General features: G+C 43.4%; 2 protein-coding genes and 1 long non-coding RNA gene across 12 annotated transcripts; 2 read left to right on the forward strand and 1 right to left on the reverse strand.

Moving 5' to 3' along the window:
- Nucleotides 1-808: 808 nt before the first annotated feature.
- Mettl13 (methyltransferase 13, eEF1A N-terminus and K55) lies at nucleotides 809-14,644 on the reverse strand. 4 transcript variants are annotated; one of them, XM_006250152.5, is made up of 9 exons: nucleotides 14,417-14,588; nucleotides 14,101-14,314; nucleotides 11,737-12,499; nucleotides 10,026-10,222; nucleotides 7,974-8,169; nucleotides 5,791-5,958; nucleotides 4,167-4,382; nucleotides 3,004-3,135; nucleotides 809-1,837 (listed from the first exon to the last, which is right to left on the reverse strand). In XM_006250152.5, exons 2-9 carry the CDS (start codon nucleotides 14,251-14,253, stop codon nucleotides 1,563-1,565), a joined length of 2,100 nt encoding a protein of 699 aa, XP_006250214.1. In that variant the 5' UTR covers nucleotides 14,254-14,314; nucleotides 14,417-14,588; the 3' UTR covers nucleotides 809-1,562. The 4 variants fall into 4 exon arrangements, with proteins under 4 accessions (XP_006250214.1, XP_038946413.1, XP_038946414.1 ...); XM_039090485.2 differs by having other exon boundaries at nucleotides 14,101-14,644; NM_001134501.1 differs by having other exon boundaries at nucleotides 813-1,837; nucleotides 7,956-8,169; nucleotides 14,101-14,520.
- Nucleotides 14,645-29,433: 14,789 nt separating this feature from the next.
- On the forward strand, nucleotides 29,434-30,668 carry LOC120096299 (uncharacterized). Its single transcript, XR_005492595.2, has 2 exons — nucleotides 29,434-29,734; nucleotides 30,428-30,668. It is a non-coding gene; the product is annotated as an uncharacterized LOC120096299 (long non-coding RNA).
- Nucleotides 30,669-34,550: 3,882 nt separating this feature from the next.
- Nucleotides 34,551-57,325, forward strand: Vamp4 (vesicle-associated membrane protein 4). Of its 7 annotated transcripts, XR_005492263.2 has the most exons (9): nucleotides 34,551-34,690; nucleotides 38,169-38,290; nucleotides 39,615-39,661; nucleotides 42,566-42,616; nucleotides 46,798-46,898; nucleotides 48,048-48,127; nucleotides 51,266-51,317; nucleotides 53,214-53,363; nucleotides 55,338-57,325. XR_005492263.2 is itself a non-coding variant. In XM_006250184.5 (8 exons), the coding sequence occupies exons 2-8, from the start codon at nucleotides 38,225-38,227 to the stop codon at nucleotides 53,240-53,242; spliced, it is 426 nt and encodes a 141-aa protein (XP_006250246.1). In that variant the 5' UTR covers nucleotides 34,551-34,690; nucleotides 38,169-38,224; the 3' UTR covers nucleotides 53,243-57,325. The 7 variants fall into 7 exon arrangements, 6 of the variants coding, with proteins under 6 accessions (XP_006250246.1, XP_006250248.1, XP_038946881.1 ...); XM_006250184.5 differs by having other exon boundaries at nucleotides 53,214-57,325; XM_006250186.4 differs by lacking the exon at nucleotides 53,214-53,363.
- Nucleotides 57,326-71,204: the final 13,879 nt, after the last annotated feature.

Below are 71,204 nucleotides of genomic sequence, written 5' to 3' on the forward strand. Positions count from 1 at the left end.
ACACAATTCTTACAAAGAGAGGAAGGGCTCATGAGGGCACAGCCCTCCCTAGAAGCTATACAGTTAATGTTTGTGGGGTTGGGGGTGCAAATAACGCTCAAGTAAATAACCCCTACTCCTGGTCATGCAAGCAACACGAGGCATTGGTCTACCAAAAAAATGTTAGGAAAAAGGAGGCTTGTTGAGAGAGGGAAAGATGAGAGAATAGGCTGGAGAAATATAATCAAAGAACACTTTATGTGTATGTAAAGAATCAAGACTTTTAAGATGCACATATGGAGTCATTTGCCTGACATTAATGCAAAAACAAATCATTTTTGTTTTGTTTGTTGAGACAAAAGTTTCTCTGCGGAGTTGGGGATTTAGCTCAGTGGGAGAGCGCTTGCCTAGGAAGCACAAGGCCCTGGGTTCGGTCCCCAGCTCCGAAAAAAAAGAACCAAAAAAAAAAAAAAAAAAAAAAAAGTTTCTCTGTGCCCTAGCTGTCCTGCAACTCACTCTGTAGCTGGCCTCAAACTCAGAGATCCATCTGCCTCTGCCTCCCAGGCACTGGGACTAAGGGCATGCAGCGCTGTCACCAGCATCAAAGCATTCTTTAATGGGAAAGATGGGGCATAGGGAGTGGCTGTGTACATAAACCCTTCTCTGCAAAAACTAGTGGGTGTCCAAGGACTCAGAGAAGGGACAGAGTACAAGGCCAGCAGCTGGGGAGCACACTGGTTCCCAGTGGTACAAATTTCCATTGTGTAGGAAATGAAGCTGAAAATCTCTAAGCTTTCAGTTACTATAAAAATACTTGAGATAAACCAACTTTCAAGGAAGAAAGTTTATTTGGCTTAGGGTGGAGGTTCCAGGCTACAGTGAGCAGACCCATTCATTGTCCTTGTGCCTGTGGTAAAAGCAGGGCAGCATGAAGGGGAAGATATGATGGGATGAGTTCTTCACTTGACAGCAGCCGAAGGCCAAGAGGCAGGCCAGCGTCCCAACGGTCCCTTCAAGGACACACCAGTGACCCTATCTCCTTCTACAAAATGCCTCCTAAAAGCTCTACCACCTTCCAAAGGAGCCACAGGGGCCCGGGAGCCAGCTTTCAACATATGACCTTTGGTTTATATATCCATGATACTGCAATGCTCAACCGTAACTTGTCCTTGGTCTTCCCTCAGCCTCCAGAAGCAGAGGTAACCAACCCTACTCTTCTTCCATCAGACTTTTGTGTTGTTTTTCAAAAACAGGGCTTCTCTGTAGAGCCTTGGCTGTCCTGAATTCACTCTGTAGACCAGACTGGCCTAAAACTTATAAAGATCAATCTGCCTCTGCCTTTCAAGTGCTGGGATTAAAGGCCTATGCTATCACCACTTGGCTTTCATAATCAGACTTTTTAAGAAACTTAAAACTATCATCCCAGGTGTTGCCTCCCATCCCAAAAGGTGGGAAGCACATAGCTGATCATGTGACCAAGAAAAACATGAGGTCTAAAAGTAATGTGCGTCATGCTTTGACTTCCAGCAGCCCGGGTGTTCAAGTCAGCTTGGACAGAAAGCTGAGTTGCCTGGCCCCAGGGTTCACACAATCTTCACGGTCTTCAGCATATCTGACAGAACATAGGTGTCGTCCCAACTCTGCCCGGGCTTCCTCAGGGTCCGCTCCAGAGCCTGGGCCTGTTCCAGGAGCTCTGGTGTAGCGAGTTTCTGTTCTGGATGCAGCTGACAAAACAGGATCTCGTTCACCTCGCCCTCAATCCGCCGGACGTACAGGAGAGGGAAGGCTGCCCTGAGTCCAGCCAGCACCGACTCCTTCAACCCCAAGTCACGACATACAAGGTTAAGGATAAAGATACCTGCAGAGTAGGAAGGGGAGAGGAACTGAGCACAGACAGAGCCATGCACCATCACGGGGACCAGGGGGTGGTAAATGAGGACAGCCAGTAGATCGTGCAGAGACACAGCACACAAAACATGACGACTATCAATACGGGAAGTCTAAGAAAACCTCGGCCTTAATTTTTGATCTTTTCTCACATTATTCCCATATTTTAATATTCTCATGCCTAAGAAATCTTTTCATAAAAAATACCATAAAGGTATTAATATTAACGATAAACCCATCAGTTCCACAAGGATGTTATATTCTTGGCACACCACATGAGTATTTACTAGCCAGTGAGAAGGCCGAGGTCATCCTGACTTCTGGCAATAGAGATTCTAATCAACCCAGTACACCAGAGGCCTTTAAAAATGCCAAATACCTAGGGGGCTGAGGACATGGTTTCAAGTGACAACTGGGCTCCAGCTCTGTCACTTTTCAAGTCACTCAGCATCCTCGTGAGCCCTGTGCAGCTCCAGCCCTAGGAAGCGATCTAAGACACCTGCAAACACGGTTACCAAGTAGTACTTCCTAGTTATTACTGCAATACGACTTACACTGCCCCCCAGCAGTGCTAGACAAAGGAGCTCTAGCACAGCCACACGATCTGGGGAGCAGTAAAAACGGACGATATAAACAGCGCTACGGTTGAATCTCATGAACCTTGAGTTGCGTGAAAAGGGGCAGACACTTTTAAGAATACATATGACTCTGTCTGTATCGAGGACATAAACCAAGCTATGGTGACAGTTTAAGACTAACAACTGAGGAGATAAGGATGTAGACTCCCAGAATCTCGGGAAAGTCTGTGTTTGGTGCTGGTAAACAGTCAGTTTGGGGAAACTAAGCAAACCACACATTTAAATGCAGTTTTTATTAAAGAATAATTCATGTGTCTATGTGATGTGTATACAGGTATGTGGAGAAAGTGCATGTTGTTAGTGCACACACCTGGTGTCCAGCAGAGGGCCTCAATTCCTTGCAGCTGGAATTAGAGGCAGTCGAAGTGGGTGCCAGGAAGCTATCTTAAGTCCTCTGTAATGGCAGCAAATGCTTTTAACTCTACCCTAACTCCCCAGCCCAAATAATGTTTTCAAAGGACACTTCCTTCTTTCCCTTTCACTCTCTAGTGCTTCTTACCTTCACGAGACAGGATGCTTTTGACCTTCTGCAGGAAAAGTTGGTCCACAAATGCTGGGGGAGGACAACTCATTCCCAGTGTTGGATCCTTACTGTCTACATCAAACATTATCACATCATAGTGAGGGCGTGCTGGGAAAGAGAAGAAAGTGAGTCCTTGTCTTTGAAGGAAACGATGACATCGTTTTCATTTCTACATACACCATGCTCTGAAACCTGTTGTGAGCAGCTAAGTCTGAAAGATGACATGAGTACTCTACCTACCGAAGACATCAATGTCATGGTTTAGACAAGTCTTTCTCAAAGTTCAATCTACCCTACAGTACAGATGAGCGTTCCTCGGAATCTAGAAGTGTGTTCCAAAGACAGATGTTAGTTAACAGGCTCATTCCGACATGAACGATACATGCTATGCTTGTGGTTTTTAATGCTGGAAGAAGTGAGCATCACCTCGGGAAGTTGCTACGTACTTGGGGAATGTGGTCTGCACACACAGCCCCGTCAAAACCCCAGGGTGGCACAAGAAGGTATGAGAAGAGCTGAGAAGCCTGTGGGATGTTTTTGCCAGTCCACCAGGTAAATCTCAACGTATAATCAAAGTTGAGACCCAGTCATCTAGCCAAAGCAGCTGACTAGGCCTTTAAGGGCTGACCAAGCATACAGTAACTGTAAGCAACATCATAGGATCCTATAGATAAATTTGTAGAAGGAATGAGAGACCTATAGAATCTGGCACTTGACAGAAAGGTAACTTGTCCTTCATCCTAGGGATAAGGTACAAGGAACAAGCATTTCACAGCCTCACCTCACACGGCTGACGTTTTGGACAGAACATTTTCATTCTTGAGAGAGAGAGAGAGAGAGAGAGAGAGAATCTTAACATATGCCCTATCTTTTCTTCCTTTTCTTTTAACCAGCTGCAGACTCCAGCTTCCTCAGACTGGCAGGAAGGCAAGGTTAGGAGGTCAGGAGGGAGGACTAATGGTCTGTTTTATTGGTTGCCACATCCCAGCAAAGCTAAATCCACAGCTGAATAAGCAGCCAGGTAAAGGGCTGACGACGTGGACAGCCCCTCCAGAGACACCCCCCCCACCCCCCGCAGGCCTGGCAACCTTGGACTACCGTTCCACAACTGATATTCCTCCAAATGCTCTCGGCAGTACCTTCTCCTCCTGCCAGGCTGGTAACGTAGTCAAGGCCATCTGCGATGTGAACCTTCATCCGGTCACTCTGTGCGAAGCCGAACCACTGGGTGGCCACTTCCAGCATGGAGGGGTCAATCTCAACAGCATCAATACGGGACTTCGGGAAATGATCATGAATGAAGAGGGGGAGGCTACCCCCACCCAGGCCCACCACCAACAATGCCAGTGGAGTCTCTGTAATACAAGAAGAGAATTTCATGATGTGGTCTGGTTATGAAAAAGTTCTATACAGGGAGCACAAAACAGGGAGTTACAACTGTTGTTCTGCCCAGTGACAGACAAGGACCTAGCCTCCCTGTCTCATCCTGGAAACTGAGGAGTCTCCAGACATTGGGCCTTTCCACCTTGGCCTCATTTTGATCAGGTCAGGACAATGTAGCATGTGCTATGCTGTAGTCCCTTACAGACGCCAACGTAATTGGCTGACATACTACCACAAGTTCCTTAGAGTTAGTGGATATACTCCCATGCTAGAAAATGGAGGCACAATCTTATTCATAGTCATAGAGCACTATGAACGCAACAGCCCTCACCCAGCTCTTAACTCAAAGGGCCATAAATACCTTTTCAGACACCCCAACAAAGTAAAAATGATCCACTAAGTTCTTTAAAGCACAGAAAATAAGTACCCAAATCTAAGCCCTAAGCACAGAGAACCATAGTGACCACAAGAGTACTAAAGCTAGAAAACAAACAAGCCACTAAAAAAAGCTAGACCCTGAGATTAAATCAGCAGTTAGGGAATTCAGGTGAACACGCCTGTGAGTGAATACATCAAGCTTCTTATTAATGATAAAGTTATCATTTTAACTATAAATTTGTATTTTGAGCCAAATGGTGGTGGTGCACACCTTTAAAACACAGTATTTGGGAGGCAGAGGCAGCTGGATCTCTGTGAGTTCAAGTACAGCCTAGGTGTCCTGAAACACAGTGAGTTACACTCTGTGGAACAGGTTGCACCGAGAAACCCTGTCTCAAACAAACAAACAAAAACAAAAAAACAAACAAAAGAATTACATTTGTGCTCAAATAAGGCACTACTGAAAAGCCATATATTACCCAATGCCATTGGAAATGGGATGAGTTAAATGTACTATCCAGTTAACATGATTTTATATATATATATACATATATATAATACATACATATATACATACATATATATGTATACACACACACACATATACATAGACACATACACACATGTGAAAATTTACAAATAACTTAAAATTTTATGGGTAACTTAAAATCTGTAAGCTTCACATACCTCACTGAACATATGTTATGCTTCAATCTTAAAGCAAAATAAACATAAAAAAACCAAACTTATACCCTAACACAGGCAGCTTTTTCAAGATAGCAAGCTGTGTGAGGCTGGTTACCTCCAAGCTCATTAAGAAGCTTGATGTGTTCACTCACAGGCATGGTCACGGCTGTGACCACGGCTCACCGGGGCCGTGGCCGAGATGAGGGAAAATAGGAACCTATGGGCTCTGTCAGTCCGTAGTAACTGCTTACTACACAGCAACATGCTCACTTCTGCAGGCTCAGATGCTCTGACAGGAAGGCGGTGGCCTCTTACCTAAGAGTAGCTCTGGGTTTCTCAGCAGGGCAAGGCCAGCAATCATGGCTTTATGGTGTTCGCAACAGAGGTAACTCTTATCGATGCACTGCCCTGGGGCAGGCGGGACGTCCTCAGAAAGATCAGCAGGTTGCTGTTTCTTCTTGTCCTTTTTCCGCTTCTTCTGGGCTAAACAAGAGAGTCACATTACTGAAGTCCCATGCTTCTAGGGCTAGTCCTTGGAAACCAGGGATACCAGCAACAGGGTGCTGCAACGGCTTTAAACAGACTGAGAGGGCCCATTCTAAAGTAAGCAGATTGACTGACATCGTACACACGACCTGAAATGGGGTCTGAAGGAAATACATATATCATGGGAACCGGCAAGTTCTACAAATCAGACCCTCCCCACAAAGACACCGCTGTCTTAACATTCACCATATACCAGTGCATACCAAGTGGCCAGAAAAGGTACACAGCAAGGGCACATTCAAAGCCTGGAATAATTAATTAAAGGGCCTTCCCTCTGAGGCTGTAAGACCAGTGACTAGAGGGAAGTTGGCTCATTATTCTTTTACAGAAATGTAAAGTCACTGCTACCTCCTTGACACCAATTACTGTGTCAACCCCTTTTACTCTTAGCCCGTCTCATAGCTGCTTCCACCTCTTCCTGTGAAGAAATGGAGCATCCCCGGTATTCAGTAAAGTACTCTGGTATTCAACAAAGCACCCAGTTACTAGGTGGTGCAGGTAGGAACAAACTTAGGACTGCCTGTCCCTGTGTCCATCACCTTTCTACTACCTCCTAGACAGCATACTGCACCATGCCATCGAATCAGTAAGGGTTTGTCTCTCTACTTGACTTTCTCAAAGAACCAGCTCCTGGCTTCTTGACTCTTTGTCCTGTTCTCTTTGTTGAGTCAAATGACTGACCTCAGCCCTGATTATCTCCTCCCATCTACTCCTCTCGGGTGTGTTTTCTAGAGCTTTCAAATGTACTTTTAATTCATTAGTATGAGGAATCTCCAATATCTCTATGAGGGCATTCAGTGTGTTATGGACTTTCCTCTTAGCACTGCTTTCACAGTGTCCCATAAGTTTAAAGAGTATGTCTGTGCCTTCGTTTTCACTGAATTCTAGAAAGTCTTTAATTTCTTTATTTGTTCCCTGACCCAACGATCATTAAGTTGTTCAGTTTCCATGAATATGTAGGCTTTGTGTTGTTGTTGAAGTCCAGCTTTGATCCATGGTGATGTGATAAGATACAAAGGGTTATTTCAATCTTCTGGTATCTATTGAGGCTTGCTTTGTCACCAATTATATGGTCAATTCTGGAGAAGGTTCCGTGAGGTGCTGAGAAGAAGGCATATTCTTTTCTGTTTGGGTGAAATGCTCTATAGATGTTAGGTCCATTTGAATCATAACTCCTGTTGGTTTCATTATTTCTGTTTAGTTTCTGTCTCGATGACCTGTCCATCGGTAGAGTGCTATGTTGAAGTCTCCCACTGTTAATGTGTTGGATTCAATGTGTGGCAATGCTGGGCAGTGGTGGTGCACACCTTTAATTCCAACACTCAAGAGGTGGAGGCAGAAGTTCAAGGCCAGCCTGGTCTACCCAGTGAGTTCCAGGAAAGCCAGGGCTACATAGAAGAAAGCCAGTCTCAAAAAACAACAAAGAAAAAGCATGAAACTCAAACTAAAAAGAACAAATCTTCTTCAGCAATTTGAGGTGCGGGACAAGGTTATCATAAGCTGCAGTCGGAATTACCACGATTCTTCCCTTTGAAGCAGCAAAGTGCAGGGCACGCACACTATGGAGGAGGGTGGGGCTTTATGCGACCTTCATTTTTCTGGGTCATCTTACAGGGGCACAAAGGGATGTATGTGGAGCAGCTTATAAAACCAACTCCCTTTAACCTGAGGCACTAAAGCCGTTATCACGAGGATTCAGCTTCACTATCGTTTCAGAGCTAGGCGTTGCTCAAGACGTGAACAAGCTCTTCCATTTGCTTGTCTCCACTAGTATCCTGCCCAGATGGTAAGGAGAACCCAAAGAGCCCTGAGTTTCCAGTCACAGATCCAGGCCTGTCCTCCATCTTGGCTGAGCTCTCAGTTCTTTTGAACGTTCTAACTAGAGAGGCCGCCCACTCCAGCTGGGTTCCACGGCCTCATCCGTGACACCTCACCTCTGTGGGACACCTCACCTCTGTGGGACACATCCTTCAGCAGCCGGGCCTCCGACTGCACCACGCTCCTGTTGCTGAGGAAGATGAGCCGCCGGAAATACCGCCTGTCCTCCCCTTGCACATCCTCAATAACGTAGTCACCGCTCAAGGCACTGTGGGCTCGCTGCTGAACAGTCCGGACCCCGATGTCCCCGCCAACAGACAGGAAGGGCACCTGAAGGGGGAGACAGAGATGTGGCAAAGCATCAGCTCAATTAACAAGTGTGTGATGTTATCCACCCTGCTCTGGTACGAGTGACCATGAGGACTTCCCCACATCAAGGACAGCATGGCTCCAAAGACCTGCCCTCCTGGGCCTTTCGAGAGAGATCATGAGGCTTACTCCACTTTAGAAACTCAGATGAGGGGTTGGGGATTTAGCTCAGCGGTAGAGCGCTTGCCTAGCAAGCACAAGGCCCTGGGTTCGGTCCCCAGCTCTGAAAAAAAGAAAAAAAAAAAAAAAAAAAGAGAGAAACTCAGATGAACACATAGAGATCCCCTAAGCAGCAGAGACCTGCACCTGGTGCTGCCCAAGAAAGAAGTAAGAGTTTCATCAGTAAGCACATGGATTCTCCACAGCCCAGGACAGTAACCAACGAGAGAGGAGGAGCTGTAATCTGTGAGAAGGAATCTGGACACCAACAGAAATAACAAAAGTCCAGGGGAAACGATGACCCCCTCCTTTCCCCAACTTAGTCTCATCTCTGGTGCATCTGCCCACATCTCGGGATAAGAGTATATTCCCTAAACTTGCTCTGTCCCATTCTCACTTCTGTCTCAGCAGATTTCCTAACTGCCAGTAAGTAATTCCTGCCCTTGCAGACATAGTGATGAGAGAAGCTCTCCAGAGAATCCAGGCCTTTGTGAGATCAATCTCTCTAACGGACAACAATCCCAGAGTCTGACAAAAAAAAAAAAAAAAAAAATCAGAGTCATGGTCAGCCAGCCCAGGTCAGCCCAGTGAGCAAGACCACAGGCTAGGAACCCAAGCAGAGCCAATTCTATCACACTGGCCCTCTGGAGCCCTGGCTGTCCCAGAGTCCAGTTCTTACAACAGACTTGCCAGTTTCCTGTGGTGACAGATGTCAACTGGTAAAGCCACTTCTCAGTGCAACTTTTATCCTTTCCAGCAACGCTGACATCCTGACTGAGCTGGCTGGGTCCTCTCTCTTTTATATCCTCCCATGATACTTCCTAGATACAAAACAACCAGGGAAGTCCACTTAAAATGTGGGGAAGAGGGGTGGAAAGATGGCTCAGGTTAAGAGCACAGGCTGCTCTTCTAGAAATCCTGGGTTCAGTTCCCAGTACCCACACGATGACGGGTCGCAACTGTCTTAGTCCCATGGGATCTGGTGCTCTCCTATGGTATGCAGACGCACACACAGAGGAAAGAACCATATACATAAAATATATAAATAGATCTTTTTTTGAGACCTGTTTTAAAAAAAAACCACCACAGGCCCCCAACCGCATATGTAAAATATATAAATCTGTTTTTGGAAAAATGTAAAACCACAAACAAAAAAAAACAAAAAACAAAAAGCACAGACCTCCCACCTCAACACCTGGAGTGGCTGGCTCTTCTCTCTCTGCTGGGACATTTAACTGTCCCCTAACGGTGACTCTCCAGGCTATGGTCAGATTTTCATCCTGATTTTCTTCTTTAATTTCTTATACTAATTTAATTTATCATTATTTAATGTGCACTGGTGTACTGCGGGAATATGTCTGTGCAAGGGTGTGAGTCCCCTGGAACTAGAGTTACAGACAGTTGTGAGATGCCATGTGGGTGCTGGGAATTGAACCTGGGTCTTCTGGAAGAGCAGCCAGTGCTCCTAACATTAGAGTCGTCTCTCTGGCCTCTCAATGAATTATGTTAGCATACAAAGTAATGGGTCTCACCATGGCCTCTTCATGATCTCTGTCCTTATACTTTGTTCTCATTTGTCCCTTCCCCTGGTCCCCGCCTTCCTGGCTGCCAGTGGACTCCAGGCAGCAGTGACAGCTGCTGTCGGAGGGGTTCCGTACCTGCTTGGGGGGCATCCCAGCTGGGGCCAGCTCCATGACTCTGGCCGACAACTCTGCTTGAATGCTTTCCATGCTGTCATACCGCTGGCCTCGGTGAAGAGCCACTGTGACCAACCTCCTGAAGCCCGCACTGGATGCCAGCTGCTTCCGGCCCTCCTCCATGCCAAAGAGCCACTCCGTCTCCCGACCCTGGGGTACTGGGATAGACGACATTGGTTACTAGGAGTGCTGGTGAAATATCAAGCTCCATGATTAATATCCACATGGCTAAACCAGTCACTGCTCGGGACCAGCTCCCTTCCTGTGACCCACTGAGAGACTGAGAGGGTAGCAATTCCCAAAGCAAAGCAGCCCATCAAACATGAAGCGGGACTAAGGACAAGTGTGGATATGTCTGAGGGGAAGGGAGATGGGCAAAGAAAACTCGCGCGCGCGCGCGCGCGCGCGCGCGCGCACACACACACACACACACACACACACACACAGACACACACAGATGCACGTGCACGCGCACACACACACAGATGCACGTGCGCGCGCGCGCGTGCACACACACACACACACACACACACACAGACACACACAGATGCACGTGCACGCGCACACACACACAGATGCACGTGCGCGCGCGCGCGTGCACACACACACACACACACACACACACACACACACACACACACACACACACACCATCCCAGATAGTGCTGTTTCCATGCAGGCCTTAACTCTAAGCTGTTTACAGACACAAACACTGGAATCCTCACAGTGGCCCAAGATGAACGTGGCATTGTTCCATCATAAAAATGAGGAAAGAGAAGCACAGAACTGAAACGACTTGTCTAAATCCACAATGCAGTGAATGCAAAGCTCAACTCAGGCCAGACGGCCTGGCTCACCGCTACGCTCCTATCCGCTCCGCTCTTCGCTGAGGTGGGGCTGTTAGGATTATGAAATACTTAGAAGGGTGGCTCAGTTCTCAAGAAACCAGGCTTCCAACATAACCACACCTCGCATGCACCCAGGACGGTCCCATCTTCTTCACTTCTCCAACTCTTCTCATCCCGCCACCCCTCTGACACCTTCCCTTCTTTACACAACAGCAGCTGACATCCGTACAGCACTCACCACACGGCCAGCCTCATTTCTACGAGCGTTTACACTTCCTGACTCTACACCGGGAGTTAAGTCCCATTCCATTTGCAGAGAAAACGAGGCATACAGGAAACAGTCACTTCTGCTGTGTCAAATCACCAGGAAGCTGGGACTGCATCCTAAGAACCTGCAGCAGCGCTCCCTCCTGTCTGCTACCTCGCACTGCCTTTCAGTCTGGAGTCCAACAGCACACATGCTAGCTAGAACTCGGCCAAGACGTCTCAGCTGGAACCCACCAGCCCAGCCTTGTCTCCATTTATCCAGTCCCCTGAGGAACTAGCCTTGTTATGCAATGTGTAATGGGTCTAAATTTACACTATCTCCTGCTATAGCCTCAATTCTCAAACTTCATTAGACCTTCAGAATGGACTATAAGAACAAGTTCAAGTCTAAGGTGGTTCCTGGACAGATATTACTCCCTCTACGTTAGACCTCGGCTTATCTAACCTTAAGATAAAAACAGACACATAACAAACATCCAATCACCAATACCCAAGCCCAGTCCCGGCCCCTGTAAGCCTGCCTTTCCAGGGAAAGAGGTGGAGCAATCTCAACTCACTGATGAAAATGGCAAAATGATTGTCCCGCGATGGTTTCACAGCGGGGTTGTCCACCACGTGGAGGGTGTAGCGTGGCTCCCCCGTGTCCCCACTGCACAAGTCCAGAGACACACTCCCCAGCCCGGCGGCTTTGCGGCGAAGCTGACTACACAGCCAGGCATAGTGCTGCCGCTCCCGCACAGCCTCGGCCAGCCGATCGGCACTCTCCAGCCGTACAGGCTTGCCCTGCTCCTGAGTACACAGCTCAAAGATCTGAAGGGCAGAGCCAGGGACTGGCCTGAACTTGGTCATGACGAAGGCAAAGACAGGCAGGGAGAACCGAGGCTCTGCTTCAGACACCTGGTCCTGGCTGTTGGTCACTTGGTGTACCCTCACCATCCACCCCTCCCGAGAGAAGTGACCCACTGCTTTCTTCAGGATGTGAGCCTGAGCCAGGGAGATGCAGAGGTAGCGACCGCCCACCTGCAGGACACGGCCAACCTCAGCCAGCATCCTGTCCACCTGACGCAGGGTCTTCTCCTCCTCATCTGTCAGGACAGCGTCCAGTGTGCCCTTGTCCAGCACCACCTGGAATGTGGCATCTGGGAACTCCATGTGCGTCATGTCCATCTTCAAGAAGCTCATGTGGGGCCGCCGGCTGCCATTGCGTTCTTTCATTTGCTTGATGACAACCTCGCTGATGTCGATGTTCATGATATCCTGATAGCCCACGTCATAGAGTTGCTCGCTGAGCTCTGAGTTGCCACATCCGATCACAAGCACCTGGAGGAAAAAAAAAACACGGACAAAAAGTGACCAAGGCAGAGAAATGCGCTTCAGATATCTCAAAGACTAAAGTCTCACTTTGGCTATTTCAGATTCTCCAAAGACAGAGGCACTACCGTGAGGAGAAAGCGACACTCCAGGCGCCATCTTGGAACTAGCAATGTAGCTGCATACAATCCAGCATAGCCATGCCTGGGACTCCAAAACAAAACTGTAAACATTCTTAAAATATTGTGGGTTCTGGTTTTTGTTTGTTTGTTTTTGGTAATTTTTTTTTCTGTGTTACTTGACTGCACGGTTCTTAGGTGTGAGCCTTGTAGATGACAACCTCTTCATACAATGTCCAAAAGCTAGACACACCCTAAGAGGAATTAGTGAATTCAAACAGTATTTTGCTGTAACAAAGGCCATGTGAGAACAGGCTGTGTGATGTGTGCTATTCAAAACTTGAATGTGCAGCTTGGAAGACGGTTCAGTAGCTTAGAGCAACTACTGCGTTTACAGAGGGGCCCAAGTTCAGCTCTCAGCACCCACGTGGCACGGCTCACAAATGCCTATAACTCCATTTCCAGGGAATTTGATAGCCTCTTCTGGCCTCCATAACCTCCTGTACTCACATGATGCCCATACACTCAGGCAGACAAACACACATCTACATAGTAAGATAAGGAAATTTATTTTTTAAATTTGTAGGAAGTTGCAAAATCCAAATCACCAGTTGCAACCTCGTTTTTTTAACTGTTAAAAACGTAGGCTGACGCAACTGTTTCCAACCACTCATACTTCCTATCTCCACAGACAATAAACTACAGTGTGTGAGGATTCAGAACCCCATCCCAGCCAGATTCCCCCTCATACTACCTAGCTGCTTTTCTGAAGCCAGAGTTATAATACAAATTGTTGTCTCTCTTTGTGGCATATTCTCCCATTTGTCTTTCAAAATTTCTGTTGCCACCATCTCTGGCGGGAAAGGCATAGTTCCCTGAAAAGCAAGTAAACACTGGAGCCGGACAGACCTGCTTTTAAGTCTCCATTTGACCACCTACTACTACATGAGTGACCTCCAACGGTCACCTGAAAAAGTATGGGTGCAACTACCCACCTGAATTTGTTGAGACTAAACGGCCTGCGCATAAGAGATCTTAAGTCTTCCCTGCGGCCACTACAACTCTTCCACACCTACTATCTAACTTGGAATTTAACTTGGAACTTTTCACTTTCCGTGTGCGGCTTATGCCTTCCCGCTCCTGTAGCTTGGGGGCCCGGCACGACGCCTGAAATTTGATGAGCACACAGCGGTGACTTAATAAATAAACATATACATCAATAAAGCCCCACGACGCTGCCTATTCCACACTTGTGCAGCGGCATAACACCGTTTCAGTCTACTGGCAAAGTCGCCATTCCAAAACGAATTAAGGATGAACTTGTAACTGAAAATCTTTAAAAGGCTACTTTTAAGGTTGTCATTTAGTCAAAATGCTGGACGGAATCCTAAAATTATGGATCCGAGTTGGGGTCCCCACGCCTGCCTGTCTCCTAAATTTAGGGTTGCTATCTTCCGTCCCCACAGAGGGCCGCCTCGCCGCACGCCTTACCTTTTCCTTGGGCTTGATGTATTTGTGCAGCACCTCGCACAGCTCCAGATAGGTTCCATACCATTCGAAAGTTTTCTTTCCTCGATGCTGGAAAAACTTCTCCCAGTAGTCAGCAGAGCCAAACTCCTTGGAGCTTTTAGGTAAGAGATTCATATTCCCACCGTGAGCTGCGTCTTCGAGACGGCTCCTGGTGACAGATCACCCCAGGAAGCACCTGGATGCAGCAGCGGGAATGTTATCCACTACAGACACCATAGGTTCGTTCTGCACTCAAACCCCAAGCGGACAGCCCCGAGCAGTACACGCACGAACGTACCACTAAGCTTGCCACGCGCCGCCCCTATTTTGCACCCAGAGTCTGCACCCCACGTGCACCAAACCCTACACTCCAGCAGCTACTCTCAGAACCCAGAAACCATATCCGGGTAAAAGAGCTTGTGATTGGTCAGGCGCCCAAACCAAGACAGAAGTTCATCTCACTCCTGGCACGTCATTGGCTGGAATTCTCAAGTCTCTCCGGCTTGATCGTGGGCGCCGCGCGCTCTAGCCAAGCCGGTAGGGGTGGGCGGGACTTCCTGCCGGACTCCGGGCGGAAAAGGCTGACTTCCGGGAGCCGAGAGCGGCTGCGCACGCAGCCTTTGTCAGCTGCTCCATATGCCCGGCTGAGGGCGCCCGGGCACTAAGAGCAGGAATCTCAGGAAGAAATCTCTTGTTCAAGAGGATGTGAGCTTTGGGATCCAACACTCAGCTCTTCCCGGACTTACTTTGCCACCGTTCTTGGTCAATTCAGAAGAAAAGAACGTGACTGCTTATTTTTCTCCAAAATACAGGCCTCCGCTATCAATACAGTAACAACGCCGAATTTCAGAGAAAAGAAAAACCAATAATTAAGACGTGCCTCCCTTTCCCCCTCGCCCTTCAAAATACAGTAACCATTAAGAAGATGCTCATTTTATCATCGGCTTCCTTAAATTGTCATCCTGATGTCAGTTGTAAAGACATATTTTATGTGTCTAATGATCAACCCCATCCTTTTAAATGTTCGTTTTATGAAAATATCCCAAGGCAATTCCTAGTGAAGAACTGTTTTTGAAAAGACGATGAAAGATAAAGGAGTAAGAGATGGAGCCAGATATGAGTGCCATAGCCCAGGAACAGAGATTTGGGTTCCTCAAATACCATGGGCCCGTGATGTAGCAATTGCATGAACTTTTTATAGTAACAATACTGAAAGTAGTAAAATGGCACACTTGCAAATATATTGGTGAGTTTATTATTGGAAGAAGTTTACAATCAAGCGGGAAAAATGAGAGGTCTGTTCATATTTTCCAAAGACGATTACAAAAGGTGTTGCCATGTACAGAGGAGGACACTATATAACTATGAAAGGGCCGGAAGATGTCCTAGGATAATTTGACTCTGGAATTGCAACCTTTCAACCTCTTCACACCATTGAAGTTGCAATCAATGAGCCTTGAAGAACACAGTCTTTTCCAGAGATTCCTTTTCACAGCTGATACACACAGGGCTAGCACAGACACTGAACAGTTAGAGTAGACATAAGTTTTAAAGCAATCTTCAAACATTTCAGAATCACCTATTGGACTTTTATTGAAATTTTTTTCATGTGATGTATTCTGATCATGGTTTCTCCTCTTCCAACTTCTCCCAGCTCTTCTTCACCTCCTCAGCTTCATGACCTTTCTCTCTAGATAAAATTCACAGCATTTTAAAAAGATTTTATTTATTTATGCCAGGTGTGAGAGTCCACACCTTTAATACCAGCACTTGGGAAGCAAAAGCAGGTGGATCTCTGAGTTCAAGGCCAGTCTGGTCTACAAAGAGAATCCAGAACAGCCATGGATTATTACACAGAAAACCCTGTCTCAAAAAAATTGTTGTTGTTATCATTATTATATAGTGTTCTGCCTGCATATAGGCCTGCAGGCCAGAAGAGAGCACCAGATCTCATTATAGATGGTTATGAGATGCCATGTGGTTGCTGGGAATTGAAAACTCAGGACCGCCAGAAGAGTACCCTGTGCTCTTAACCTCTGAGCCATCTCTCCATCCCAAAACACACAGAATTTAAAAATAAATAAATGAATAAAGAAAACACACAGAGAGAGAAACTACCCATCAAAACACAAGATTAAAAACCAAGATTAATACACAGCCAAAAGACTAGTAAAGCAAACAGGTCCAAACTAAGCAATATGAGACTAAAAGTCTACAAAATTACCCTGGAGTTTGTTTTGCCTATTGCTGGGCGTGGGGCCTAACCTTCACTGTGGTTAATAAATCGAGAGAAAATTAAGTTTTCATTTGCAAGCTGCTATCAATTGCAAGTAACTTCTTGGTTAGGTATTAATGCCAGGGCCCACTCCCCCTCTTAGGGGTGGGCTCCCCCATGGCTTAGACCTGTGCAGGCTCTGTGTATGCTGCCATAGTCTCTGGTAGGTCATTCACATGTGCATCAGATGTATGGTGTCCGGAAGACACTGTTTCCTTGTAGTCATCAATCCCCTCTGCCCTTAGATTCTGTCTGCCTTCTCGTTTGCCCTTACCTCAGAAGAGAAGGGTTTGATGAAGTCATCCCATTTAGGACTCAGTGTCTGCCTTAGGATTTTCTTGCTGTGAAGAGATACCGTGACCACAACAACTCTTACGAAGAAAAAATATTTAATTGGGGCTGACTTATAAAGGTTTAGTCCATCATCCTCATGGCAGGAAACATGGCAGTATACAGACAGACATGGTGCTGGAGAGTAGCTGTGAGTTCTACGTCTTGGTCCAAAGACAGCATAGGAGATTGTGTGCCACAATGAGCGTTGCTGGGGTATATGAAACACTTCCTCCAACAAGGACACACCCCCTAATAGTGCACTCCCCTTGGACCAAGAATTGGTCCAAGTGCACATGTGTCTATGGGGGCCGTTCCTATTCAAACCACCTCAGGGTCCAAAATCTGTCTCTGCACATTATCTAGTTGTGGGTCTCTGTGTTAGTTCCATCTACTGTAAGAGGAGGCTTCTCTGATAGTGGCTGAGCAAAGCACTCATCTATGAGTATAGCAGGATGTCTGTAGGAGTCATTTTATTGCTATGCTACTTTAGCAGAACAATTTGTATTTAGCTTTTCTTTTTTTTTTTTTTTTTTTTAGCTTTTCTTTAGATCCATGTCCTACCCAGTCTAAGGTTCATCCCACCAGCAGTGTCAGACATGGGTTTCCTCTCACGGAGTGGGTTTTAAGTCTAATTACAGAGTGGTCGATTTCTCCAACATTTGTGTACTAGCATACTTCGCAAGCAGGTCACCATTGGAGATTGTGGGTTTTGTAGGTAGGTTGATGGTCACCTTTCTCCTCTAATGGTGTGCAAAGTACCTTCTAGTACCATGAACACTAATCAGTCGGGGTGAAGGCTCCCTATAGGGCTTCTTAAAAATAGTAGATTGATGATGTCCTAGTTAGAATTTTACTACTGTGAACAGACATCGTGGCCAATGCAAGTCTTATAAAGAACGTTTAATTGGGGCTGGTTTACAAGTTCAGAGGTTCAGTCCATTATCATCAAGGCAGGAGCATGGCAGCATCCAGGCAGACATGGTGCAGGCAGAGCTGAGAGCTCTACATCTTCATCTGAAGGCTGCTAGCAGCATACTGGCTTCTAGACAGCTAGGATAAGGGTCTTAAAGCCCATACCCACAGTGACACACCTACTCCAACAGGGCCACACCTTCTAATAGTGCCACTCCCTGCATAGAGCATAAACAAACCATCACAGGTGAATTGGCCCACCCCCCAGCCTCCAGCAACGTTCTGAAGTTTTAATTCAGTGGTCTAGTTTAGTTAGTTTGTTTAGTTCAAAGGTCTGTTTCTAACAAATCGCCAGGCGATGCTTTACTGATGTTACCCCAGATCCTTGCGGGCACGCCCGTTAGGATCACAGTGCTCCAAGACCACACTTTGAAAACCACTGCTTTAAAATCTAATGAGTAACGAGTGAAAATGGCTACGGTGTGAGACAGGCTAGATAGGCAGGACAAATTAAGGGGACATGAGAAGGAAAAGAAGCCCCTCCCCTTAGAATGGAGTCCTGTTTCCCACAGGAACACAAAACAACAAGGACAAAATCATTAGCACAGCTGATAAATCCAGAATTACCTGCAGAGATTATGCCAGCTTTCCTAAAAAAAAAAAAAAAAAAAAAAAAGCCAAACAATGATACGAAAAACAACAAACTGCTTACGAGGGCCTCAGGTTTAACCATGTTGGCACTCCTCTAAGTCCAAACAATACATCGTATAAAGCTACCTTAACAATTTCATTTATTTAAAAAAAATTTAAGATGAGGAAAATAAACGAACTGGCTCATATTTCTGTACATAATTCTAAAGCTTCACTTCATTGTTAATCCTCATTGTAAATTATATCCTTCGAGCAATGAAGGCAGCCATTGTAAAGACACCTGAGTAGCACTCTCTTGAGAAGGCCACACCCACACTTGGGTATATTTTGTTCTTTTCTTAGGTATCTCTTTCTAAGAACAAGTACTTAAATCTAAATTGTGCACTATCTGTCACTTACGCCCTCCCTCAGACTTGCCTTGAATTCTTTTCTTCAGAGCAGTCAAGAATCTGTGTTCCCTGAGTGGAGGTCCCTAAGGACCAGAACTCTTCAGGCCATCCGTGGCATTTCCAGGGTGTGTCTCCTCACTGCTGCTCCACAATTTTAAAGAGTTAACCCCAAAATGCCCTACAAGGAACGTGAAGGACTGTTTGTCTCCTGTTTCACTTCCTCTTAGCTAAGAACGGAAGAGCCTTTGATATTACTTTAACTACTTTCCCACACAAGGCTCCCAATCAGGGAGCTGTGGGGCCTTTCAGAAAGCCCTTATTAGGAGCCAAGGGCATCAATCATCCTTGAAATACTATGAAATTTAGAGAAGAAAAGCACACGGCACCCAGCAACACAAGGCGTCATCAGTTGAGTGAGTATGTGGAATGTCTCATGTGAACTATCAGTTATAGTAGGCCTGGTTAAGGTACAGATAGGCAATAAGCAGGGGAGTCATGTGGAAGACATTAAACAGTTGCAAACATCTCCGATTAGGGTAGTGACGCTCTAAAGGAAAACCAGAATATTTTTATAGCAAATACCTTTGAGACTTTTTTCTGGTCTAAGGTAGGCCAAAGACGGCTTTCCTGGGGAAGAATCTATAATATGCTTTGGTCTGTGCTACATACTGGACTTTATTTCAATAAAAGCATGTCATAGGTGGGGGAGGAGGAAGAGGAAGAGGAGGAAAGGATTGTGAGAAGGAGGTAGTTCACCCTCTCTATCAGCAGCTCTCAGCCTTTCTAACACTGACCCTTACATGTTATATTAGGATTTCCAAACTGACTACCTCAATGATTTAAGATAAAGACTGAGAGGCTGGAAAGATTCCTCAGTGTTTAAGAGTGCCTGCTCCTTTCACAGAAAACCCAGGGTCAGTTCCCAGCAACCCACATGGTAGCTCAAAACCATCCACAACCCCAGTTCCAGGGGATCTAATGCCATTTTCTGACTTCATAGGCTCCGAGCACATATGTACACATACATACATGCAGATAAAACACTAAGATACATGACATAAATCAATCTAAACTAAAATAAATTGTTAAGGAACAAAACACATTCAACTCTGTAGAGTGTACTTACAAAAATAGGAATTAAGACGTCTGGCTATATAACTTGCATGCTATTCTTACTCAGTTATAATATACATTTGAGGTTTTGCTGACAATACTTAAAACTACTTGGTCATTAACAGCATTTAACTGAGAAATAGGAAGTAATAAGTTAAATGCACTTCTGTCTGGGGGCTGGTAAAGGCTGGATGAGTATGTAACAGGCAGAACAATGTTCCCCTAAAGTTGGTCAGATCCGAATGCTCCAGAATCTGCAAATCAGTTACTTGGCACAGAGGAGTTAAGGCTGTCCACCCAATTAACAATAAGGTTGTTAATCTGCCAATATTAAAATCAGATTAGCCTATATTATCCATGTGGGTCCAGTGTAATCACTGGGATCCATTTAGAGCAAAGGAGCGAGAAGAGAGTACTGGTAGCATGACAGGACCTGGTCCACTGTGTCTAAATTTGAACACAGAAGAATCCATAAGCCATGGGAAAGGATGTCCTACAGATGCTGGTAAGGGAACCTGAGATGATCTCCTCCCTAGCAGAGCAGGCAGACAGACGTGCAGGCCCTGCTGACGTGTCTTTGTGGTCTAGAGAAATGCAAGTCAGGGTTTTGACCTTTGCATTGCCCACAGCACTAAACTTTGTGATCACTCATTGCAGAGGTCATGAAAAACCAGTACAGATTATAAACAGGAGAGGAAGGAATCTGTATGCTTGGGGCAGGGGTTTAGAGCGGGGGTGGGAGGGTGGGGGTGGGGAGAACAGCAGGTCAAACTAGAAACTGAGTTTCAAAGCAAGCTTGAAGAGTCTTCAGTCCTTTAGCTCAAGCCTATCAGGCTGCAGGAGGTTAACAAAGAACCAGGACTGTGAAAGTCCAGAAGAAGTGATCTGAGAAATAGTCTTTGGAAGGACCAAAGAGTTTGATGACTTACTAGAAGGGAATAAAAGACTAAAGGACTCAAAATGGTACCCACATTGGCATTTGGATAAGTGAAAAGAATCTGTAGAAAGCAGCAGGAGAACTAGAAAATCATTTGTAGAACTGAAGGATCCCCCATGCTATTAAATCCCAGAGCCAGAGAGGCAAAGGCTGGACCTCCCGAGTGCCCTCTCAGCTGATGCCCTCCCATAGTTAGTTGCAACCAGTGCAGGGCACTGGTCCAAGGTCTGCAAGCATTCCACACATGGGATATAAAACTGGATAAAGAGAATTCTCCATGGTGGACAGGGAGTGGCTTCTGTAATAGGGAAACTATTTCATGCTGGTGATCTTAGCAGATGGGCCTGTTTTCTACACTGGAGTAAAATGAATGGTCTCCTGTGTCTTGCAATAATGGAAGTCAGGCAAAACAACCCAGAGTGATTTCATACCACTTTATTAGGTGGGTGTCAACACTTTCTTCAGGATATTGTTGACCCGAGAAGTAATTCGCAAGCTAATGTTGGATTCCTCATAGTAATGCTGTGTTCTGTCTGAATAGCTCTTGTAGTTTGCCAAGAGTTTTTTCTTATACAATGGTTTGGAATCCTGGTAAAGAGATTCTGAGCTGCTAAATTAATTTTTACATTAGCAGAACTGACTTTTCTGGCTGGAAGGACATGTCAGTCTTGTTAAATATTAATTAGCATCATCCTAGGAGATGGTCACACACCGGCAACCACACACACATAATTGATAATAAACTCCAATTGCTTGAAGATAAATGATAGAAATTATACTTAGGTCTGATTGAGTTCAGTCACAGGTATTCCAGTCACCTCTCAGTATTCTCTTTGTTCCTTCATTTCTTCTGTAACCAAATCAGTTGCTGTACAATTTTCCTTGTACATATGAATTGCTAAAGCATTCCCATTCACTTTGCTGGGGGAAGTAAAGCATACGGGAAACAGGAAAGTAATTTGCCATTAGGCCTGGAGCAGTAACTTTAGGAAAGTTGGGAAGGTGGGGAGAGGAGGAGATGATCCCCGGGTCAGTGACCAATGGCTGGTGTGTGGGACCCCTACATGAAAGGCTCACAAGTCTTCTTTTGGATCCTGTGTGCAGCCTGGATATTGGGGAAGATTATAAGGGTAGACTGTATCAATGTTTTCTCTACAATTTTATTGTAAACCAGATCCTTGCAAGGAGAAAAATACCCTGAAAAACAACTTATTTTTCTCCATAATTGTAGCACTCACTCAGCACTTTGAACCATGAGCATCTCAAGTGTCTGGTCTTAGGGGATGATCTCTGTCCTCAGCCCATAACAAAATACTTTCCACAACCAAAGGAATGATTTTAAAATAGAATTCAATAAATAACATTCATTGAAATGCTCCACCCAACCTATTCATCTTAAATTTCTGATCCAGCATCCTCAAAGACACAAACCCAAAATTCCCTCTATTCCAATGTAATCCTCTCTAAAGCGGAAACTCTTCTTGCCTCAGGGTGGCTGGGGTACAGGGAAGCTCTGTCCCTAAGAAGATTCTCAAATTATGATACCAAAACCTTTTATTGCCACTAACGCTCCTCATCTCCGAGTAGTTCATCTTTAGTTGGTTATTGGCTGGTTGGTTGGGTCTTCGGTTTGGTTTCCTTTGTTGTTTATTGCTTTGTTTTTAACAAAGGGGAAAAATACCCTGCCATCCTGGCTGACCTAGAACTCACCATGTGGCCCAGGCTGGCTTCAAACTCCCATCAATCCTCCTGCCCTAGCCTCAGGAGTGCTAGGATTACAGGCACGAGCCACTAGGCCTGTTTGATTAGTGTCTTTATCTTCATCTCTCTGACATAGGTAGAAAACGCCCCATTTCAAAAACTGGCATTTTAAGAATTGAAATATACTCTATGTAACATAAACTCTATCAATTGTCAGTGTTTTTATCAATAATAAAAATATACATTCCTTACCTTACTCCTATCTGTCCCCCCCCAATCTTCTGTCTCCATGGATTTACATACTCTGTACATATCATAAAAATATAATCATAAGACTTCCAGGTGCAGATGATGCCAGTTTGCTATTCCAGGTTTGATCTCATGGCTTCCTGCGGCTGCCATGCCTGTCACTTGTCATGCTTCTATCCTAACATGATAGACTTTCATGCCTCTGAAACGGGGCTGGCGATGTCTGCTGATGGTGGTAGAGTGTTTGCCTAGTGTGCACAAAGCTCAAAGTTCGATCCTCAGTACCACAAAAACCAGTATACATGAAGGACTTGAGGAGAAAGGAGAAACATGGAACCTGAGTGCCTAAGGTCATACATACAGCCTGAGCGTGTAATGGAGCTACAGATCAAAGCAACATTTTCCAGTACAAAGGACGAGCTCACGGACCTTGATTTGCACTACTCAAAAATAATGGCTAAAGTTGCCAGGTCATTAAATCCTCCAGCTTTCACTCCGTGTGTGTGTGTGTGTGTGTGTGTGTGTGTGTAATGTATATGTAATATATATATATATATATATATATATGATTATAATATGTGGCATCTTGTGTCTGGCTTCCTTCATTTAGTTTATTTCCAAGGCTCGTGTCTTATGTAGCATGTATTAGTATTCCACTCTATTTCATGGCTGAATAAGACGGATGTTAATTCTTTCCACTTTTTAAGCAATTATGAACAATGCTGCTGTGAACATTGACACACAGTATTTGCATGGTTTTTTTTTATTATTTTTATACATCTAGGAGAGATTGCTGGATCATGTGTTCATGATTATTTCAAAGAATAAACCTGATGGGCTTGGTCCAGAAAAGCAAGTTAGGGCGTGTAATTTTTCTCAAGGCATTGTTACAATCTGTCCCATTGGCAGTACACATAAAGAAAATCCTAAGATTCTACCACAATGAATACTGACTGAGAAGTAAAAGGGGGCAGGTTGGTTGTGGCAAGAAGGCCAATTATGAATTCAGCCCTTAATGTCCTCCAAAAGCCAGGGCAGACCTAAGACTACATAGAACAAACGGTGGAGGTTCACAGAGTTAATAGCTTAGAGAAAAGGAAGGTTAAAAAGCTAGGAGTGGGGGTTGGGGATTTAGCTCAGTGGTAGAGCGCTTGCTCAAGTGTTCCTAACAGAAGCACCAAAAGTGACAGGTATCTATAGTGGAGTGCTGGTGCGTAAGTGGACAAACAAAATGCCAGATGTGTGGCATTCAGCCTTAAAAAGGCAATCCTGACACACGCTTAAAGACACTACTCTACATAACAAGCCAACCACAAACTTACAAATCCCACATGATTCCACCGACATAATGTATCTGACATAGCTAAACCACACACACAAATATAAGGCAGACCTGTGAGCAGGGCGTGAAGGCACATGCCAGGACTTGAGAGAAGGATCAGGATTCAATGTCATCCTTAGCAACACAGAAATTCTAAAGCTAGCTTGGTAGCAAGAGAATCCTTCTTCAAGTCTGGGGTGGGGCTGAGGAAGGGCAGGAAGGAAAGCAGAATCATGTTTGCCAGCTGGTGGAGCAGAGGACAAAGGGATGTGGCCAGTAAGTATACAATTTGAATTTTGCAAGCTATAAAGGTTCCAGGGGTTTGATGCCCAACATGTGAGTGTACTTAACACTGAAAACCACCTACTTCAACATAATTGAGATGGAAAGGTTTATGTGTTTTTAAATATAATGGTCAGAATAATATTTTTGAGTGCCACATTCTTTCCTGTCTAGTGGCCTGTGCTGTCCTCCTGCCTGGAACATTCTCTCCCTTGTTTTTCATGATTGTAGTCTTTTACAGTTTAAGTCAGCTTAGATGTTTCCTACTCAAAGGAACCTCCCTCAGAAAACGTTTTCTCTTTTATATTATCTTCTCTTCTAGTCTTACTGTCAGTAATTCTTCTAAGAACAAAACCAATCAAACAAACAAACAAAAATCCAATGCCAATGGGCCATTTCTTGCTAACCAATTGTGATGGCCTTTGTTGGTTGTCAACTTGACTATATCTGGAATGAACTGCAATCCAGAAATGGAGGGCGCATCTGTGATCCAGATCTTAAGGGAAGAAGATATCACGACCTCAGTTCAGATCTTGAGGTGGGAAGGCACATCTTTAATCTGGACCACACACACCTTTGTCACTTCACATTGATGCCATCTTAGGACTGCCCTCATTTTCTCTTTTCCAGTTCACAATCTCTCATCAGTAGCTGCACACTGCCCCTTGCCTCTAAGGACAGGTCATCTGTCCTAGTCTAGAACTCCACATCTCATTGTCTCCAACATCATCCTCTCATTTTTGTGTCTATTTACAGTTGGGTTTTCAATTTCACTCTTACACTGGCTAAATGCTGTTATTAGTAAATATAACTTGTGGCACCTTGAATCCACAAAATGTCTTAGTGACTGTTCTATCGCTGTGAAGAGACACCATGACTGAAGTGACTATTATGAGAGAAAGCATTTAATTGGGAATTTGCTTATTATTTCAGGGGCTTAGTCCATTATCAGCACCCAGGGAGCATACCACTTAGTTGGCAGAGAAGTGGGAAAAGAAATAGATCAGGGTTAGCAATGGCTGTACCCCACTACCAGAAAGCCTTCTCCTACAACCATAACTTCGGTTTTTCTTCAGCTGAGCCTACTATTGCAGGAAGTGATCCATGACAAGATGACAGCACTCCCGCTTGACTTCACTGTGGTTTTAGTTTACTGTTAAATTCACACAAATACGTTCATCCCGTTGTCCACTTGACTGTAAACCTGACTATATCCCTTTTCAACTGTGGCTTCTTTTACAGTTTGGATCTTAACTGTCCCTCAAAAACCCATATATTAAAGGCTTGGTCTTTAGCTTGCAGTGCTATTGGGAGGTCGTAGAGACCTTAGGATGTGGGCTTATTGGTAGGTCTTAGACCATTGGAGACATTGCCTCCAAAGGAACTCTGGGACTTCAGTCTCTGACTCCTTTTCTCTGGCCACTATGAAGTGATCACCTTGCTCCTCAAAGTGCCCTTTGCCATGACAATCTATCTCATTTTGGGCCCCAAAGCAATGAGCCTAAGTTAGGAGCTAAAATCTCTGAGGCTCATTAATTCAGTTTCTTTCCCGTCTTTTTATGCTATCGAATGTTGTTCCTTACTTTTCTATTGCTATGATAAAACACCACAACCAGCGTATAGAGCCTATAGAAGAACAACTTCATTTGGGCTTAGGGTTCCAAAGAGTTAGAGTCTATGATGATGGAGCAAAGGCATGACAGGAGAAGCAAGGAGCCAGCATCGCCACAAACACCAGGCAGAGGGGGGGGAGGGAGAGAGAGAGAGGAGGGAGAGAGGAGGGAGGGAGGGAGGGAGAGAGAGAGAGAGAGAGGAGGGAGAGAGAGGAGAGAGAGAGGAGGGAGGGAGGGAGGGAGGGAGAGAGAGAGAGAGGAGGGAGGGAGAGAGAGAGGAGGGAGAGAGGAGGGGGAGGGGGAGAGAGAGGAGGGAGAGAGAGGGGGGAGAAGGAGAGAGAGAGAGGAGGGAGAGAGGAGGGAGGGAGGGAGGGAGGGAGGGAGAGAGAGGGAGAGAGGAGGGGGAGGGGGAGAGAGAGGAGGGAGAGAGAGGGGGGAGAGGGAGAGAGAGAGAGAAAGAGAGAGAGGAGGGAGAGAGAAGGGGGAGGGGGAGAGAGAGGAGGGAGAGAGGAGGGAGGGAGGGAGGGAGAGAGAGAGAGGAGGGAGGGAGAGAGAGAGGAGGGAGGGAGAGAGAGAGAAGGGAGAGAGAAGGGGGAGGGGGAGAGAGAGGAGGGAGAGAGGAGGGAGGGAGGGAGGGAGAGAGAGAGTGAGAGAGGAGGGAGGGAGGGAGGGAGAGAGAGAGAGAGAGAGAGAGAGAGAGAGAGAGAAGGGAGAGAGAAGGGGGAGGGGGAGAGAGAGAGGAGGGAGAGAGAGGGGGGAGAGGGAGAGAGAGAGGAGGGAGAGAGAGAGTGAGGGGGAGAGAGAGAAGGGAGGTTTGTGGCTTTGGAAACCTCAAAGCCCGCCTCTAGTAACATACTTCCTCCAGTCAGGGCCAAAGCTCTTAAATCTACCCAAACAACAGCACCAAGTGGGGACCAGGAATTCAAACACCCGAATCGGTGGGGGGAGATTCTCATCCAAACTACCACACAATCATTTTATCATTGTAATGGAAAGCTAACACACTTATTATTGTGTTGCTGTAAGACTGAATTGGGAAGAGAGCGTTTGGTTCACCACTTTTATATCCTTAAACTTTAATAGAATACCTGTCACATATACCGAAAGATCAGCTGATTCACCTGGCATTGCACCCAAAATTAGCATTACCACTTTCAGCAAGAAAGCTATGTTTGACCTTCAGCACACTAAAGCTTCCCAGATCAAGTGGGATCCCAGTAAGATACTAAACTTGGGAGGCAGATCGCTTCTATATGCGTTCAGAATAAACTGGGGGCGTGGCTTCCCCACCAACAGTGGATGGGCTGCAGGAAGTCCACAGCTACCACTCCGGGGTCAGACTGAGGTTCTGCTGGAGCAGCTAAAGAGAAAACAGAAGAATCAATGACAGATAACTGCAAGGGGAGAAACTCAGAGAATTCTCTGTTGGCCTGCCGCCTGATGTTGTCGATATGGTGTCAAATCAAAGACTACAAACAGTTAGACAAAAACTAAGACCACAAGTCAATAAGCAAGAGCTTGCTCCTCAGTTTGGAAGAAACCTGGCACAGGGGACATTTTCAGGGAAATTCCAAACACTCGCACCTTGGTGCACGCACCCTCTCCCCGTCTTACTAAAAGTAACTAGATAGAGCCAAGGCTACAGGTTGGATGCAGTAGTGCCCCAGTGCACCACGTTGCTGACTAAGTCCTCCGAATTGGAGCACTGCTCTGGGAAGGAGAGGCTCCTAAGATTCAGGAGGCTATAGACTGCTACAAGGCTTAGGAAGTTACAAGATTCACAAGACCCCAAGGTTATAAAAGCAGTAAACATCTGCTAAAAGCTAAAAGGACTCTCTGGTGAAGTCATCTGCAAGTTGGGCGAGGAGCTTCCAGGAAGCCACAAGCCATGTAGGGGTCAGCTTTTGGGTGACAGGCTCTCTGTTTTTGGGTCACCCATGCTCCAGGAAGTAACCCCAATAAGATCTTTGGTTCACCAAAGTAGGCTTGGGTGGAATCACCCTCCTGTCTGCTGCTGGTGCCCTGTCTGGGGATAAACAGACATTTGTTCACACCTCCCAGGAAGTGACACACCATAAAAGGAAACTGGTCAGACAATGTGTTTATTCAAGAAACTTTCGAAGACCCCAGGTTGTCAGTAGCTGTTGTCTGGCCTGCTGCTGGGCTACAAAGCATTGTTCTCCATGGGGATTCATTTGATAGGCTTTATATAATAAAATTATTGTTCTACTTATACCAAGATAAAAGAATTTACTGAATTTATATTTTACTATTTCCATTTTGCTCTAATTTTTAACTATAACGTCGATAAATAGATTTTTACTATTCCATCCTCTTGTGACTTGGCTTACAAATGTTCAAGTGTCAGACATGATCCAGTATTAGAAACAATGTTATTATAATTCAATACTTAAAAACAGTTTAATTTGAATGCTGGTTCTGTTCTACTTTTCCTTTCTTTAAGTAGACCAGGCAGATAATGAGTGAGCCACCTGCCTCTTTTCCTAAGTCCTGGGGTTAAAAGTGTGGGTCACCTAGACTTCTAACTACAGATATGTGTTCACCAATGTGTTTTACAGTCTATCTTTATGTGATCATGGTATCCTGACATGTTAATTCTATACAATTTTCAAGAACTTAGTAGTGAAGTATCTGAAAAATTCCTAATCTTACTAATGTAATGTCTGTCTATCCACTGCAATTGACTCAATTTACTCATATACTTCCACAATTAAACATTTTTATCCTTCCTTTAAAAAAAAGTAAGAACTGCCCAATTTCTATTTTAGGTGAAGCATGTGACCTATTTGGATAAAATATTTATTTCACCTTAATGTAAGCGTATAGCTTTGCAATATTTATTAATGTGTATTCCCTGAACTCTGAACAAGCTACACAATCTTACCTCAGAATCACGCTCTCTAAATTGACAAGGAAAATGATATTACCACTAAGTTGTTGTACCGCAATGTCATGTTAATTATGAGGATGGTGCTTAAAGACAGGCATTTGACAAATGGTGGCCATTTTTAACTTAAGAGTAAATTAAAACTTATAACACAACTACATGTGTTTCTTTGATCTCGTCTTGAGGGAGGAGTATTTCCCTAAGGTAAGATTCTTATAATGCAATAGTCTATCCCTAACAAAAAATTAGAGGGGAAACAGAGTGTCTCTATGAACCCTTTTTTTAATGTCATGTTTAAACTTTCTGAGGAAGTCATAGGGGCGTTCCCAGTACAACACAAATGAGATTTTTTTTAAAAAAAAATCATAATCAATCTATATTTTAAAGCCATGCTGTGTAGATTGATGTCTATAAGTAGGGAAGGCAGGCACCAGATAAGGCAAGGCCTGTGACTGGGCAGTGAAAAAGTAAGGTGGGCACAGAGTTTTGGAGAGAGGAGTGAGAGAGAAGGAAAGAAGAACGAAGATGGAGGCAGAGAAGGACGACCCAGATCTGTGTGGCCTTAAAGGGCCACCGGTAGTTACATTTCATAAGTGCTGGGTTTTTATAGGACACTCTGTCCTATCTAGGTGGGCAGTTTTTATCAATATTAATTGGGTCAGAGTTTATTGTGTGGACATTTTGTGGGGTGAGGATTTACTGATACAAATCTGATTGCTAAATTACAAGCTTCATGAGTCTTGATTTTAACAGATTCTGGGAGTTGTGACTATAACCACAGGGGGTGGATGGCTGAATGGGGCTGGCGTGGTGGCAACCTGCGCCATGGGAACTAGAAGTATGGTCACTTCTAGGGATAGCAACAGCACCTAGATAGCCGCAGGGCTCAGAGAGTAGCGGGCAGCAGCATGGGATGGACATTGGAAACCACAGTGAGTTGGGTTGAGATGGTTTATGAATTAAGATGAAAATACCCCGCAGATGCCACGTGGCCCGCTGGGGCTAGCAATAGCGTGGGTTGGTGTATATTTTAATATTTACGGCAATAATGCCCCACATAACTCACTTGATCAAAAGGTACAAAGTATGGACAGGTCTAGATTGCTTAGCGTAGCTCCTTAGTAACTCCTGACTTGGGTGCACTTTCTGTCCAGGGAAATACATATGCTTTCTAAGCAAGATGTATAGTCACCCCACTAATACAGAATGAGCTAACTCAGCTATGACACTATTAAACACTTATGCTAATTCATAATTTACACTGCTATTTCCCAGTGATTTATATCCTTTGAGTCTAACTCCTGATGTACTTATCATAAGTGATCGCAGCCCAGGGATATGTTGCTAAAGAAATTCCACATATGAACTGTTCTGTAGGCCAATATTGTTGGTTTGTTTTCCAGGGCGTCTGTATTACTATCTTCATAAAATCACAATCTTGCTTGCTGTCTGAGGAGTGTTTCCCTCTGAAGGAAGAATGGACAGCATATTTTCTGCTGAACTGTCTTCTACTGCTATTCACTGAAACTCAAAATCTTACTCTTTCTCATTTATATTTTGAGTGATGACGGTACATTTGTTCACATTCTTATAATTTACATTCCTTTTTTTTTTTTTACCTTAAGGAAACAATAGCAACAAAACGTTGAAAGCTGTGAAGTAAACAACTCAAGTAGCATCTGCCTTAGCAGATTTGAGAAACAAGTGTTGGTATCAGGAACCCCTTTTACCTCCGAACCCAGCGATGACAGCGACCCGCACATCTGTTGCCATGGCAACGGCCATACATTCCCAGCCTCCACTGGTTTAGCTCCTACCTTTACCTGCAGTTACATCACGGTTTAAATAAAAAGCGGCCCCTTCCTGCCCTTCTCTCCTTCTTCTTTCCCACCTTTGTCTCCGTTGCCCCTCCACACCCCAAACCTCTCCCACGAGGAACTACATTGGCCTGGTGTGGTCTGTCTGGACACAGGCTGCGATTCTATCACAATAGGAATCCTAAGCGGGCCATGAGACAACCTGATTTACACACAAAAACCTCAAATTCTGCTCAGAAATGGGAATGAGAAATTTTGGAAGCATGAGATGACCTAAAACTAAAAGAAATGGTGGACTGTCTACTTAATCTGGAGCTGGAGAGAGGGCTCAGCAGTTAAGTACACTGGCTGGTCTTGTAGAAAAACCAATTGAAATCCCAGCACCCACATGATGCCTCCCAACATCTGTTTTTGGTCGTTGTTTGTTTTGTATTATTTTTATTTATTTCCTTTACATCCCTGTCACAGGCCCCCTCCCTTCTTACCTTCCAGTCCAACCCTTCAAAGTCCCTCCCTCCACCACCCCCTCCCTTCTCCTGGGGAAGCCCCACTTGGGTACCATCAGGCCCTGGGGCATCAGGTTACAGCAGGAAGGACTAAGTGCATCCTCTCCCACTGAGGCCCCATCAGGCAGTGCAGCCAGGGGAAGGGGATCCAAAGGCAGGAAACAGAGTCACAGACGACGGCCACCACTCCAGTTGTTAAGGATCCCACACGAAGACCAGGCTGCACATCTGTTACCAATGTGTAACAGTCCTAGGTCCAGACCCTGCATGCTCTTTGGTTGGTGGTTAGTTGATCTGTAGGTCTTGTGATGTCCTTGACTTCTCCGGCTGTCTGTCTGCTGTTTCTTATACAGCCATAGAGATACTAGGAGTCCAGTCAGACAGGGTAGCACATGGCTTTAACCCCCAGCATTTGAGAGAGAGAGAGAGAGAGAGAGAGAGAGAGAGAGAGAGAGAGAGAGAGAGAGAGAGAGAGAGAGAAATCTCTGTGAGTCTGAAGCCAGCCTGATCTACATAGTAAGTTCCAGGTCTGCCAGGGTTACATCGTGAGACCCTGTATCAAAACCCAACATCTTTATGATGCTTGTCCTTTCTTCTCCTAGAGCAGTGGTTCTCAACCTCCCTAATTCTGCAACCCTTTATTACAGCTCCTCATGTTGTTGTGACCCCCAACCATAAAATTATTTCATTGCTACTTCATAACTGTAATTTTGGTACTGTTATAAATCATAATGTAAATATCTTGTGTTTTCCGATGGTCTTGGGTTACCCCTGTGAAAGGGTCGCTCAACACCCCTCCCAAAGGGGTTGAGACCCACAGGCTGAGAACAGCTGCTCTAGGTGAAAGACACTACTTGGGTGAATAACATGTGTATGTAGAGTCAAGCAGGATTCTGAGCCAAAGTGGAGAAGACAGACACAATGGAGGCAGCAAGGCCTGGCTTTCAAACTGCTCTGACTTACCTGTGGGACCAATCAAGTAAGGACTCAATGATCAGTGCTTTTAGATGAAGGTGTTTTCTAAGTTACAGAGATATTTATAATGGTCCGTGCTTGCTGGCAATGTGTGACTGTGGTAGTTTGAATAAGTATTGCTCCAGGAAGCTGATAGATTTGAATGCTTGGTCATTAAGGAGTGGCACTACTTGACAGGGATTAGGAAGTGTGCTCTGGTTGGAATAAGTGTTGTTGGAGGAACAGTGTCACTCGGGGTGGGCTTTGGGGTTTCAAATGCTCCAGTGTCTCTTTTGCCCGCTGCCTACAGATCCAGAAATAGAGCTCTCAGAGCCTCTCCGGCACCATGTCCCCCTGATGCCACCATGCTGGTAATGGACTAAACCTCTGAACTGTAAGCTAGCTCCAATTAAATGATTTCTTTTGCAAAAGTTGCTGTGGTCATGGTGTCTCATCACAGCCATAGAACACTAAATAAGACTCACACTGACCATAAAAATCACATTTCCTAGACACAGCCAGAATACAGCAAATGCAGAGGCGAATGCCAGCAGCAAACCACTGAACTGAGAATAGGACCCCCGTTGAAGGAATCAGAGAAAGAACTGGAAGAGCTTGAAGGGGCTCGAGACCCCATATGTACAACAATGCCAAGCAACCAGAGCTTCCAGGGACTAAGCCACTACCTAAAGACTATACATGGACTGACCCTGGACTCTGACCTCATAGGTAGCAATGAATATCCTAGTAAGAGCACCAGTGGAAGGGGAAGCCCTGGGTCCTGCTAAGACTGAGCCCCCAGTGAACTAGACTGTTGGGGGGAGGGTGGCAATGGGGGGAGGATGGGGAGGGGAACACCCATAAGGAAGGGGAGGGGGGAGGGGGATGTTTGCCCGGAAACCGGGAAAGGGAATAACACTTGAAATGTATATAAGAAATACTCAAGTTTATAAAAAAAAAAAATCACATTTCCTAAGTTTTCACACAGAGACTTTCCAGATTAATAAAGAAGAGTTAGGGGCATACGTTCCTGGCCCAAAAGCAATCAAAATAATTAGCCAAATCATGGCATTATGACTAAAACAAAGAAAAATAATAGATTACTCATAAAAGCTAAAGAACATCTCTATCATAGCTCCATGATCATATTTCCTTATGTTTTTTACAGGGGCATTAACTAGCTATGGGGACAAAGTAAGGGAGTCCGACATAGGAAGCAGATATACAGATAAAAACATCAACTGAAAGGGCTGGTAGGACAGCTCAGTGAGTAAACACACTTATTGCTTTTGTTAAGGACCCAGGTTCAATTCCCAGCACCCACATGGCAGCTTGGAACAGTCACTAACTACAGTCCCAAGGGATCTGAAGCCCTCACTGATCTTTAAGAGCACCAGGCATACATGTGGTGCACATATATGCATGTAGCCAACACCACTCACATACGTAAAATAATAAAATTTTAAAAACATCAGGCGAATAAAAACGAACCAACCAACAAACAGAAAAGCGCGCCTGGGCTGTCTGAGGACTCTGTAGTCTCACCACCATGACCTGCCACAGACACAGACTAAGACACTTCCATTCTGGGCAGACCACTTCAGCTAAGTCTGCCAAGTTGTGTAGGAGCCGACTCTCAACCAGTGAGCCTAACATCAACCCTGCACTATAGACCGGGTGATAGAGGGGTTTCCCCTGGAATGGTCCTCCTCCTGTTTATTTTCTTGTCCCTGAACATCTTTTATTTTTGTGTCTATAAAATACTATAAAATATATTTTCCCACAGTTAAAAAATTATTAACAAAGGACTCATAACCATTAAGTTTAAAAGACATGTAAGGAGATAAATAAAGAGAGAAAACAAATACAAAAGTCTACATTTTTGGAATAAGTCTAGCATCTAGCCAAGTGGAGAATGAGGGGATGGTGGAATTGCAGTGTAAGGGGTGGTTTCCCGCCTGAATCCCTATGTCTGGATCCTTCCAAAGGAAATGAAACTGAGTAACCCCACCAATTTTCTAAACGTATCAGACAGATACTTCATCACACGCGTCCCCTTTGACTCAGCTCCCTCAGACTGCGCACAAAACAGCACCCTCTAAGGCGCCTACATCCTAGTCACCCTTTCAGGGCCGGGCTCTGAGAGACCTTTCAATGTGCCCTACTCATCTCCTGTACAGCCCACGTACTCCTCCATCGGATCTGAACGTCACAACCACTGGGGATTCTCCAGGATAGAAGAGAGGCCGAAGTGATCGACCTGCTCAGTGTCTCCATTGTCTGAACTTGTCCCCTCCGCCAGAGGACAAGACCCGGAGCGTCGAAAGGCTCGATCTCGGTTGCCAGAGCTTGCTCCCGTGCGCCCTCCCCAGGCCTCGGAGTACCGAGCGGTTCGATCTCCCCGGCCTGAGCCCACCCCCTCTGCCCAGCGCCAGGCGGTGGAGCGCCGAGTCGCTCGATGAGCGGGGGCGCTGCAGCAGAGCGGAGCGGTGGCGGGTCTGTGCCCTCGGCCTTCCCCCTCCCACCCTCCTTCCTCAGCTTCCCGCTCCCTCCCCCGCCCGCCCTGCGCTGCCAGCAGGGACTGCTGCCCGGAGCTCTTCGGAGACCTCAGGTATCCCGCCCCGGCGCGCGTGAGGAGGAAGGAAGCCAGGCGACGCCCCTGCCTACCGCCCCCAACGTCCGCTGGGGCTGGGAGCTGGCCTGCGCGAGGGCCGGGTCGCGAGTGGGGAAGGCTGGGGCCCGGGGTACCCTGAGGAAGGGGCGCGAGGACTGGGGAGCGGCTGGGGTGGCCGGGGAGCTTTGGGATCGAGTTACCCTCCAGGGGAAGAGCTGTTCCCGAGGGGGCACCTGTACCGGGAGTGGGGGGCCAGAGTTCTGAGCGGATGTCGCGGTGCGGGGCCTGGGGCGGCGGCGGGGAAGGGAGCCGAAGAACTGGCCGGGAAGCTCCCTGAGGTCCTTCCTCAGGGGTTCGGAGAAAGCGCGCAACCCCGCTGTGCTTAGAATGACCCGTGGGTAGAGGTGAATCCTTACACGTAACAGGTTTTGCGAGTAAGATTTCCAGGCACGATTTGCGTGGAACTGTCACCAGCCAAGATTGCAGATGAGAAATGAGGGAGAACCAGCAAGAGAATGGAGGCTGAGCAAAGGAAAGCCGTGCCCAGCCAGATTTGAGCTTTTTAGGGAAATGAAATACACAGAGCTTGTTTTGAAGTAAAAAAACAAAAACAAAACAAAACAAAAAAAAAACCAACGTAGACTAAACAACAGGTTAGACGCGTATTACGTGTAAAGCCACTGAATAGAGAACGTACTACAGAAGATGCATACGTGAAATTTAAGCGAGCAGGGAAGTACACGTAAGAGTCTTGCGATGTTGACACTTCAGTGAACCGGGTAGTGATCCATCCACGAAGTGGAAAGACATCACGATGACTCTTACTACGTAGACACGTTAAACGACAAGAATATTTTTGGTAGGAGGAACTGTAGGCAGAATGTAGTCAACTCTAATATGTGAGCAGTTTATTTCCGCTTATTTTTAATCTATAAATATCATTAGTTGAGGTAGTTTATCAAAGGTAGCTCGTTTATCTGTCTGCTCTTATGCTGGTGGCTTGTTTATTCGTCTGGCCTGAGTTTGCTTCCTTTCTTAGACTGATAGCTTGGATTTTAGAACCTGATTAAGAGGTTTACCCCCCCCCCCCATTAAAGTTTAGTGTTATACCTTGTAAAAGACATTATGTGAACTTGCTTGATCCCACTTTCCTGTTGGCTAAGATCAGTCGGAATACCTGTTCTTACCAGCCAGTTGTTTCCTTGTGGCTGTGGAGGATAAAAATATAAAGCCCAGATACAGTTAGAAATCTCACTTTCTTCAATTCTTGCTTTATCAGCTTTTTCCCTCAGTGCATTCCGTAACATTTCTGCATGAGATTTATTCTGAGATTAAGATGTAAGGAGTAAGATGGGTCAGATGATTGTAACAGAAGTAATATAGAATAAAGACCCCCAGAGCTGTCACTCCAGCATGGAAGGATAGCAGTTATAAGTGAAGCTGTTTGGAAACAGATAACAGGAAGCTGATTTCACTGGTATTACTTTTGATTCCGGTTTCTCTTAGTGCCTAACAATCAATAAACTCATATCTAAATTATTTAAAGATCTGTTTTTTTTTTAATAGAAGATGGTAGGCTGTTATAAATGTCTTTCTAGAACAGAGTTCTAGACCATGATGGTAACTAAATGAATGGATATTAATGCTGATAAGGCATAGCCACTTATTGATCTGTTTGAGTGATGTGATATAACAGTTATCTTACTAAACTTTCTTAATGCTTACCTGAAAGAAGTGTCAAGCATTTAAAAAAAAAAAGTGCATGCTAAAAATGCTGTTACTGAAGATGCATATTAGCACATACTCAGGACTTTTACTTAGCCACCATACTGGAAATGTGTATTTGCATGACAGCTACTTCCCTGGGAAAAAATGGTTATTTTGCGTACTCAAGTATTTCCTTCAAAAATCACAGTGCACATTAACATCCAAAAGTCTGTGAGGTGCTTCCACAGCAAAGGAACCCAGGTTCATTTAACATCCTTGTTTTTATATATGAAAAAGCACATCTTCTCTCAGAAAAAATGTCTGTGAACCCAGAAAGCAAGGAGGGTGTTTTCCCTCAGAAAGCAAGCGATTTTGCAGGAGATCCTCTACTAGACACTAGTCGAAAGTCCTCTTAGGTGGTTTCTACCACTGTCTTCTAGGAAGTAGCCACAACTGTCCCCTTCTTTAGCGACCACTGAATAAAAAGCGTCCTACAGAAGATGCATACGTGAGATTTAAGGGAGTGAGTGTACTTCTGAGTTTTTGTACCTGGTTGGCTGTAAGTTGAGATGGCCACTGTCCCTTTGTTGGTTTCAGTTAATTTGCTAGAGTGGCTTGCAGAATGCAGATGCTTTGCTTACGTTTGCCAGTTTATTTTAAAGACTGTTATAAAGGGTGCAGATTAACGATCAGATGGGATGGATGGAAAAGTATAGGAGACACCCAGAGCTATCCTGGTCCCTCCAGGTGTCCATCTCTAGGAAAGTCATGTGTTTATACCTCAAAGCCCCCTGGGGCCCTGACCACTTGGCTTTTGTGGGGGGCGGGGGGGAGGCAGGGCACTCGTAGATTATAACAGCAGCTGTCCAGAATCATGTCAGCCTTTAGCCCTCTACCTTCTCCAGAGGTTGGAGTGGTGTGGAATGAAATAGCTCAGCCTTTTAATCCTGACTTGGTTTTTTCCAGTGATATCCTCCATTCTGAAGCTGCTTATAGACTGGGAGACACCTGTCAATCCCATTAGTATAAAAACTCACGTTTATCTCCCATGGGTATGGGGCTTTTAGGATCTACATGTTAGGAGAAAAAGAAGGCCACAGAGAGAGAAAACATGTACATGTACATACATTTGAATACGTGTACATATGTGTAGTGAGTCAGCAGATATGCATATATAAACATGTATGTATGTATATACACATATGCACACACACAAACATGAGAGAGAATTGCCATTCCCAGATCGTCACATTAGTACTTACAAACTAGCCATTCTCACGGAGTGCCAACGGAGCAGAGTTTATAAGTGTTTTTGTATGTGTTATCTCATGTGACCAACTAACTTCATGCGGAATCCTGGAAATCACTATTTTACAGATGAGGAACTGAATCATTTCTTAAGCAACTAATTAAAAGTGCAGTGACAAGAAGTATGCCACTGTTTTCTCACTCCAAGTGAGAATCACAAAGCTCTTTCAGGATTTAGGGACTATTCCCATTTTCTCCCTCTTTGACAGTATCTGCTCTTTCATGATATAAAATCTCCAATTCACCATGTTCTCAACACGTTTCCTTAGGAAAAGAACATCCATTTTTATGATGGCTTTAACTACTTCTTCAGTCTAAGACTTAGCATATAGACTGTAGTCAGTGGAGTGGAGCAAGAGTAGGTAGATAAAGTCACGAGTGAGGAGATCTTATTGTACAGTCCTTGGCACTTTAGCCCTATACCCCAAAGTTCCTCATATGATGAATTTTTTTTCTTAAGGTGGTGGATACTTATTCTGTTGGGAAATACAGCAAGAGTATTTGTGAGCAGAAAGTATGCCTCCCAAGTTCAAGCGCCACCTAAATGACGATGACGTCACTGGGTCTGTGAAAAGTGAGAGGGTAAGTTTAGACTCTTCAGCTTTAAAGAAATTGAATGTTAAGTTGCCTTTCTAGTGAATGATGTATGTATGTATGTAAGTGTGCTCACCTATATGTGTGAGTGAGAAGACTACACATCAACATTGGGTCTCTTCCTCTGTTGCCCTCCACCTCATTTTTGAGACAAGGTCTCTCGCTGACCTGGCACTTGCTGCCTGAGTAAGCTTGCTGGTCAGAGAGCACCAAAGCATCTCCTGTTTCCATACCTCAGCACTGCTTACGGATAGATAGATGCATGGTGCCACACTTGGCTTTTTAACATGGATGCCAAGGGTCCAAACTTAGGTCCTCTTGCTTATAAAGCAAGTACTTTTTCTACTGAGCCACCTCCCAGACCTCATCGGACATTCAAATGTGGTATACATTTGTGTAAGTCCTTAGATTCGATCCGTTTGTATCTTAAGACTTGTTCTTGTGGCTGGTCTAATTCCTGGAGGAGAAATGTCCTCAGGAAAGATACATATGTGATTCATCTCCCACATCTGTAGAGGCACATTACCACAGAGTTAAGGCACGATAAAGCCACTATTTTATATTGTCTTCGGGGGAAGTTGCTCTTTGCAACAAGCTGCTAGAGGCTACTTGCCTTTCTTGGTTCATACCTTTTCTCCATCTTTAATCTCAGCGCCACAGTGTCTCTTTCTTGCCTCCCTCCTCTCTCCTTAGTTGGGGCTTAAATGAATAATCAGTAATAACCTTCAGACTCCTTGATTACCCCTGCCAAGTCTCTTTACTTCACAAGGTAACAGTCACAGGTTTTGGTATTGGGACATGGATATCTTTGAAACACCATGACTCTGCCTACAAAATATATATTATCTGTGTCTGAAGGTCTAGCTTTTGCTTAATTTTAACCTCCTGTTAGGACCTCATGCTCTGCTTTTAGGGGAGAATGTAGCACCATCCTCATTTCAAGGGAGATTTTCTGTTTGATAATATGAAACTGTAAAGTTACCTTATTGGAAAGTGTCTAGAAAAACCTTTATCTCTGCTCTCAGGTCACCCCGCTGTACTCATTCTAGGGTAGCCCTTGGACTCCACACTAAACTGTCAACAGAAAAGGTGGAGGCAGGGGAGGATAGGATCCTGGGATTGAAAGCATTGTCTCTGTAGGTCAGAAAACACCATTCCATTTCTTCTAGCTGCCATGGAAGCGTCTCTAATCTACTGTTCCCTTTTTCTGGAAGATTGTTTTTTAAAAAATGTCAACAGCCTAGCACTTGTCTCTGAGATTTTGTAATTCCTCTGTATCTGAAAACTTAAGGCCTTTTTCACTTCTTGACAGAGAAATCTTTTGGAAGATGATTCAGATGAAGAAGAGGACTTTTTTCTGTAAGTTAATTTTTTATCCAGTTGTAACTAACATACAAGGAAGTGCATCTAGTTAAAGCAGTCATGTGAGGTTTGACATGTGCTAAAATAAATCTTTATAGTATATAGTATAAATCTTTATAGTATATAGTATCATGAAAATAAAGCTCTTTAAGCTCGAGCACTTCCGAGCTTCGTAAGCATTGCTCTCCTGCACTCCTTTCTGTCAGTGCAGATTTTGTTTCCTAGGGTTGGATATAAATGAAACTATATGTCGTGTCCCCTCCCACACACACACCTTTTTATACTTTTGAAACTGGCTTCATTTATATAACCTCCTTATTTTGAGATCCATCTATCGATCAGTAGGTCATGTTTTGGTGTAATATTCTATTGTATTAGTACATACAGTCTATGTATCGACTCACGTGTGTGTGAATGTTTTAGGTGGTTTCTAGATTGTTGGTCAAACATGAAAAACTGTTGTAAATGCTTATGTGCAGGGCTTATGAGAACACGAGCTTTAATCTCTCTTGGCCAAACCCCCAGGCGTGAAGGTCGCTGCACACTCACATCTGTGTTCCAACGTGACCACACCACGACCAGAGCTTCGACTTAATTGAAATCAGTTTCTTAACATATCTTCCCTCCCTCCCATCCTTCAACAGGGTCTCACTCTGTAGCACAGGCTGGTCTCGAACTCAATTATCACCTTGTCTCTGTTTCCCAAATGTAGGGATTGTAGATGTGTATCACTGTCTGTCTGTCACTGTCTTTTTCTTTCTCACTCTTTCCTCCCTTTCCTTCTCCCTCCCCTCCCTCTGTGAGCTTCTAGGGCCCTGAGGAAAACACTGTACTAGGGACCTTAAGAGGCACATTCACACATCCAGCCCTTGGAGTCTTGGCCTCCTGGTTCAAATCTTCTGGATAAGGACCATACCAAGGCCATCAGGGCAACTCTTAGGTCCCCGGTACAGTGTTTTTCTCAGGGCTCCAGAAGTTCACAGGTGAAGAGCCAAGCCTGTGCTGGTGTCCTCGGGGATGAAGGTTTTCCCCACAGTGCTGAGAACAGCTCCAAGGTACTAAGGTGTCACTACTCATCAGGCTCTTCCCTGCTATCTGCAGGTGTGTGCTAAGTCCTGCACGCTCGCTCATCCTGGTTAATCCATAGGAGAATGCTGCCGAGGGAAGATTGAGGCATCTCCCCAGGCCAACAGGGAGAACCCCTCCTCAGCCTGTCTGAGGACCCAGTCCAGGGCCAGTGTCAGTACTGTGGCAATGATGGGAGGAGTCGGCTTGCCTTTTACCGTAATTCTGCCCTGGGAGCACCAAGAAACTCACAGACACCCAGACACCAAGGCAGACAGTATCCTGTCCACTTCCAACCACTGTTCCTCTGAAGCCTCTTGGTTTGTTTGCTTCTGTGTTTTTTGTTGTTCCCTTTTCTGTTTGTTGTTAATAAAAATATTTTGTGACAATTGGTTGAAACTGAGTAGGATGGTGCCAGTACCTGTAGTTCCAGATACTTGGGGAGTGGGAGATTGCTTGAGACTAAGTGTTCAAAATTTATAAAGTAAAAAGTAAGTGATAAGCCCATGAAGATTGTTGATAGGCTACAATTCTAATCTAAGAATGGGAATAGTATCATTTGGGCATACATGTGAGATGAACTATGGAAATAATTCTCTGTAGTTAACACGCAGTTGGAACGTTTGGTTTGGTTTTGGTTTTTGGGTTTCTCCACATAGCCCAGGCTGTCCTGGAACTCACTGTGTAGACCACGATGGCCTTGAAATCACAGAGATTTCACCTGCCTCTGCCTCCCTCGTGCTGTGATTAAAGGTGCCAGCTTTTGGAATGGTTCTAACATTTTTTTAGGTAACTACCTCATCCATCACATCCTTTTTCATGACTGATTTTCCATTCTTTTCTCTTGACTTATTATAATTCCTCTGGTTCAGAATATGAAATGTTGTGCTTTGACTTATCATTTTGGGATAGAATGCTGGTCTAGAACTCCAGTATTTAGTTGGAGCTCTGAGGACCAAAAGGGAAAAGCTTACAGAAGTTACAGCAACATGATATTTTCATACTTATAAATGGTATTATTTTAATGAATAGTTTGATTTTTTTCCTTCAAAAACAATTTCTTAGAAATGCATATTTCACTTCCCTTAGAAAGTTTCATGTGTAAAAAAATTAAGAACATAGTTTGTGTGTGTGTGTGTGTGTGTGTGGTTTATACCTTATTCTCTATCTTCAGAAAAATGCCATCAAAATATCCTGAAGTTCTTATTCCTAAAACATTGAAATGAATGGATCAAGATGTTGTTCTTGCGTTTTTCTCTCACTGTATGGGTATCTATAAGAAAGATATTCAAAAATATACTTCAAATTTTTAAATTTTTTAATAAATTCAAGGTGAATGTATTCATAGTCACGGTTATATTGATAGGACATTTCAGAGTTTTATGTATAGAGGAAAAAGTATTACTTAGGATCAGGATTATGTGCTGGGCAGCGGTGGCCCACGCCTTTAATCCCAGAACTTTGGAGGCAGAAGCAGGGGGATTTATGAGTTTGAGGCCACCCTGTTCTACAGACAGGACAGACAAGGCTATACAGAGAAACCCTATCTCAAAACAAACAAACAAACAAACAAACAAACAGATTAGGATTATGCAATTGTACCTTCTCAGGAAGTTTTAACACTTGAAAATTTAGATTATGACCAATGATATGACCATGAAGTCCATACATGATCATGTAGCATTTAGTTCTACCAACACCTGTAAAGTACAGCTCTGTGTGATTAATGATGGTCCATATTTAGAGCCCAGCTTGATTGCACACATAGATGTAATTCTTGTGCTCATCTTTGTGAAATGTTGTCATTACAAATGTATACTGCACTTTTATTTTCAGACGGGGACCATCTGGACCAAGATTTGGACCCAGAAACGATAAAATTAAGCAGTAAGTTCCTAGATACTCATTTGTTTAAATGATTGTCATCGTTCTATGTGGACCACAGCCATCAGACATGGTCTGTGACCAGAACTGCCTATTGTTTAGATAAAGTTTTGGGGTTTTTTTTTTTTTGTTTTTTGTTTTTTTGTTTCTTTTTTTTAATTTGGAGGCATTTAGCCTCTTTTTTTTTTTTCTTTTCTTTTTTTTTCGGAGCTGGGGACCGAACCCAGGGCCTTGCGCTTGCTAAGCAAGTGCTCTACCACTGAGCTAAATCCCCAACCCCTAGCCTCTTTTTTTTTAAAACATTGTTTTAAACATCTATTTATGTATTATGTATACATCATACAGCTTTCTGCCTGCATGTATGCCTGCAGGCCAGAAGAGGGCACCAGACCTGATTATAGATGGCTGTGAGCCACCATGTGGTTGCTGGAAATTGAACTCAGGACCTCTGGAAGAGCAGTCAGTGCTCTTAACCTCTGAGCCATCTCTCCAGCCCATAGATAAAGTTTTTTTTATTAGAACAGAACATTTATTTGTGTCCATATTAGTCCTTGCCGTTTTTTAACTACAATAGCAGAGATTATCTGGCCTAAAATGCCTTTAGAGTCCTATAATATAGAAAAAGAAGGAGTGGCCAAAGGTCCTAGTTTCCTGCACCGTTGTCTCACACTGCAGCTATAATACCAAAAGCAGCCGGTAACTTCAGTTCCAGTGTGGAGTACCGTGTTACAGGGGAAGTGTTGCTGGACTTCAGCTGAGTGGTTTTGTAGTCTACGGCATACTTCATCAGTACCTGGAAGTTTTAGGAAACTGTCTAATGATGGTCTTGTAAAGTACACATGCCGTGGAAGAAGCTGGCCTCACAAGCTGTCATCTCAAGGCTTTAGGGATTCACAGAGCATTCTGCATATGTGTCTATGAGTTTGTCTGCGAGGGGGTCTGAATGGAATTGAGCTAGAGTGACTGTCCATCTACATCGTCTGTCCATCTCTCACGTCTGAAGTGTCACTGGAGCAGAGGAGTCTGGAGACACATCGGGGCAGTTTGTTCAGCCAGCTTTGTTTCCATCTGACATGCTTCGCAGAGTGACTCTAATGTAGAGTGTCGGTAGAGCCACACTGATGGCATGTGTATGGAAACTTACTGTAACCTTGGCAGGCACAGAATTTTTGAATAAAAAGGAATTACTGAGTGATGGAGTGCTCTTACTCTAGAGCTGAAGGCTGCGGTTTAGTTAGAAGTCAGTAGCAAATGGAAGCTGATGGCTGAGCCTCATGACCGCTAATCCCACGTGACATGACTCACCAGCACGTACAGGTGACACACACACACTTAAGGAACACTCCCTGATATTGGTACGCCAAATCTGCCATTTTATTCAACCAAAATGCATTGTTACCACTTAATCTATAATAATTCAATAGAGTAGTTCTCAGCTATATAGATCAGCAACATTGTTTGGATTTTACATAAAATACTTAATTAAAAATAACCAAAAACAAAACAAAACAAAACAAAACAAAACAAAAAAACCCTTTTTGTCAACAGTACCTTAAAAGACCACAAGATGGGGGTATTAATAGAAAATTAGTGTTTTCTCTATAAAATACAGAAGAATGTGTGTTACAGAACATGGATTTTTTTTTTAATGGAAGAGCATTGACCTTATCAAGTACATTACACTTAGCATTGTACACTGTGTAAAGTCTTTGACAGACTATCACACTTAATTCTCATAAGAGAGACAAATTATCATCCTCGTTTTAAAGGTGAGAAAATATAAGGTTGAAAGAGCCTTCCTCGCAAGCAGCATGCACGCAGTAGGTGACAGGCTAACCACACAGTGTGGAGTGTGGTATGGGAGGGTGGGTGAACCGGACACAGGCAGGAGGAGGATACAGATTGAGAGAAGGCTGGGAGAAAGGGAGAACAGATCGTACAGGGGATGGATATGCTCGCAGTACACTGATGGAAATGTCACAACCAACCAACCCTATTTCATTGTGTGTGTGTGTGTGTGTGTGTGTGTGTGTGTGTGTGTGTGTGTGCGCGCGCGCGCGCGTGCACATGCTCCAGTCTGTCTTTACCCATGGAGTCTTTTGCTTACAGCAATTTGGACATAGGACTATTTCTTCAACCTTTTGGTTTTATATTAAAATCATGTATAGTGTATAGTATGGCATATTAATGTCCATAATAACTATAATCTTCCCAACTGTATGTAGCAGCCATAGTACATTTTGTTCATTTCTGTCCTGCTAGTCAACATTTGTGTGACATACAGATGACTTGAAAATGTCAAGACTGTCCAGGCTTGCCCAGACTCACTACATAGCCAAGGACAGCCCTGGACTCCTGATCCTCCTCTGCCATTAGCCATTCAAGTACTGCGTGCAGGTGGACAGCAACGTGCCACAAATACTCTTCAGTTTTCAGGACCTTCCATGTTGATTTCTGTATTAATTCACATCCCCGCCAACAGCATAAGTGTTCGCCTTCCCTGCATTCTCACCAACATTTGTTGTGAGCATAGACTTGCTTTTTAGTGGTTAGAGGGTTTCCTGGCATTGTTTTATAGCTCTCTAGGCACTAGGTCATTTTTACACAACCTAATTGTTGACTTACCTACTAGCACAAACATTTACAACATTCGGCCATAAGCCTGTTGTAGGCATGCTCACTTCCTGTTCAGTCCCTAAATAAGCAAAAAAGTATGGCTGGGCATGAAGGAGAATGTATGAAAGCTGTGATGGGCAGTTTTAATGGGTCCCGTGTCTGTGTCCCCTCTGCCACAGGGCTTGGTGGACACCGCTCTGAGGTTGGGGAATCTGAGCATGGGACACAGCCAGAGCTGGCTCTGGGGTCCCTGGGCCTGCAAGGAGCCCAAGGCCATCGGGTTCTTGAGCTCTTGGGCATTGAGGTGCCGCTGGAAGCCATGGAAGAGCTGAGAATAGAGTAGGGGCCCATGGACTGGATCTAGCCCGGGGCCAAGGGGAAAAGAGGGGAGTTCAGGTTGGTCCCACGAGATGAGTCCTTGGTTGGACAGCGGTAGGCTTGAGCTTGTTGGCTGTCACCTCTGGGAACACAGGGAGACCTTCTGTGGGAGATTAGGCGGTGGCTCTGTAGGTGAAGGCTTTCTCTGTGGCTCCCCATGGCGGGTCCTGATGAAAAGAGTTCGTGGTTTTAAGACAATTATTGCCATGGCAAAAATGGATGAGTAAAACTGTACCCCACTTCTCAGGGTGGGCCTGAGGTTAAATACCTTTTGCAGGGAGGAGTGTCTGGGAAGGAAAGGTTATTGGCTAAGCCTCCAGACCTTTAGGTACCTCATTATAAAGGAGATCTGTCTTGAGCCTACATGACCTGTGGTCATGTCCTTGGGCTTGGGGCATTGCCCTTTAAGAGAGATATTTGTCTGTAGTTAGAGCATCAGAGGAATACTGGACATGCAAGTATTTCTGTGTTTTTATAGGAGGTAACTCCTGAATGACAGTAGGTAGCTGAGGAACATTTGTTAATCAATCTTAAGTTTGTTTCAGTTTTCATTGGACAGTCTGAGTTTGATTAGAAGAGGCTCCCCATCATGTAAGGAGGAAAATATATTCATTTAAAGATTGAATTGCTTTTTTATTTTTGCCTATTGGTGGACATTTCCCAATATCCTTGGGTGCTCCAAGTTGTCTTAAATGTTGCTTATGTTCAAGAGAAAACTAATGGGCACTGAAGAATTACAAGGTATCTAGTGCCTCAGAGGAGTGCTGTGCATTTCCATTTTGAAAACTAGGTATCTTCCATTAGCCTCCAGTAAACCTGATCAACACTGTGGTAAGTCTTATGGTTGAAATGGGTTGCAAAGGAAGGTGGACAGCTGTTTCAGCAGTCTACTGAAAAGAAAATGAAGTATTTAGAGTCAAACTGAGCATTCTGTCCATGTTTGGTTTGTTCGTGAGTGCATTGAAGATAGAATTAAGACTAAAAATAAACCTTCAGTTAACTATTACTTTAAAGTGTATCCTTTGTCCTTAATTACTTGGGTATTCAGACCCAGAAACAGAACAACAATGCTTAATTTTATGGTTTAATGACAACCCGTAGTTCTCTGAGAATTTGCCATATCTAGCTAAAGTTTTAAAAGTGTAGGTATTTCTAAAAGAAGAATAAATTGTTATCTTTTTTCAAACTAGTGTTCAGAATCAGGTGGACGAAGTTATTGATGTAATGCAAGAGAATATTACCAAGGTAATTGAAAGAGGAGAGAGGCTAGATGAACTACAGGACAAATCAGGTACGGCCACTCGCTGTGTTTCTTAATGTTGGGACTGTGTGTGTAGAAATGCTTGCCTTCCGGTGGGGTTGTCTCTCCAGTGTTAGGAATCGTGGATTAACATTCAGTTCTTAAGCTTGATTTCCATGGCTTAGTTTCTGCCCATTAATGTGAATGGTCTTACTGTTTCCTTCTTACGCAGTTAAGAATGGAGAGTTTAAAACTTCATTGCTGAAAAGTTAAATCCTCTCTTTTCTCTTGCCCTGTCACATGCTTTGTGTTTCTTAGGATGTCAAGATTCCTTTCAAACTTGCCTACTATTTTACCTTCTCTTCCCTGGTACTCAGGAAGTCTCTGTTTACCAGCAGATGTTAGTCTCTCTGTCCATGATTCCTAGCTCATATTTAGACCTCAAGTATTGTTTGAATGATGACCTGTGCTTTTCCTGGAAACTTAGGAACTTTTGTTTACAAGGCAGATGTTAGCCTTTGAGCCTGTAATGGTTCTTGGCTCATATTCGCCCTTCATGCTGTGTGAATGGTGAATAGCCAGATTCATTCTTGATAGATTTGCTTGATTTCTTTTTCACTCAAAATCAGTTATCTTTGTTTTCTAAAAAATTTAATTTTTTCTGTGTGCAATTTTTTTCTAAAGATGTGCCAAAGTATTTACTTTGTTTCTGGTGCTGGGATTTAATGTGTACCATTGATCTGCCCATGGGCAGCAAACCCAGCCCCTTACTATTTTAAAAACTTTTATTACATTAATTTGTGTGCATGTGTTTGCAGGGGAGCACGTGTACATGTGGGGGCTAGGGACTTGGCTCTGTCCTTCCATCACGTGTGTCCCTGTGTATCAAACCTAAGTCATCAGGCTTGGAGTCCATCTTGTCTCCCCTGACTATTCTTAGTTTTAAACTATTTTCTTACCAGGATTGTTTATGTGTAAGCATTGAGACCCTAAGAAGAGTTCTGGAAATCTTGAGTTGGTGTCAGGGTGGGGGTGGGATTGGTTGAACAAACTGACCTTCCACTGTGTGTTCCTTTTTTTTTTTTTTTAACAGACTTTGGGAATACATTTTAAGAAGTAGAAATTAATGTTTATCTTTGTGACTATATAAAGAATCCTGTGATGTCATTTAATCTTCTCTCCACCCTCTGTATGATATAGAAAGCTTATCGGATAATGCAACTGCTTTCAGCAACAGATCCAAACAGCTTCGAAGGCAAATGTGGTGGCGTGGATGCAAAGTGAGTAAATGAGGGGCGGGGGAGGGGCAGAGAGATGTGATGAGAGGGGGCTGCTAGTCTCTGAGCTTGTGAGCACAAACAGTGTAATTGCCTCCTTAAAGATTTCCCCAGCCTGGGAGCTCTAAAGGAGCAGAGCAGTGCCTGGAAGGGTGTGCTCGCTCTGTCCATGAGAGTGCCCATGTTGTCAGTGAGTCAGCATCTGGATGCGTGATAAACTCGAGGCTGCCCTTCTTAGACCGACTTCCACTTCTTCCTAGCTCTTAGAGAACAGCTCATTGTGGACAGAGTGGGTTTGGATTTGGTGTTTTTTTTTTGTTTTTTGTTTTTTGTTTTTTTGTTTGTTTTCTTAATAGAATGAAAACTAAAGAAAAATGTGATTTTTTTTTCATAGTGGGAAAAACAGTAGCGGTTTGTATGCCAGAGTCTCTCCTAACAAAAGATTAAGGAAAAAGTCTTGTTTTATTCCTCCATTATTAAATTTTAATAAGGACAAATTGAATCACTGAATACTAATATTTCTGCAGAAATGAATTTTCCTCTTAAATCAAATATAAACAATCATGAAAAATATCTTTTAAGATTTAAAAAAAAATGTTATGAGAGCAAGTCTTTCCTTTTTCCTCTTGAATTTAGATATGTATTTTTATTTTGCCAAAATCCTGAAACATGGACTTTTTGTTGTTTTTAACCCTTCATTTTAGGATTCAGCAATAATTTTCTAAACCCTACTTTTGCTGTATGTTAAGTATTTCTTCTAAGAGATGTCTTGGATTCACTGAGTTTTGTCTGATTACTTGTTAAATATTCTGTTCCCAGAAATAGAACTGAGGAAAGACAAGTTTCATTGTTCCCTTCATAATGAACTTTTTTTCCATTTATTTTTGTTTTCTTCAGACACTAAATTTTGTATTTTCCTTAATTTATTCCTCTTTGCCTCCTCCTCTAATGTTTTAAAGAGGTTTAGAAGTACAAAGGATTGCTTTTTAGTCAGGCTAGGATCAGGCTAACGTTGTGGGTCAGCAATAGCACCAAGCATCTAATAAGCATTGTTACAGAAGCGATTACCGCCTCGTGTCCCTTCCTGTGGGTTCTGTTTCTTCAATCTCATCCTACATTGTTCCTGTTCATCTGGGGAGCTCCCCGTGCCTCCCGCTTTTTGGATTGACTTCTGTCATAGTGATTTAGGAAGGCTATCAAAAAAAGGAGGTGGGGAAAAAGACATCAGAGGCTGCCACTGGCGAAAGGGTGTGGGGTGGTAAGGCTGTAGCTGATGATGAAGGAGCTTTGAACAGTGATGGAAATGTGTTTGGTTATGACAGTTTTAGATAGATGGTTCCTGCCCCAAAATGGAACCCAAGGAAGAACACTCTTCAATATAGGTTCTTTACACTTTTGTTGATATTTCCACTTTAATTTTGTAAAGTTCAGCTTAGTTATTTTTATAGTAATAGGACAAATTAATATATGTTTTAGGAAAGCTACTCTTAAATTCCATATTACTTAGAAAATATTTTTAGGTTAGATAAAGAATTGAAGTACTTTTTAGTATGCTATAAGCTCAGATTCAAGACTAGTTTTTATAGTTTTAAGTTATCATAATTAAAGACATAGGCTCTTATATCCAAATTGCAAAGCATTTTAAATATTCCTTGGGTGACTTTGTTGGTGTCATGGCTACAATGTCATGAAGTGTTAGCAGCTGTTCTATTTTTAAAACATTTGATTCCTGTTTCTATTTATAATTGTCACTACAATGAATCAGCTTTTTATAATATTGAATATACTGATTTTTTTAATTTTTGAAATGAATGTTATAAAAATCTTGGAAATAAAAAACATCACACCAACATTAACCAATACCTTGATGACCGTCTGTCTAGTTAGAACAGCCTTTCTGAGGCTGTGGAGGCTCGCACTGGGCTGTACAGTCTGGTCTGGTATGTGTCTATGCACTGGTCCCTAGCAACAGTGATTTGCTTGTTTTTAGGACGGGCTAGCCTGAACTCACAGAGACTTCTAATCAGTTCTCTGCCTCCCTAGTGTTGGGATTAAAGGCATGATGACTCATGCCTGGCAGAGTCAGCCATTTTTAGTTATGTATGATGAAAATGTTTGGTGAAAACAGGGCTTTGGATTCATCAAGGAAATAAAATTAGCTTACATAATGTATGACTTTAAAAGGTGATGGAGTGGTGATTGTGGCAATTCCATGTGGAAAGATAATGTGACCTTAAATGTCAAGCACCTGACTGAAGACCGATCTTAAGGCTTCCCTTTCTCACTTGAAACTGTACAATACTCTCAAGTTACTTAAGTGTAGTTATGCATAAAGAAAATATAGGCCTAAAAATGGAGATTAAAACACTGTGAAGGAAGTAAGGTGAGAAAACTACTCTTGGGTACTCCAGGACAACTGCCCCCATGGCGCCTGCTGCCATGTTGACAGCAGTTCCCGGTCCATGGCTGCCTTCCATATTGTGCATATTGTTGCCATCCACAGTGGCCTGCAGTTGGGGAAAACTATTTATCATGGCTCTTGGGAGAGAAACACCAATTCACTTTGCCTTACCATATACTCGTTCCCTTTTGCTGTTGGTTATTAGTCTCTTCTACATAATTTGTCAATTTATTATCATAGGTTGTCTTTATAGGGATAACTCCATGTAGAAGATTTGCTGTGATCCGTGGGTTAGGCATTCATGGGGCGAGGGCACATTTCTAAGGAACATAACTGCAGATACGCAGGACCGTTTACATAAATGATGCATGGACTAACTGCCTGTGGTTTTTATCCAGTTTCTGAGCAGAGCTGCAGAAAGTATAGTTTTGTGTCTCACATTAGAAATAAACCCAGCCCCGAGAAGGCTTCCATTGTGGCTGCTTACTGCCTAGATAGCACAGCCTTACACGTAACATCCAACATACCAAAACCGTTCACATGTGGGGAAAGTTGTCTACTTAACTAGAATACAGAATGTGAATAAGAATCATGTTCATGTGAGAAATATTGACTTGCAAAGCCTTCAGTGAATGTGCGTGTTCATGAATGAGGTAACATAGAGCAGTAAATAGCAGAACAGACAGGCTCGTCTGCTGTGTTAACAAGGTAAATCTTTCCTCTGCCCTTTTGTGTTCTAGATAAAAGCCATCATGGCTTTGGCTGCAGCTATCCTTTTGCTAATGATTATCAGTAAGTATTTATGGGATCACTGTTTCTTGGGCTGTTGTGTTTTATAAGGCTTGGGGTTTGATTTGGTCTTGATTTTTTTTTCCAGAGACATAGTCTCACTGTGTAGCCCAGGCTGTCCTAAATGCCACTGTGTAACTCAGGTTGACCTCTGGCTAGGGTATTATGTTAAAATCAGTCTAATTCCTTTCAATGTTAGTTAACCTAGTATATGGAATATCAACATTGAATAATGGCATGGCTTGATTAAGGAGCCAACCTTTACCTAGAATCTGCCAATCTCTAAAAGATGCATTTAAAATGTATAGCCTTCTGAGTGATTTGCGCATGCACGTTTCTGTGGGGAGTCTGTATATTTTGTTGGAGTCTCAAAGGATACTCCCTCCCCCTCAGCCACATTCCAGACACAGCACAGGACTCAGCTGGTTTTCTTGTTTGTTTGTTTGGTTTTGGTTTTTGGCTAAATCTGGTAAGTGTTATACTTAAAACCAAAATACAGTTTTCTGTTATTGTTGTATTAGAGACAAACCCAGTTAATTTCTCCAGATGGTTTTATATGTATGCATATAGATTTGAACTTAATTTCAGTTCTGAAAGTATAACTCATTATCTGGTTTTCCTTAATATTCTTTTCAAAGTCATATCATTTTTTTTTATAAGTACCTTTCTTCACGGTCTTATGTTTACAGAGATTTTATGAAGAACTCAAAAGGGTCTTTAAAAAACAATTGAAAAATTTTATAAGACTATTTTTTAAACTTAAAAAAACTTAGAAAGAAACACAATCCAGTCTCATTGCCTAGGCCGTTGTGTGATTTGTCTCCTAGTTGAAATGCATTTGTACCCCTGTGTTAGTGCTCATGTTACTTCCACAGACATGTGCAGATGCGTTCAGAGCAGGAATTTTGACTCTCTTCACCCCCAGGTTTCTAGCTGGGGTCAAATGGAGGTCTGCCTTTTCATTTCAGCTTTCATTACATAACCAGTGTCTCTTTCGTAGACTGCATGGTCCACACATTTGTTGACTTTATGGTTTGAAATGGACCTCAAGAATAGTCTAGAAATGCTGGCCTGATTACTAAGTGTCAGCTGGCTGTGATACACCTTAACAGAAAGCATGAGGCTAGGTACTGTGTTCAAGGATGAGCTACAGTGCTACTGGCCTTGGCTTCACAGTAATTTCTAAATTAAGGATATCTATTAAATATGATGTTTTAACAGAAACACTTAAAACAAGATGATGTATTAGTTTATTAAGTGTAGTACCCAGAGGCTCATGGGAACTTACCCTGTATTTTTCCTAGGAGTAGTGGTTCACCATTTAGCAGTTCAGTGCTCATGATAACTTTGTGGGTCAGATGACAAGGTGATGCCATGAGAAATACAGACTAACAGAAAGGACCTTGAGGGCCACTGCACTCTCACTAAGGTGCTAGCTGCTGTCAATATAATTGTTGTACTAATATAACTAGTATAATAAAAGTGTATGCTTTTAGTCTTTTCCCATTGATATGTAAGCATGATTTTCAAAAGCTAAGATCATATCTATAATTTCTAATAAATATTTTATTCATTATTTTCCTGTATCATTAAATATGGTAATAATATTTTAGAAGCTATGGGCTACTGTTTTGTTATGGTTTATTTGCTCAAGAGGCCAGTGTTAGATACCCGGTTGTTTTTATGATATCTTTGCATTCTTCTTATTTCATAGTTGTTATTTTAGATCAGAGTCTGGCCCTCATTTCTCCTTTAGTGGCCAAAATCTACACTTAGGGTTGTGCTTCTAACTTAGCCGTGATATGTTTCTGATTTTGATGCATTCTTTTTCTTTTTTCTTTTTTCTTGTTTTCTTTTTTCTTTCTTTCTTTCTTTTTTTTTTACTTTTTTCTCTTACAGTTCTTATAGTTGTGAAATACCGTACTTGATTTGATGACAGAGATCCTCATTAAACAAGATCTGGGACAATAACATTTAAAGATTGCTGCATAATTTAAATGAAAACCTATGTATATAATTTTCAAATTTTCTTTTTCAAGAAACTAAAAGGCAAGTACCAATTCAAATTGGAGCATTGAGAATACCTAATAATCATCTTTCCAACTAACAAAATGTGTTTTGAATAAGTATATTTGATGCAAAAATAACTCTATTTTGCTTTATTCCAAGGATCTAATTTGAAACTAGATACTTGCCAGTTGTTGTTTGTATATATAGTTAAACACTGATGACGACATCCCATACTTGTGTTTTAGTGGCATTAAAAACAGTATTGCATCAAAGTGAGAGTCAGTCTGGTATGAGGAAGCCTATGCAGAGTCCTGACTCTGCTGAGAGAGCTGCGTAACCATCCTGTGCGTATTGCAGGAGTGCCACCCCCTTCTCACATTGCAGTTGCTTCACAGGCTGTCCCCTGTGTACGGATTAACTAAAGCCAAGCATTGTAAATGTTTCTGCCTTCAGCTCTACCCGAAACATTCCAGTAAACCTGACTGTATAAGAAAACACGTGGTAATCTTTTGGTATTTGGATTTTGAAAATGGGAAATTTAAACAGTGTGAAAATCGTAATATGGTACATAAAACTGGAGATAATAAACTCACTGGAGAATGTCGTTGGAGTGTTGAAAATGAACAATATGTAGCTCCCAGTCTTGGTCCAGTTGGTTGTCAGTTAAACTACAATAAAAAGGGACTAATTCTGATGTGAGTAAGTGAAATCTGCAGGTAATTTTTCCTGGTTTAATTTTTGTTAGTGGTTTCCCCTCTTTAACTAACCCTGTGCCAGAAGTGCTGACGTTAGCAGTCGAGCGCCTCCAGTGCCGCATTCCTGTCTGGCTGACGCTCTTGAGGAGACAGATGTTGCCAGTGTTCAGACAGCTCGTGGCAGTAAGTAGCCAACTGTCAGGAGCATAGGTGACCTCACATAATCAGTCAGTAACTGACACCTAGGGGCCACCATTGACACCAGCCTGCTCCTATAACAAGATGTGTTCACTGTAGAGAGTGTCGGCCCCTTAATATTGTTTAAACAAAGTGAAGAGGCCGCCTCATGTACAGGGGAAAGGCAGAGACTGCAGGGACTCGTTCACGTGGACGTCTCAAGTTAGAAATCGAGTTCACAGGGGTGGCCATTATATGATGGGGGATGGGGGGTAATGGTCCTGTATAATAGATATTACTTTTTGTGATCATTTTAATTCAGATGTGTAGAACAATTTGGATGTTTCTTTGTTTAATTCTACAATGGTTAATATTAACAGACAAAATGTTTACAATGGAAAGAAATTTGAAAGGGTGGAAGCTAGATTCAGTGATATCCTAGACAAGGTCTGAATATGATTCCTGGAGCTTCCAGTTTGTTGTATCCTATGGAAAATCGACTCTGGCCTTTTCAGTGCTTGTCAGTTCTGTACACATCCAGCATCTGATGTGTTGGGTTTTTTCCTTAAAATGACTCCAAATTTCCAATCTTCTTTTAATAAAGTATGCCACTTTTAAAGAAATAATTATAAAATCATAGAATTATAAAATTAATTTTAAAATATTAAGTATAAAAATTTATATTATTTAACTACTCATATATATAGTTGTTTGTATTTAAATTTATCGCTTCTGAGGAAGCCATGTTGGTATGGGACTCAGGATTTTACAGCAGTGTTGGCTTCAACCCAGCTTATCGCTTTGCCCCTTTTGATCTTACATAATCCTGAGACCTTAAAATGACATTGATGTGAAACACTGGAAATGTGGGTGTTTCGACAATTAGAAGCTGAGAAGATGTGTGATAGCTCGCACCTGTAATCCCCGTTCTATGAGCACTGAAGTAGGAAGGTTTCCCTGATTTTGAAGCCGTTCTAGGCTTTATGGTGTGTTCTGGACTAGCCTGGGCTATAGAGTAAGAACCTGTCTCTTTACAATAATAATAAAAGCCAACCAAGCAAACAGTCAAAAGAGAAGCCATTGTCAGATTGACGCCAGGCCTACCTTCATTCCCTCCTTAATCATTCTTTTTCTCATTCAGCTCAGATCATCCTGCACTTGAAAAAATGAAGTTTTACCACCATCAAAACTATCTTTATTTAACAACAGTGAAGATCAACAGAAAAATCCAAGTAGCTTTGCTAATGTTAGTTGATGCCCAGTGAAATCAGGTCACCACTGCCGTGCCTGACGCGTGCCCTGTGGTTTGTCTGTAACAGAGCCTCTTCCCTTGCAGCAGTCTGATGAGTGGGCTCCTTCTCCATCATAACCCAGTGTTGTTGTTACCTGTGGTCCTAACAAAGCTCATTGGGAATTGTCCCAAAACTTTATAAACTGGGAAACGTATTGATGAAAAGAAGGTCCAGTGTTGATGATGAGCTTGTTTTAAGTGGAGAAAAGGTAATCACATCAGGTACAGAGGTGCATGATGGCGTCCTGCCGACTGTCGTTTCAGTTCACTCCCGGGTTCTGTGTTAGGAAGTAATGCTGGCCTTTTGAAAGCAGAAACTGGCACCTTTCTGCTCTATATGGCATGTGGGTGCCCTGTGAATGCAAACGCACACATAGGGTGAGGCTCAGATGTGACAAAAGCCTGACCTCTGTCCTTGCCACTTAACACCTGTTTTATGTCCTGTTGGCACTGTAGCCCAAACAGACTTGTATTTACTTTATGGCTAGAAAATAAGCAAGAAGTTTTTTTCAGTGTTGAAAACAAATGTCATTAGATGTTCTTAGTTGTACCGAGTCAGAGTGTTCCTAAGTTAGGGACTGGACTACTAATCAGATTTTGTGTTTTCACATAGAAAGGTTATCGGAGTCAGTTTACTTTTCTGTGAGTGATAGTAAGAGCGTGAGTCAGTTGAAACACATTGGGAGGGGTTGCCAAATATCAGCATAAAGACAGTGGCTCAGAAGAGGCAGAAAGGGCCCTCTTAGTCCATAAAATGTGCCCTCCTTAAACTGATGTGGTCTGAGTCTATCTTGTGTGTCTTGGGATTTTTGGTTGGTGGGTGGGTTGGTTGGTTGGTTAGTTGGTTGGTTTTAGTTTTTTTGAAACACGGTCTCACTGTGTGACCCAGACTGGCCTCAGATGCACAGATGCATCGGCCTCCCAAGTGCTGGGATTGGAGGTATGTCCCACCACACCCTGTAGCCTTTTTCTTTTTGGTCAAAGAAAGAATCCTTGGGCTCAAGTGGTCTTTGCAACTTAGCCCCAGAAGTAGCTAAGACTACATGTGGGCACCAGCATGTGCTGATAGACCTTCTTTTAAAGCCTGATGTTAGTCTTACTTGGATATTTATTTTCATATGTCAAGCAGAATAAAGGGTGGGACACATTTTTATTCTGGCTATTGTTTCATTTCACAAGCTACTTAGAACAAGTTAGCAGGGATGAGAAGAAAAACATTGCTAGTCCAGTTGGCTTCAGCTTATAAAGCAAGGGCCATACCATGTTGTGTCCCTCAACTCCAAGTCCCTGTGTGTGTGGCTGTGTCCCAAAGTGACACCGTGCTGGTGGTGTGTAAGTGAGGGCTGATTTCCAGTGTGCGCTGAGAGATGACATGATTGAGGTAGGTGAACCTAGAGATAAAAGGGTTCTTATAATTGAATATAGAAAACTTCTGGTTTGACGGTGTTACATTAGGTTCTTTTCACTTGAAAAGATTTTGAAATAAAATCACATATTTTAAAGCTGTAAATTGTATATGTCTGAGGATTTAGTAAAATGTCAGAGATCAATCTATAAGAAAATTTAAATATTGTTTTTATATCTTAGTTGTCTGTCATTATTTTAGATCCCACAATCCCTAATTTAACCATTTCGGCAAGTGCCTTTGACACTTAAGGAGTATTGTGGGAGATGAGCAAATGTAGGTGCCACACCCCGTTTCCTGGCTTCTCAATTCCTCGTGACAGTATATGTTTTACAGTGCTACAAAGTTCAGTCCTTTGTGTTCATGTGAGATTGTACTGTAGCCTTTCCATAGTAAACAGCAAAATAAACCATTTGCAGAAAATGAAAAGTAAGCACTGTGGCTTGTTCAGTATGTTACCCATTGACCCAGCTTCAAAGCAAAGCACCTATGCAAGCAACCCAATTCCATTGCTCCCTGTTTCTAATAAAGTACATGAACCTATCTGGAAAGAATTTCTCAATGTACAATTCTGTGTCCACTGCAGAGAAGTGATGGGGATACTCTTGCTTATCCTCGCTGGTGTCCATTTCAAAGAGAAAAGAGGACAAAGTCTACCTAATTTTAATACTTCAGTTCTAATCAGCTGGGCATGGTGGTGTATATGCTCATAATCCCAGCACTCAACAAGTGGAGACAGACGAACTGGAAGTAGTTCGAGGGCTACAAGGCCATACACACACACACACACACACACACACACACACACACACACACACACACGTTTCCAACAAGAACACCTGGCACCTGTCCCTTAGCTGTGCACTGCTGTCCTTTACAAGCAACCTGAATAGTGACCATTGTCACCAGACCCTAAATGCCATCTCTTTACTGTTCCAAGAGGGTTATAAAGTGCTGTGGTCAGGAATAGAGATCGGAAACACTGTAAGAACATTCCAAGAACAACACTATTTAACATAATCTAATATTTCACCTTATGGGAGAGCCAGTGAAGGCCAGGCCTTCCGTAAATCGAACAGTCACACTTAGATGTGCCCTTCTATGCTAAGCACCGCTGGGTAACATTCACTGCTGTAGGTTCTCAAAGGAGGGTAGTGCACTTAGGTGGCTGTGTCAGGGGACCAGATCTCACTGAAGCAGGATATAAAGAGATTCACAGGAAGCCTGTGAGTAACACTGAACTCGAGAGAGGATGTGCTAGACTGATCCTTGTAACACAAAGGCTTGCTGTTCGCTCCATTTAAAAACTAGGGCCAGAGAGTGTGTTTGTTAGGTAAGAGTGCTTGCCCTGCAAGCGTGAGGACCTGAATTTGCATCCCTAGGACCCACATGAAAAGCAGGTACAGCTGCATATATCCATAACCCCTGCATTGGGGTCGAAGAGCTCCGACCACTCTTGACAAAAGGATCCTCTTCAGATTTACTGAGACACCCTGTCTCAAAACCAGGTAGAAGACCAGAGGAAGACACCTGAGGTCTTGCTCTAACCACCGTGTACATGTAATCACATGCTGACATGCTCGTACCGCACAAATACATAGCCCCATCTTTTTAACCTGATTATCCTGTCACTCTCTACCCAAAACTTTGCTCTGTATAGAGCTTTTTGTTTATTCTCTTAAAGTACTTCAAGTTTTATGTGCAAAACCACCCAATCTTAGTTTCATGAAGGTCACCAATGACCTCTGTGCTGATAAATCCAGAGGTCCCTATTTTGCCTTAATATCTGCATGTCAGCATATGATACAGTTTGTGACTCTGTTTCTGAAAATCCTTTTAATTTTACTGGTTGGTACTCATCTCCCAATTCTTAACATTGTAATAACACTCCCAGATCCAACTCTTGCTCCTTTTTGAACACATCCCCTTAGTAATCTTATCGAATATTATCATAAAACATCTTGTTCTGACATATCACAAGCTCATGTCTCCTCTTGAAATTGGGCTCATAGAGCAGTCCATTTGGAATCTCTCCTTATTGCACATTTCCAAGTGCACACAGTGCAGCTCCAATGCTGAGTGTGCTGGCGCATGCTCATAATCTCAGGGCCGCCTTCAGCGTATCATCAATTCTCTGCACCTCTATTCTTCTAACTCTTCTAATATTTTATAGAAGCTAATTATTTATCCTTGTTACTTCTCTCCCATCATTCTAAAGCTAACCTTCATAAAAAAGGATTTTTGTCTCTTGTTCACTAATATCTCCCAGATCATTTGCTGTAAGAGCAGTAATGGCTGACTGAAAGGCTCCATTATCCTGAAGATACAAAGGACGGCCATAATTTTGAAAATGGTGCACTGCAGGAGCTAAATTGACTTTTAGAGTATGCCAGTAAGAGGATGAAAGAGGTGGCCTCTGTGATTCAGAAAGTCATAAAGGCAGGGGTAAAAATAAATACATGATGAAGGCAACTCAGGTCAGCTACAAGGGAAACAAAATAACTTGGTAGAGTGTGTTGGAGAGGTGTCTTAGAGAACCTAGCCTGCAAGCATGAGGATCTAAGTTCAAATCCCCAATATCCATGTAAAAAAAGCCAGGAAAAGTGAGTACTTACGACTCAGCATTGCAATGACAAGTGAGTCCCCACAACTCACTGGTCCTTCAGCTTGGCCTAAATAAACCATGTCTTAAGGCAATAGCTCGGAGAGCCAAAAAGAAAAACACCCAATGTGTATACATACCAAGTACATGCATACCACAGTATGCACTAATAGTCAATTGTTCGGAAGTAAACTGCAGTATGCACATTAAGCCCTTCATGGAAGCAGCCGAGTGGGGATAGAATTGCTTGAGAAAGTCAGTAGTGTAAGAGAGGGGTTCTAGAAGCTACCACAAACATCAAAAGTGGATGGACATGGTGCTAATTGGATCTTTAAAATTACCGAGAATAATACAGTGTTCTAAAACTAGTAAAATGGAAGAGAGCTTTGTGTTTTCCTTTGAGTAAAGCTTCAATTTTGAGAAAATCATCCAAGATAAAAAGATTTCTCCAAATACATGTAGTTCAGTGGTGGCCACGTGTGAGGTCCTGAGTCACTGCATCAAACAGAAAGTCCCATAAGAACTGGGGGCACCGACATGAATACAGGTAAGAAGCTTGAAATCTTTGCTGTCTCCAAACAACACTTCACTAGGCTACCATCTGTAGAGCTTTCAGAAGAACTGACTATGGAACGTCATACACATATCATGACTACAAGAGTGAAGGTTCAGAAACGTGAAACATTCTTTTTTCTTGTAAAGATAACTTGAAAATTGGTAGCTACAGGAAAAGGGAGATAAAAACTGAGAGTTGAAATCATTTCATTCTTTTGAAAACCCTTTGATGGATTCTCATTGTACATATGGTAAAAACTAGGCTTTCAGTCTTATTTCCCTCAGCTGTTGTCAGCTCTCTTGTTAGCTTTCACCTCACCCAACCTACACTTTAATAAGAGAACTGGCAGGGCTTAAAGAAATGACAAGAATGGGATCTAGGGACATCTGAATAGAAGCCCCTGAGAATGTTCACTCCTCATGTTCTCAGAACTCCAGAGTTTGCACAAGTGGCTGAAACTCCTCTTCCTAAACAAGAAAATTCCAATTTGCATCTGCCTCTGGCTTAAAAATCCCTGCAGAAGCCTCAAACAGGGCAAATGCCTTCCAAGATACTGCTGGGAATCAAAGTTCAAGAGATTGAACTAGGTTCCTAGCACTTGCATGTGTGATGCATGACAGGTGAAACTGAAACCTGAAGTGGGGGCAAGCACCAGATCCTTCAGGCTGCACCACTCAGGCAATCAACTGCCCATAGAAGTCACAAATTCTCTCGGTGCCTATATCTGTTGTTAGAGATGAGGAATAGATGTTCACTATCTCTTGATGGAGAAGTGTCACTAGTTAACAGATTTATTTCTTTACATTCTATCCTTTGTTTCTGTGGTGCTAAGATTGAACACAAGACCTTATACATTCTAAACATGGTACCACTACTATATCTCTAGTCCTGAGAAGGATCACAAGTTCAAATGATCAGGTCAGGGATCTTTTCACCTTGTTCCTGAATTCCTGTTACCAAAGATGACTACAGTATTTCAAGCACCTAGTGTGAAGTTAAAGTGGGGAGGACTTTGCTCAAGGAGCGGGGGGTGGGGGGTGGGGGGTGAGCTAGCTTAAGGTACTAATGTATGAAACATTTCCTTTATTATTAGTTATAAATTATACCAGGCTCATCATTAATAATCCCCGGGGAGACATAGAACCACAATAAAATATAACCTCACATCATAGGATACATTAGTATGAAAGTAATAACACATGTTAGTGAGACATTGGAGGAATTAAGACTTTGTACCCTCCTAATGGGAATGCAAATTGGTAATAGCAATTATGAAAAACAGAACGCTAGGTAGATTCTCGTAAAATTAAAAATAGAATCACCTTATGATCCAATTGTGTAGCTCTTTCTCCTGAATTAAAACATTTCTTCCTGGCGCTGTAGAGCTGGCTCAGTGCTTAAGAGCAATCGCTGCTCTTCCAGAGGACCCAGGTTCAGTTCCCAGCATCCACATAGTGGCTCACAACCATCTGTAACTCCAGATCTGATGCCATCTTCTGGCCTCTGTGGGCACCAGCATGCACATACACACATGCAAGCAAAACACTCAAATGCATAAAGCTAGGATATCCCCCTCTGGGAGGAAGCAGGGAGGCTCATAAGACCAAGGAAGTCCCTGAAACAAAAGAGGCTCAGGATGTTCTAAGGTTCATAGGGCCATGTCCAAGGTTATGTGAACATAACAATTGCTGCAGAGGGGAGTCAAGAGTGGAGCCTCTTGTGAGCAGAGTGGGGGACTCCAGGGATGCAACATGCACAATTCATCACCCATGCTAGGGTGGGCTTTTCAGCAATGTGGCTGCTTCTGAGTCACCCCTGGTCCTATAAGCCACCCCAATACATTTATTGGTTCATCAAGCTAGACTTAAGGAGAATCATTTCTGTTTTGTCAACCGTGTTTTATCTGGTGCAAACAGACATTTGATCACATCTCCCCAGGAAAAGTCAGTCTCAGGCTCGCGCTCTCATTCTCTCTCTCTCTCTCTCTCTCTCTCTCTCTCTCTCTCTCTCTCTCTCTTTCTCTTTCTCTCTCTCTCTCTCTCTCACACACACACACACACACACACACACACACACACACACACACTTCTACTTTGGATAGATTAAAGCAAACTGAGCCAAATATGGTGGCAGACAGCTATAGCTGTCCCAGTACCCAGGATTCTGAGTCAGGAGGAGCAAAGGTTCTAGACCAGTGTGGGCCATACAGCAAGGTTCTAGCTCATAAAGAGAATAGGAAAAAACAAAAGAGAAAGAAAAGAAAGAAAGGAAGAGAGAAAGAAAGAGAAAGGTCAGCCATGGAAGTAGTGGTCACTCCTCAGTGGTTAAGAGCAGTGGCTGCTCTTCCAGAAATTCTAAGTTCAATTCCCAGCAACCACATGGTGGCTCACAACCATCTGTAATGGGATCTGATTCCCTTCTGATGTATGAAAACATCATATGCATACATAAAATAAATAATAAATCTTTAAAAAAAAAACTGGAGACAGCGGTAGGAAGGTGTGGATATACCCATGCTCACAGCGGCGTTTTACATCACTGCCAAGGAGTGGAAGCTACGGAAGGGTCCACTGACAAGTGAGTGGATCAAAAAACAAGGATTTTATATACTGAGACATTATCCAGAAACTCTAACACATAACCACGTGATATATGTTCATGTAAAGTGCTATAAGCCAGCTATAAGAAGGAAAATATACAAGACCTAAGTTCTATGAGAACCCTAGAATAGACAAACTCAGCAGAAAGCAGCACTGTGGTTACCAATGACTGGTGGGAGCAATGGTTCAGATGGGCACAGAATTTTAGCTCTGAAGGATGGTATTTAGGAAAATGGATGATTGTGAAGGCTGAACAACAAATGCTGATGTCACAAAATTGTACATTTCATGGTTAAAATGATAATCTTGTGTCAGTTCTACCACAGTTAACAGTAACAATTGTTTAAAGCTTTCATTTTATTTGTATGACTGTTTTGCCTGCATGTGCACGTGTAGCGTGCTCATGCCTGGGGCCTTTAAAGGGCAGAGGCATTGGGTCCCCTGAGACAGCCATAATGAAGGGTTGTGAGCCACCATCTGGGTGCTGGGAACTTAACTAACCTGAGTCCTCTCCAAGAGCAGTAACTGCTCTTAGCCTCTGTGCTCTCTCTCCAGGCTCAACAGCAAGATTCTTTTTTTTTTTTAATTTAGAGAATACTTTATTAGTTTTTGTAATCAAACCCACGTAGATAAGACCTTACATATTTAATACAGTGAACAGCAAGATTCTTAATGGTTTAACAGGAGCAGTCATCATTGTAAGGAGCAGTTATCATTATAAGTAGAGGAAAAAAATTTTAAAATTTTTCCTTGTAATGAAATAAATACATTTTAGCATTCATCAGTTTTAAAGACAAATTACAAGAACCTTTTTTTTTGTGCTTTTTAGTTAAAAAAAATGTCCAGGTATTCATCATCCGAACATTGGTGATGTCACACACACACCTCTTGTATTCATTCATCCTGTCTTTGGCTCAGTGGTGACTACGCAAAGGCAGTCCTTGTAACATGAAAACTATAGGTCGACCTCTCTTCCCCGCTCCTTCTATTGAAATCTCAGCGTAAGTGATTGCGTCATGAATAGAAGTTGTAGAAATATGAACAGCTTCGATAAGCCAACAGGTTTCCTGATTTGTATCAATACCTTCTTCTGTGTTTAAGGCAAATGCTGCTCCTGATGGAAAGTGTGGTTTCCCGTGGGCCGTCAGCTCCTGCTGTTGACGTGTCCTTCATGAGTGCACATGGAACAGGTGTCAGTAAACAAAGCACACTGTTGGTTAAGCACGTGTTCGGATGGGAGTCTACTGCACCCAGAGTTCTGATGGAGCCACAGAGAGGGGAGTCAGACAAGACACAAGACCAAGCACATCTTGCAAGCAGAAGCGTGGGGCAGACGTGTGTATTCTTCGGCTCACACACTGCCCCACTACCACATTAGATCTCACATGCAAACCATAAGTTAAAAGAGCAATTATTGAGAATTCAAGACTGTCACAGAGCTGTTAACACCCCTCCCCACCCAGCAATACAAAGATGGTGACTACGCTTTTCATATGAGAACAAAGGCAGTCCTGCTCTTCCGTGGCTCTCTTGAAGCATTTACAGATTTTCAACCTGGATGCTAAAAGACAGGCCCCACCCAGAGCTAAGCAGCGCCATGTAACCTCTTACAATTGGCTAGACCTACACCTATAATCCCAGCTGTGGGATGTTGAGGCAGGAATGCTATTTCAAGTTTAAGGCCATAATGAGTCCATGTTTCAAAGAACCAAAACCAGTAATAAATGGTGCTGGAAATTCTGTCTCTCTGCAGAAGAATGAAATTAGATCCACACCCCCCCAAAAAAATTGTTCAAAGTGGATCAAACACCCCAATTTGAAGCCTGAAATGGGGGCCTAGTGAGATGGTTCAGGAACAAACAACAAAAAGCAAACAACCCTAAGTGCTGGTCAGTAAGTGGGCTGAGGAAATGAACGGATAGTTCTCAAGAGGAGGAATGCAAACCGCCAGCTACTTCCGTTATTATTTGAATGTTCGGCGTCCTTAGCCACCAGGAAATGCAAATTGAAATCACTTTGGGATCCGTCACTCTGTATCAGAATGTCTAATATCAAGAAAACAAATACTAGAGAGTGTATGGGAAAGAACTGTATTCACTGCTGCCAGGAGTATAAACTAGTGAAGCCTTTATGGAACTCGTATGAAACGTTCAGAAATCAAAGGTACCATATGGCTCGATTATATCACACTCCTGAACTCCAGAGAACTCTGTTTCCCTGCCACAGAAATACCTGAACATCCATGTTGATTGGTGAATTAATTCACATTGCAAGACAATACATACGAGCTATGTGTTCATCAATTAAAGAGTGGACAATAAAACATGGCACACAGACACAATTGAATTATGCTCAACTGTAAATGCAAATGAAATTGTGGAATTACCAGGGAAATAGATCTGTAAAGTCTTACATCCTGGGGTAAGGCAAACTCAGAAAAAAAAATGGAGATACTTTCTTGCACATAGTCTAATTTTGAATGTTTGTGTGTATCTAGATAATGAGGAGAGAGGACACAGGTTAAGAAACTATGTATCTTAGATAGGGTTCCCATTGCTGTAAAGAGACACCGTGACCAAGGCTACTCTTATAATGGACAATATTTAATTGGGGCTGGCTTACAAGTTCTGAGGTCCAGTGCATTATCATCATGGCAGGAAGCATGGTGTACCATGGCAGGCAGCTTCCAGGCAGGCATGGTGCTAGAGGAACTGAGTTTTCTATCTTGTTCCGAAGGCAAACAGGAGAAGACTAGCTTCCAGGCAGCTAGGAGGAGGATTTCAGAGTCCAGCCCCATAGTGATTCACTTCCTCCAAAAATGCCACACCTTCTAATAGTGCCACTTCCTGGGCCAAGCGCATTCAAACCATCATAGTAGGTAAGAGACCACAGAGGGGAAAGAGATGTTGAGGAAAGGAGGGGACAGAGAAAGGGATCCACGTAACACGAAAATGGGAAGGGAGCCAATGGATGGGAAGAGGAAAGGAGGAAGAGAAATGAGGGAAACAAAAATCTGTTTAAAAAAAAAATGCTACGATGAAACAACCTTTGCATATTTCCGAGCCTTCCTGGTGCTGGTGGTTCTCAGGTGCCAACCTCAGTCAGTTCACAGCCTCTGGTCAGTAGGGGAATGTTTGGTCCACCTCTGTATCCTGTTGTGTTAGTTCCCCTAATCTTCACAAAGGCAAATGCACAGGGGCTGTCTTTCTACCGTTTATTCAGCCATGTGGTCAGTCAGGGATATGTTCTAGCCATCTTTGCCCGGCACTCCCATCTCTTCAACTCCCCCATCTCCTTTCTCCACTCGACTTTCTCTGTGGATCAAGAATGAGGAATGGGGGTGGTTGTTCTTGATGTCAAACTGAAGAAAAAGTTCTTCTGCATTTCCACTCGACTCCTCTTAAATGTCTTCCCATTTTTACTAGCCCTTTATTCTACGATTCACACATTTATCCCCTTAACATTGTACATGCAGCAGTATGGCGAGAGAGCTCAATGAATGTATTTGTACATGGAATGCAGTCCTTAGATGGAGGTGGTAAAGCACCAGCTCTGACAGACAGGGTGGTGTTCACACTCTTTCTAAAGTGGCTCGGCAAGGGGGTGGGAGATTGTTAGACGCCAGCCCCAGGGTGTGGCTCCCTGGGACTCTGAGTAGCAAATAACTAACAAGGAAAAGGATGGAGTTCAAGAACTTAGAACTGACAGAGCTGCTCATATGACATTAATCTGGCACAGAGCAATGTCCCATTTTACTTTCAAGGATTCGTGTGTGTGTGTGTGTGTGTGTGTGTGTGTGTGTGTGTGTGTGTGTGTGTGACTGGTACAAATGCAGAAATTAATTACCTCTGCTAGGACTCTTTGAATGTGGTATTTAGTGTAGCTTCCTGATTCGAGTGGAACTCTATCCACATCCTCTCTTTAGTAGGACAAGCAAGTTAGGATGGGTGGTGGGCCAAGGGGTGGGAAAAGGCAACAAAAGAAAAGGAGAATCGCCTTTAATCTCAACATTCAGGAGGTAGGGGAATCCCTAAGTTTGAGGCCAACCTCATCTACAAAATTTTCAGTTTTAAGCACACAGCTCCTGAAGGGTGTCTGGTCTGGCAGAAAGATATAATGGAAGAATACTATGTCATATGTCAAAATAACTACAGTTATCCTGGTGTTGTGTGAAAGACTTTTCCTGAGGAGATGCAATATATACACACAAAGACACACATGCACACACATATGCACACTCACACACATACACGTGCACATACATATACACACATGCACACCCACGTACACACACCTATGCATGCACTTATACATACACATACACACACAGAGACTCACACATTCACATATGCACACATACACACATACACATTGTTATGGTTTGTATATGCTCAGCCCAGAGAGTGGTACTATTAGAAGGTGTGGCCCTGTTGGAGTAGGTGTGTCACTGTGGGCATGGGCTTTAAGACCCTTATCCTAGCTGTCTGGAAGCCATTATTCTGCTAGCAGCCTTCAGATGAAGATGTAGAACTCTTGTCTCTGCCCGTACCATGTCTGCCTGGACGATGCCATGCTCCAACCTTGGATAAGGAACTCACAATCGACAAAAGCAACGATTGCAGCAAAGTCCGACTTGGCGATGGGTTTTTACGAGGCTCTGAACAGTTCTGTGAGGAGTTGCATACAGGAGCACAGAAGACTCAAAAGCGTCACCAAAATGCCTACCTGCCACCCGTGATGACACAGAGAGCTGCACTTCTGCAGGACGCGTCTGAAAGGTCTCCTCTGTGCCTTCCCCCAGCAGTCGTTAAAGGCATTTTTAAAGCTATAGGACCTTTCAGAATCTTCCAGTTTTCAGCTTCTCCAGGCATGTGGTATTTGTTTACCTCCTTAGTCCCATGTGCCCCCTCGTTAGTCCTAGGGGGAATGTTTTGGTTTAGAAAAAACTGTCAGGGAGTTGGGGATTTAGCTCAGTGGTAGAGCGCTTGCCTAGCAAGCGCAAGGCCCTGGGTTTGGTCCCCAGCTCCGGAAAAAAAAAAAAAAGAAAAAGAAAAAAGAAAAAACTGTCAGGCAGAGAACTCATCCTTTCCGAGTCTTATATTTTCCCTCTAATGTGGAGAGTCATGGTCACCTCACAACCTTTCTAGTATTGCCTGCAAAGAAGCTAATCAATGTGTGCCCATTTACTGCTTATTGAGTGCAGTAACCAATTATTTACTGACTGTATATGGACACGGATTTCATTGACTTTAGAAGACAGATGAGAAACTTGAAAGCACTAGCAAGCCTGAGAGTAATATGCCAACTTCCTTTTCTATGCCTCCCCGGGGAATAAATCCTATCTGTCTGATGGGTGTGTACTTCTCACGAGGCCAAGCTGGCATTAATTGGTACCAGAAGATGCCCTGTGTATAAGAGAATGAAGGCCTGGAAACAATTAGACCAAAAAAAAAAGGGCAAAGTTTGATGAAAACCGGGTCAAATCCTTTTATCCCCCATGGCTCCTCCTAACTCCTCCACCCTCCGTATTCGCAAACTTCGAGCCAGTGCTGAGTGAGAAGCAGGCAGGGAAAGCCTAAAGTTGCCTGGAGAGGCAGTGTTAGTGCCAGGAACAAACTCCGGGCCTTTCAAACTTATTGTTTATGGGTGAAGACCATTCGTATTGCTTAAGAGCTGCTCCTTCTCTCCTCAACTAAGCTTCCAAACTAAATCAGTCTTCAAGGCAGCTCGTTCTAGACCCACGGAATTGTGTAGCCCAAGAATGTGGCCCGCAGACTTTGTGTTCTGCTCCCTCCTTTCTCTGCCAACCCTTCCTGCCCCGCCCCACCCCCACCCTCCACCCCGTTGTTTTTTGAGTGCTGAAGGAGTGGCGTGCTTTATTTACATATCCCAGTGACCCTTACTTTGTTAGAAACAGTCTAATGAGGATAACTAATTAATTAAACAAGCCCGCTGATTTATAGTCAGAAGGCGAATATTTTGATCTTATTTTTTTGATATTTTTTGGACAGGATCTTGTTGTATAGCTCAAGATGACCTCAAATGCCCCTCTTCCTTCACCCCCAGAGAGCTGGGATCACAGGCAATCACAGCCAATCACAGCCATGCCCTGCGGTTCAAATGGTGAATTTTTTTTTTTTAAAGATTTATTTTATTTATTATATATATAAGTACACTGTAGCTGTCTTCAGATACACCAGAAGGGGGCATCAAATCTCTTTACAGATGGTTGTGAGCCACCATGTGGTTGCTGGGAATTGAACTCATGACCTCTGGAAGAGCAGTCGGGTGCTCTTAACCGCTGAGCCATCTCTCCAGCCCCAAATGGTGAATTTTTAAGTAGTTCATCTCAACATTTTAAAGTTAATTCAGTGACTGATTGGCACCCGTAGGATGTTTGTCAGTGTGTGGAGACATTTTTGGTCCTCATAGCTGCTGGTGGTGGGGCTGCTGTTGGTGTCTAGGTGGTCAAGCCCTTAACATCCTACCATGCTCCTGTAGGAATGGAGCCACATGCCACTAAGAAAACCTCTACTTCCCACTGAGGTTTACAGCTCATCAAACTAAATCGCCACAACATTTTTCCAAAGCACTGACAGAAACACGGCCTAGTACTTTTTAACTTCTGTCACACAAAGAGCGAAAAGTAGACAGTTTAGCATGGTAAAAATACCATCTCCTTAGCCAAAAATTAAAGTTATTGACTCAGTGGGCAGCGTCTTCTTTTTACAAGGAAACTGGGAAATTTTCACTCTTTTATGTTTTGACCTTTAATCTCCAGTGCTGCTGACTGACCAACCCTAAATTGAACCTGTTTACTCTCTCTCTCTGTCTCTCTCTCTCTCTCTCTCTCTCTCTCTCTCTCTCTCTCTCTCTGTCTCTCTGTCTCTGTCTCGCTCTGTCTCTCTCTGTCTCTCTCTGTCTCTCTCTGTCTCTGTCTCTCTCTCTGTGTCTCTCTGTCTCTCTGTCTCTCTCTCTCTCTCTCTCTCTGTCTCTGTCTCTCTCTCTCTGTCTCTCTGTCTCTCTGTCTCTCTGTCTCTCTGTGTCTCTCTCTTTCTCTCTCTGTGTCTCTGTCTCTGTGTCTCTGTCTCTGTCTCTCTCTCTCTCTCTCTCTCTCTCTCTCTCTCTCTCTCTCTCTCTCTCCCATGTGGAAAGGTTTAATGAGAGGTGAAGAGGAGAGGAGTAAAGGCTGGCTATAAGCACATGGGTGGAAGTGGGGAGAGGAATGGGGAGAGAAGTGACAAAGGGGAAGAGGACAAGAGAAGGAGAAGAGAGTAAGAGACCTGTTTACACTCTCTAACCAGAAGCTTCATGTTGCTTTCTCCAACTGAGGGGCTTCTTCCAGATTGCAAAACAAGGGATTTGAAAGAAAAGTTTAAATTTCTCTATCTTAAATAAACAGCGAGCTCCAAGAACAACACTAAGCATATTCTTTCTCTTCTGATATTTAACCTCATATTCCGTATAATTTTATCCGTTGATCGTTTTCCTTATTCTCTCTCTTCTCTTCAAGTAATGTCAATTTTCCCCATACTTTCCTAAACCTTTGACACCCTGGCCCTCTCTACCCTGTGCCTCAATCCCTCCATGTCTGCTTCAGTCCCTGTACGCAGAGCCCTGCACCAGCCCCTCAGACAGAGCCTTGATGGCTTTCATACTTGGCTTTTTTCAGGTCCACTGTCAACTGGACCTAGCCAATTTGGCTTAGTGTTGTATGTGCCTAAAGTTGCCCGGAGACGTGTTAGTGCCAGGAACAAACTCCAGGCCCTTTCAAGCTTATTGTTTATGTGTGAAGACCACTGGTTTTGCTTACGAGCTGCTCTTTCTCTCCCTTCACCCTGTTCCAAACTAATCAGCTTTCAAGTCCTCTCATTCTAGAGCTACTGAGTAGCCCAAGAATGTGGCCAGTGGACTTTGGATTCTGAACAGGCTGCTCTATCCTCCTTGAAGGGGAGCTTTCCAGAGGCATGCTGCTAAAATGCTAAGCCAGCTACTTTTCAGAACTGGATGGTTTCTTCCTTCTTTGTTTTGTAAAAAGGGTGGGTTGGAGAACTTCCCTGGGCAGGCACGTTTTTTGTGAATGAGTCTCTCTTGCTAAGGGCTCTCTGGTCTGCAGTCCTCAGTGTCTCCATCCTCGTCCATTTTTCCATACTCTATATCAGTTCCACAAGAAATCTGTGCTGAGATAGATGTTCTCCGCCCTGTGTTAATTGGATTCACAGGTAACAGTAAAGAGATGGATACTTCCCTTTTTGCATTTAACAGATGAGTGTAGTTGATATGGCAAAGTAAATATTAAGTCCTTGCATCTTCCAGCAGACCCATTTGTAAACTTACTCCAGCTGTGACTGGAGGCAGAGGCACGACTGAACAACGAGAAGCTTAAATACTGACATGATTTTCTATTTCCCCACTAACAGTTTGCTTACTGTAAGTAAATAAGACCTCAATATTACCACTCACGTAAAGCTAAGTCTCCTTCCTTTGAGTTCAAGAATTAAGCATTACCATTTGGCCTTTGGTTTACCTACCTTTCACAAAGGTTCTTAAAATT

The sequence above is a fragment of the Rattus norvegicus genome, chromosome 13, assembly GCF_036323735.1.
Source record: "Rattus norvegicus strain BN/NHsdMcwi chromosome 13, GRCr8, whole genome shotgun sequence".
NCBI lineage: Eukaryota > Metazoa > Chordata > Mammalia > Rodentia > Muridae > Rattus > Rattus norvegicus.

Excerpts from the sequence above, each read along its gene's own strand:
- Vamp4 (XM_006250184.5), top strand. The coding sequence starts at position 38,225 with ATGCCTCCCAAGTTCAAGCGCCACCTAAATGACGATGACGTCACTGGG. Across the intron at positions 38,291-39,614 it reads GGTCTGTGAAAAGTGAGAGG|AGAAATCTTTTGGAAGATGA; the intron begins GTAAGTTTAGAC and ends ACTTCTTGACAG. Across the intron at positions 39,662-42,565 it reads GAAGAAGAGGACTTTTTTCT|ACGGGGACCATCTGGACCAA; the intron begins GTAAGTTAATTT and ends TTTTATTTTCAG.
- Mettl13 (NM_001134501.1), bottom strand. The coding sequence starts at position 14,253 with ATGAATCTCTTACCTAAAAGCTCCAAGGAGTTTGGCTCTGCTGACTAC. Across the intron at positions 10,223-11,736 it reads TCATTTTGCCATTTTCATCA|TACCCCAGGGTCGGGAGACG; the intron begins GTGAGTTGAGAT and ends CGTCTATCCCAG. Across the intron at positions 5,959-7,955 it reads AGGTGAGGTGTCCCACAGAG|CCCAGAAGAAGCGGAAAAAG; the intron begins GTGAGGTGTCAC and ends TCTCTTGTTTAG.